The sequence below is a fragment of the Cyprinus carpio genome, chromosome A1, assembly GCF_018340385.1.
Source record: "Cyprinus carpio isolate SPL01 chromosome A1, ASM1834038v1, whole genome shotgun sequence".
Taxonomy (NCBI): domain Eukaryota; kingdom Metazoa; phylum Chordata; class Actinopteri; order Cypriniformes; family Cyprinidae; genus Cyprinus; species Cyprinus carpio.
Window position 1 is genome coordinate 30,848,955 of NC_056572.1, and position 72,089 is coordinate 30,921,043.

The 72,089-nt window shown below is 36.6% G+C and overlaps 3 protein-coding genes across 3 annotated transcripts in view; 1 reads left to right on the plus strand and 2 right to left on the minus strand.

The window, feature by feature from the left end:
• Positions 1-4,076: 4,076 nt before the first annotated feature.
• Positions 4,077-21,961, minus strand: dkk2 (dickkopf WNT signaling pathway inhibitor 2). Its single transcript, XM_042761895.1, has 4 exons — positions 21,379-21,961; positions 7,749-7,899; positions 7,531-7,662; positions 4,077-4,700 (listed from the first exon to the last, which is right to left on the minus strand). The coding sequence occupies exons 1-4, from the start codon at positions 21,562-21,564 to the stop codon at positions 4,450-4,452; spliced, it is 720 nt and encodes a 239-aa protein (XP_042617829.1). The 5' UTR covers positions 21,565-21,961; the 3' UTR covers positions 4,077-4,449.
• A 21,872-nt stretch (positions 21,962-43,833) lies between these two features.
• papss1 (3'-phosphoadenosine 5'-phosphosulfate synthase 1) lies at positions 43,834-60,120 on the minus strand. Its single transcript, XM_042761906.1, has 12 exons — positions 60,052-60,120; positions 58,351-58,465; positions 58,015-58,250; positions 57,438-57,576; positions 56,448-56,570; positions 55,269-55,375; positions 55,023-55,134; positions 53,478-53,683; positions 49,481-49,595; positions 48,986-49,254; positions 47,165-47,394; positions 43,834-44,161 (listed from the first exon to the last, which is right to left on the minus strand). The coding sequence occupies exons 1-12, from the start codon at positions 60,109-60,111 to the stop codon at positions 44,023-44,025; spliced, it is 1,851 nt and encodes a 616-aa protein (XP_042617840.1). The 5' UTR covers positions 60,112-60,120; the 3' UTR covers positions 43,834-44,022.
• Positions 60,121-65,673: 5,553 nt separating this feature from the next.
• Positions 65,674-72,089, plus strand: part of pkd2 (polycystic kidney disease 2) — a 9,508-nt gene continuing 3,092 nt past the window's right edge. Inside the window, 8 exon segments of the mRNA XM_042761918.1 lie at positions 65,674-65,846; positions 66,135-66,522; positions 67,429-67,533; positions 69,607-69,749; positions 69,843-70,093; positions 70,181-70,405; positions 71,523-71,751; positions 71,869-72,039. Coding sequence (XP_042617852.1) covers positions 65,841-65,846; positions 66,135-66,522; positions 67,429-67,533; positions 69,607-69,749; positions 69,843-70,093; positions 70,181-70,405; positions 71,523-71,751; positions 71,869-72,039 — 1,518 coding nt within the window. The 5' untranslated portion in view covers positions 65,674-65,840.

The window sequence follows — 72,089 nt, forward strand, 5'->3', positions numbered from 1 at the left end:
GTTTGCTTTTACCATTTTTTTAAGATTGGAAATATTTTTTTTCTTACTGTACCAGGTGCGATGTATTTTGTTCCATATTTCACTGTTCAAAGGTTTAAACAAATATGTTTAAAAAAACATCACCAAATACAATAAAAATTCAAAACATAATATATCCACAAAAATATTACAAAATAAAAAAATATTTGTCAAAGTCACTTCAAACGCATCTTTAATATGTCTACACTTTTTAGAAATCTAAAAAATACAGTTCAGTGTAAGGAATTTTCAGTATTGATTTTTCACAGATGTTTACCTATATTTTGAATTACATTGTGTTGTGTCATGTTTTAGGATCGGAAGAAATATCTAGAGACGTAATGGAAAATGGTTATTTTCTGCCAGGTCATTATTCATTTTTCTTCATTTTTTTTCTTACAGCATATGTTCACAGATGTTAGTTGACTCCGTTTAGAAAATGAAAATCCAATACTTTGGAGTTTATGAAGATGAACAATTTATTTTTATTTATTTTTTTAAATATGTCTAAAATGCAACCAGCATTTGAACAAACACACTCAACAAAACTCCCCAAAAACCCAAAAACAAACAACGTTTGTTCAAACCCAGCTTGCAAAATTTCCCAAAGGGCCAAAAAGGAATTTATTTTAATATATCAGAGAAAAAATAAAGTCAAAAAGGCACAGCAGACACAATGTGAATTTTCCCAGCACTAGGTGGGGTCTCATCTGCCACCCTTTGACTTTCATTCTTCCACATCTGATGTCCAGGAAAGTGTGCTACATGCCACCTCGGGTACATCACCAGGGCCCTCCATCCATCATCATGACACCAAAGCCTGTTGGCACATGCACAGTCACATGGAGGGCCAATGCTAACAACTGTGTTGGATTATGATGACACTTTTGTCTCAGAGGAGAGAGAGCAGCTTTGGGCCACAGACATCACTTTGAACCAATTAGCAGATTACGGTTGCTGCTCTGTGCTGATGGGTGGCCGAATGTTACTATCTTCATATTCTCTTCAGCTTTGGTGTTTAGAAAAGAGCTTCAGTCGGCGTTATATGTCAACTGGGATTTGAGGTTCAATGACCATCAAGGGACTTTTCAGAGAATTTCTGCCTCGCTTGTCTTTTTATGAATCCGAACTGATAAATCGCAGCAGCAAAGAACAATGCTTAACCATGACCCAAAAACCTACCAAATACAAAAGACACAATTCATAATTAAAAACAAAAAACAAACATAAAACATAAAAAAAACGACTTGACAGAACATCATCTTTGACCACAAACTTCAAAATTAGTATTTCATAATTATTACAGGTCGTGCTTGTAGAGGCTCCAGAAAAATTGAGAAAATGATTTATTATGGGCTGCAACATCAGACGCTAGTTCCTTTAACGGTCCGTAAAATATAAACTGCTCAAAAACAATATAACTAGACCTAAAACACTAATAAAAAATATGTCAAAAATAGAAAAAAAAAAAAAAAAATATGAGCATAAAAATATGTCAGTTTTATTTTATTTGCTGATCTCTCAAGGTGTTTTTAAGGAATGAATGTGGAAAGTCCCTGCGATTTCAACACTTCCAATGAAAGCAATCAAATCGTTGAGCTGATGAAAGAAGTAAAGCGCAATGTTTGTAGAGCTGCCACGTGCAAATCTGCTAGCAGTCTGAAGACTAGCATTTCTTCCAAATTTCCTTTTTATCATATGCATATCCTTTTTGTTCATAAAAATCACAAGTTCGCTATAATTCAAAGGAAATTCCTGGCCTTTCGAATTTAACCAGTGACTCTGTTTGCACACGCATTCTTTCGGAAACAAAGAAAGCTGTTACTGAACGTTTTGGGGAAAATAAAATTGCAAAAGAGCAGCAATTTTGGCAAAAATATCATTTCCATTTAAACCTTTATGATTCTGTGAAATGAATCTTCATCCTTACAAAAAACTCAATCAAAACATATACACAAATGCAAGGATATTTTTATAAACTGAGTTTTTCCTTCTTTCGTTTATAAAAAATCTCTGTCCAAATGAAAACGCAAATGCATGCTATGATGCACTGTTAAGAGCATGCCAAGCCAACAAGTGGCGATGTAATCTCAACCATTAAAGCCATGTTGGCCAATCAGAAGCCTGAAAAATTTTCCAGTAGGCACATAAAAAATTTTTCCAGTAGTCACAGACAACACAATCCAAAAAGACCCCACAATCCCAAAACGCATTATTTTCTGTCTACACGATAACACTGCAACCGGAGTTTTTGAAAATCATCACCCTGGCAGGGGTTTTCAACAATGTTCGGTTTCAGTGACCTGGTGCTGCGTTTGCGTGTGGACAAATGGCCAAAACGCATTAGTGTGGACAGGGTCTCAGTTCTGATCAGTGTTGGGGGTAACGCATTACAAGTAATGCAAGTTACGTAATCAGATTACTTTTTCAAGTAACTACAGTAGTAAAGTAAAGCATTACTTTTTAATTTACAACTAAGTATCTGATTTACTTTTTCAAATAATGCAAGTTACATTGTTTTCACCTCCCTAGTTTCTGTGTTAAGAGAAATTAACAGAAGAAGCAGAAGCACTTCCTTCAGCCTGAGGCTTATTAATTTCACTTTTGGTGTGAAAAGAGCCCTTACAGTAGCCAAAAATGTAACTTTTGGGGGTTTGTTATTAAAAAACAAATAAGTAAGCCTAGTGCCGGTAACAAAAAGTAATGGAAAATGAATGTAGTGCATTACTTTCCATAAAAGTAACTAATGCAATTAGTTGTATTTGTGGTCCAAAAATATTTTATGGACCGCTCCAGCTTTGTTAAGGGTTTGTCATGTTAACGGCCTTAGACGTTTTATATTATTTCGCCTACTCGTAACCTGTCTGCCAGAAACACAAGGGCCCAGTCTCCATGTTTTATTGACATGTTATACTCACGGCCGTTAAGCTAATAATGAAACAGCCATTGAGAAGAAAGGGAAAATGCATGTTAGTTGCTTATGTTCAGTGTATTATTTAATAAATGTCATCACAGATAAAACCACAGAAATACAGAACGTAAAAAACCACAGAGACTCATTCACTGAATGCTGATGGCTTCATAAATTACTTTTTAGAAGCTAAGACACTGAAGCTGTTCAGTTTAGAGCTGAAAATATGAGAGCAGCCAAATGCTTGTAATACAAAATACATTCTTTAATCTGTTTAAATCACTGTTAATACACAACGAGACATAACAGCACTGTTACAACAGGAACAAAGTAAGGACTAACCCAGGAAATCAGACATTAAACAAATACACAACATAAGCTCTGCAAAGAAGAAATGTGTTTTGAAAATAATTTAATAGAAATAGTTCTGCGTGGGGATTTTCATATCTGCGGTGTAAAAACAGAGCTTGAGGAAAATGGAACCACACCATGCTATGACAAACAATGAGCTGAAAGTATAAAAGTCTTTATGCTACTTTATCCATGTCCCCATCTGTTCCTTTTTACCAATATATACATGATATACAACTGCTTCTTAAATACATTTTTGAAAATTTAGCATTTTATTTACAATATAAGAGCTTATTAGTTTTTTATTTTTATTCGAGCTAAAAGACGGTGTGGAATTTTACAGAATAAAAGCATGGAATATGATTCATAATGTCATAAAGCATCTGCACATTCACTGAACAGCACTGTAAACAACTTCCCTTGATAATCAGAACTGATTTAGCATTTCTGACACAATAAAAAAATAAAATAATCAAAAAAATCATAAAAATTCACAAACAAATTCATTACAACTTTAAAACAAACTACAAAACATACTATATTATTATAAAAATATTATCAATACAATCAAAACAAAAGCAAACTTTCAGAATAACAATCAAAAACAAAGAACACTTAAATAAAAAATGTCAGAAATGTAGAAAAAAAATCAACTAGAAATTAAAATTACTGTTTGTTTTCAGACAATTATTAGTGAACGAGACCCAAAGTCTGTGAAAATAAAAAAAAAAAAACAAACCAAATAATAAATAAGTTATTAAGCAAAAAAAAAATAATATCATCAAAAAAAAAAAAAAAAAAAAAGAAAGAAACCAAATCAGAGCATTCAGATACTAAATTGACAGCACGGACATACTGAAATAATGCCAGCACTTGCATCAAATGGTAAATCAGTGATAAATATGGCTTGTAGATCAATTAAACTCCACCAAATAATCTTGAAAAAGAGGCCCAGAGTGCTTCCTTAACAGCTACAGCTGAGCATCCCACCATATGGGTTCATTCCCATCCCAAACCCACCCTGTTCTGGCATAAATTCATCTGTATCTCACCCTTTCTCTCTCTTTATCACAGCTGAGTAAGTCCTGGAGAAAGGAGTCCTCGTCCACTCCTCTCCCAGCGGGACGCAGGGCCCCAAGGTGCAGCTTGTTTTGCAGGGGCCTCCCGTCTCAGATCCTCTGGCACACGTGCAGCCTGGACCTGGAGAAGGAGGTGGCGTCTTTCCATACCTTGCAGGCAAGTCCTTTAGCACAGTCACAGCGCTGAAAGATCTCCAGGCTGTGGGAGCCTTTCTTGCGCTGTTTGGTGCAGACTTCGCCCTGACGCAGCACAGGCTTGCAGATTTTGGTCCAGAAGTGGCGAGCGCAGCAGTAGCCCTCCGAGCAGTCGGACGATCGCAGGCAAGGGTCACCCTCATGACCTGCAGGTCAAAGAAGAAGGCAATAGCATTTCTGTTACTCAAACAGAAGAGCGGAACACTAATGATGACAAGGTCATGGAAATGCATGCAGTGTAAAATGCTTTGAGTAAAAGCATATGCCAGATGCATAAATTCATAGAATCCATAGAACTTAAAGCAAATGAATGTTTTGTCATCATTTACTTATGACCATCATGTTGTTTCAAACCTTTACGAGTTTCTTTCTTATGTTGAACACAAAATAAGATATTTTGAAGAATTGTGAAGAATCACAGTTGCTGGTCCCCATTGCAAATTCAAAATATCTTCTATGATGTTCAACATAAGAAAGAAACTCATATAGGTTTGGAAATATGACAAAAGTTTTATTTTGGGGTGAACTATCCCTTTAAGGCTAGTTACTTTGTAAACCAATAATTTCTGATTAAATAGTTCATATATTCTATATACAGGTCATATTATATACAGAAGATTTTATTTGCAGATAATTATTTTTTGCAAATAAATATTTCACTTTTCACTTTCAGATTAACTAGCCTGTCTGAGTTTATTTGATCTTCCCTTACCAATCCCTAAAAGCACTACAGTTTGTTACATTAAAACTGGCATGAAAACAGCCCCATATGTTGTTTTGACTTACTTATAAAACACTAAAGCATTTTCTGTACTCCATTACACTAATTAAAAAATCATTACAAGACATATAAACAAAAACAGCCCATTTTAACATAATATTAACAAAACATTCCCCAATATATTAATAAAATTATATGCTTTGAAAGGAACCTGATATGCTTGGCTAATGGTCTGCTTTACTCTTCAAAGGGATAATTAGTGAAGCAAATATTTATTATGTATATAAATATTACTTAGTCGTGCAAGTTTTTCTTTTTTTGAAACAATTCACCATGAAAGCTTTTCCTCCCAAAGGAACTTCCTGTAACAAAACCACAGTTTTCTGCATCTTCCATATTGGTTTGTGGGTATTTTTAACAATGAATGAATTCATCAAATCAATCAAATAAATAAATAAATAAATACATTTACTACAAAATATATGATAAATAAATAAAAAATACTGATTTCATTGAGAAAAGGAAAAGTTCATAATTTCTTCTAAATAGCAGTCTGTACATTTAGGGTGCCTGAAATGGCTCCGTCTAAATCTTGTTTGGTTTATTTTTATGTTTGAGCGTGACTGTGCCGTCAGCATGCATGTTACCGAGGGGAGAATACGGAGGTGTGGGAACAGCACTACATTGTGATCCTTCCTTCACAGGCCTCCCACTGTGGTTAAATCTTCAAGATATACGAGCTGCATGTAGTTACAGCCAAATTTGTGGCCCGCCGTCCCCCTCAACACATGCATGCAACCACATCCAGTGAATCAACTCATTGCAGACATAGTTCATAAGTGAGTACGAATATGAAACAGTCTTAGACCGCCCAAGGTACATTGACTGACTGTCTGATGCTTACGGCACACAAAACTAGACAGAAAAACATTGCTTGAGATTATATGTAACTTCCTGAAATCAGGGTGCACAGAGAGCACTTTCGAGGAAAAAATGAATCACCGGAAAGTGTGTCAGGTTAAAGGCATCATTATTCCTAAAGCTATTCAGAGTTTATTCCAATAAGTCTAAACACTTTGTAGGAAGGTTCCATTAGTTAACACTAGTTAGTCAACATGAACTAACACTAAACTTAGTTCTATCATGACAACTTTTGGAGGGTTTAGCGTGGTAAATTACTTGACAATGTTAATGTGTTTGGTCTTGGTGGAATAGATTTGCTATGTACAGAGACTTGCTACCGCTAATACATTCACAGACATGCTGATGTGAGCATGTAAGAAATATTGCTGCTGGACATAACATATAGAATACATGAATCACCTTGTAGTAGATCTATACAGGTGGAGCTGGGGAAGGTGGAGGGTTTTTGGAGTGCAATGCAACTGCTACAGCAAGCGCTATTGAATGTTAAGCAGCGAGCTCATTACAAAAAGAACCAATCAGCTGTGCCATGTGATGAAGTCATTATGCAAATTGTGTTTTACCTATCAGACTGCAACATCTAGAGTTTCATGACAGAACTTTGGATTCAATATCATTTTAAATATTTACCAATGGACCCTTTTTTTATAGTTCTGGAGTTCTCAAGACGTCATCATAGTTGGGTAATCTCATACAAATATAATTTTTGCATTCCCATTTGCCCCAGTAGCCAGTGAAAAAGAGATCAATTACAATGTTTCCATGACTTTCCAAAAGAGGAAAAAAATATATATATTGAGAGATTGATTACATCGGTCAAAAGAGAGAAAGGTATCAAATTTGCAATCTCTGCTATTGTGTTAGAAACATTCACACAATAAAACACTAGTAAAGTATTATAAATGTTAATTAAATTGTTTATCAAATGAAAATATTTAACACTTTGGTACATTTAAGATGTTAATAACTGTGGAAACAGTCTGTGAAAAGGTTTCATACATTACAAAAATTAAAAGTTGTATCTGTTAACATTATTTAAAGGACCTGAGCTGACTGAACTGACCATGAATAGTTAAACCCACATCTCTGCTAATGTTTTATTTATTTATTTATTTTTCTCAACAGCCTTTTCGGACTGATATTCTGTGCATTTTTTTTTCAGGATTTTCTAGTTTATCATTGGTTGTCGGTTCTTCTGCTGCAAACCTGACCAGGCTTTATCCACGCAGGGCAAAAGTCTGTTCGAGACAAAGCTCTCTCTAACCCTGCAGATCTGCAAGTCCTAAACAACTTTTCACAAATTGTGGTTCTCCATTTAGTCAGTTGCTCACCTTTGAGAGAGATCTTGGCCTGAGCTTTGCCGTTCCTCCTCCAGCCTTTGTCTTTGATGGAAAGCATTTTGTGCTCGTCCAAAGGTGACTTGTGCGAGGACAGGGTGTGCTCTGAGATGGGGATGCAGATGTCTGAAGAAAGACAGAAGAGATCCATTGTAACTTTCTTTGAGTTTGTATGGTAAATGATGTCTATCAGTGATCAATCAAGAACGTACAGTTGCTGCAGCGGTTGCCAGGGCAGCACATGCTGTCTCTGTGGCAGCGCTTCTTTCTCCTGCGGCAGGTGAGGCAGCGGGACGGGGCGTGCTGAGGACTTTGGCAGTACGTTCCCACCGCGCACTCTTTATCACTGCTGCATGGATACCCCTGAGAAAAGAATAAGAAAGACAGATCAGATCTGGTTATTCTCCATCAAACCCTGTTTTCAACACAACACTCAAATCTTGGAAGTTATTAGTTCCTTGAATAGCAAAAAACCTATTTAATGTTAAAATAAAGATAAAATAGTAGGAATTAGGGGTGACTATAAATTTATTTGAACCCATATTTGAATTAGATTATTTCCATCATTCATCCTTGTCACCAGCCATATTTTATTTTCATTTTTATGTGACCACGGGAAATTCTGGATGAAACTACATGCAAAATAAGCAAAGTGATCTGTGCTTCCCATGATAAACTTTTCATGATGGGAATGTGATAAAAATATTGCATTCTGCTGCTAATACTGGGAAACATCAGACCACTGGATCCCAAGATTGATCAATTTTTTTTTTTTTTTTTTTTTTTTTTTGTAAGGAGCAACAGTTGGAGTATCAACAGGTGGAATGAGTTTCAAAATCTGTGGACATTATGAATTTTTGAAAAAAAATTCTGAACAACATAGTATGTAAGCTGCTTTACACTGTGGGATAATGAAAAAAAAGGTAATTGCAATGTTTCATCTCAAAATTCAGACATTTGTCCTCACAATTCTTATGTCATAATCTCATAATTTTTAGAAAAAAAAAGTCTTTTGCAATCTATAAATTGCAAGAAAAACGTCATACTTCAGAGTTTATATCTTGCAATTCTAACTTTTTTCTCATATTTCTGAGTTCTCTGAATTATGAGATATAAACCCAGAACTGTGAGAAAAAAGTCATAACTGTGAGATAAAAGTATATAGACAGGCTTCTATAACATAAAGACATTTGTACACAGAAACTATAATGAATATTTAGGTGGACGAAATAAAACAACTGACCACAATGCAGCACATTTTTATGTGGTTAATCCTTTAGATGTAATATAATTTTTAAAATGTCATTAATAGTGCATAATAGTACACTGAAAAATTGTCTAATATGTGTTTTATATCAGTATACCTTTGAGTTACAATCAAATTAGTCTAGCGGGGTCCAAAACCCCTCCGAAATAAGCAAATCAGACCATAAGCACCTTAATATTTGGTTAAATTACAATAAGAAAAATTTCAGATCAAACTGAACTCAGCTTTACAATGTTATACAAATCATAAATCACTCCAGAACAGAAAGCAGCTAGTGAAGATTTAGCAAGGGAAGTGCGTTACATCAACCGTAACAATCTTCAGTTTGGCGTCAAATGCAAAACACGTGCTTCAACAAGGGGAGAAGAATATCTCAATATCTAATAACAAAAGAAACAAGTCTGTTTTCTAGGTTGACAGACCTTCGAGCAATTTTCCTTTCTTATGCAAGTAATTTAATTGGTAACATTGAAAACACATGACGAAACCAGGCCAAACCATCAACGATACATTCATGAGACGAATAAGGAGTGGAATATTTTTATATACTAAAAAGCCACTGACCTCAAACATTCAGTATTCATTCACTGCATCATTAGAAAATGATTGAGTACATTACATTAGCAGAAGAATGAACCATGTAAAACAAACAATTCCATTCAGATATCATAAAAAAGACAACATTTTCCATCTCTTATTCGTTTCAGTTATATGATGTGCTTAGACGTAAAACATTCTCATCTTTCAAGCTAAATTATGTCAACTTAGCGATACAAAGTGAAAGAGACCAACTGAATTTTCAAACCAAAACACAAAAACTCACCCGCACACAACCAAACCGACCAACAAACCAACAGAGCCAACGCAGACACATAATCGCGTCTGCACACAATCTGGCAACGTCATCACATCAGGACTTTAATGACCCGACCAACGCTTGGATACGAAACGTTGATCCTCATCCCTCATTGATTCCACAGTCTGTTTTTATTCCTCCCATACAGTACATTCATGTGTGAGATAAGTGTCACGATGATAAGCTCAGAGACAGACGGTGATGAGGGATGCCCACTGGCCCCTGTGTCACCGCTCTCATGCTAGCAAAAAGGCGGACTTTGAAGACTAAACATGCCATGCCTTTGAAAATCATCTCCCTATCTGTATTCTCCCTCATGCTTTCAAAAAACATTTAAGGATTGATATCAGGTAATACCCAAACTACGTCAAGTCTTATCTTGTTAGTAGCAACCGATATGAATAAAAAAAAACATAACTCATATTTTTAAACAATCACAAGTAGAGTTGTGAATATATGTATTTAAAGTACTTTTTTTATGGAAGTATTAAAATATTATATTTTATATCAGTTTAAGAGTTGTGAATATATGTATTTAAAGTAAAATTTTTTTTTTAATTAATCACAAGTAGAGTTGTGAATATATGTATTTAAAGTAAAAAAAAAAAAAATTAAGTTGTAAATATATGGTGCATTTGTTTGTGTGTGTGTATAACATTTATTATATATATACATATATATATTTCATTATAATTATATTTTTATATTCTATTTTATATTTCATTTGATTTAAAAATCTACCAAAAATCTGCTAAAAATCTATCCATAAAACAGATAAAATCTTTAATTTTAATTTTAATGCAACAAATACATTTTTGTTCAGCTACCTTTGAGCCTAAAATAGATATTGTACACTACAGCTTAGAAAAGAAACATCTACGTCTAATTTCAGTCTACATCTATAGGATTGCAAGGCTTTCTTTGAACCCACGTCTAAGTTCATCTACACAACAGACTCATGAAATCCTGAGTAGGGTTTTCACACATAAAACCTGTGTCTCACACATATGTTCCTCTAGGGCCCTGGGGCCCAGCTTAACTTGACCTTGTAAAAGCAAAGCTGACATCTGACACCATGAATGGTGTTAGTGAATTAAGAGCATTTTCAAGAGTAAAATAAACTATGTCACTGAACAAACAAACCTTATCCACCCTCAAAGGGCATGGCCCTATAGCTATCAGATTGCACAGGAAAGCTGCGCACTCTCCCACTGTTTGAAGCGGAAAAAAACAACACCAACAAACCCTTAAAGTGTGGCAGGGGGGGCGTGGTTTAGCGAAGTCTGCAGCGGGAGAGAGAGTCGGGAGACGAGCGGTGAGTGAGTGGGTTGGACGGAAACGATCAACACCTGTTTCTTGTTGCAGTAATTGGCGTGGAGAGAGTATAAAACGCCAGGAGAAACGGGAGCAGTTGAGAGAGAGACGGACTGCTGACGCGACCTGAAAGCCGGAGGAAGTAACCCGGAAGTGCTATGCGTTAGAAGTATATGGGTGTCAAAATAAAAGTCACCATTGGTATTTTCAAAGAATATTTATTTTTGGCAGAATAAAACTCGTCAGCAGTCCAGCCGACCCTTGTCCTCTTCCTTTCCTCACACGAACTCACGAAAACCCGGGAAAGGAAGAAGGAGTGCTGCCGCCATGCAGGGCCCGTCCTCCACGCCACTTGCAGACATCATCTCATCCCTCGCGGCCCTACATCAGGAACAACATCAGGCCCTGCTGGACTTGAGAACGGATCAGGAGCGGCGGTTCCACGCCATCCTTCAAGCCCAGCAGGAGGACCGCGAGAGGTTCCGGAGCTGGATCGACCGGGAGGTTCGTACCGAGGCCACGGGACCGCCCGCAGTTCCTGCTCACCTGCCCCTTCATAAAATTGGACCACAGGATGACCCTGAAGCTTTCCTGGAACTCTTCGAAAAATCAGCTGAAGCGTCCGGCTGGCCCCGCGACCAATGGCCAGTTAGGCTGATTCCTCTGCTCTCGGGCGAGTCCCAGGTGGCCGCACAACAGCTACCGGTAGCGAACCTCCTGGTCTTCGACGACCTGAAGAGGGCCATCCTTCAGCGGGTCGGCCGGGTCCCCAGAGCAACATCGTCAGCGGTTCCGCTCCCTGGACCTGGGGGAATCCGGTCGGCCCTTCGCGATGGCCCAGCAGCTCCGGGACTCCTGCCGCAAGTGGCTACTGGCCGAGGGAAGTGACGTGGAACACATCATCGACCTCGTGGTACTGGAGCAGTTCATCGCTCGGCTTCCCAGGAAAACAGCCGAGTGGGTCCAGTGCCACCGTCCCACGTCGCTGGACTCGGCTATCCATCTCGCGGAGGACCACATGGTGGCGTGCCCAGGGGTCGGCGAACCCCTTCCATCAATCTCTCTCTCTCTCTCCCTCTCTCCCCTCTCCATCTCTCTCTCTCGACCTGTCCCTCTCCCTAGGTCCCGTCCACCCTCCCCTCCACTTACCCCGCCCCGGGGGCGGGGTAGGTCTGACCCAGGGCACCACGCGAGTCTGCGAGGCCCGCCCAGGGGGGCGGGGCTGGTGGCTGCTGGAGGGGACAGTGCTTCCGTTTCTCCGCTCTCTCCACGCCAATTCCCCAATCCACTCCCTGCCACTGGGGCGGCGGGGAGGTCTGGGCTGGCCTGTTGGCGTTGCGGGGACCCGGAGCATTTCGTGGACAGGTGTCCTGTGATGGAGGTGGGAACGATGATCCGGGTCCCGGATGTCCCACAGGCCACCCCCGGTCAGGCAGGCGAATACCAAATACCCGTGAGTATCAAGGGGGGTATATATCCGGCCTTGGTGGATTCAGGATGTAACCAAACCTCAATCCATCAAAGCCTGATGCAACCGGGGGCATTGGATACAAGCCGCGTGGTTAAGGTGCGGTGCGTACACGGGGATGTGGTGGAGTACCCGGTGGTCCCAATCATCATTCAATTCAGGGGTCAAAAGCATAGTGTGGAGGTGGCGGTTAGTCCCCACCTCCGGCATCCGATAATTCTGGGAACGAATTGGCCCGCGTTTACTGTTTTATTGGGGTCACTATGTGCGGATGCCTCTTGGGGAAAGAAGGCACGGAAGGGGGATGCGCGTGTGCAGGCGGGAGAGACTGAGCCAGGACCACTGGGTTCTGCTTCAGGGGAACCGAGCGAAATCGGGAGACTGGTTCTCTCGGAGCGTGATGACTTTCCTCTGGAGCAGTCTCAGGACGAGACATTAAAACATGCTTTCCAACAGGTCCGCTCTATCGATGGTCAGCCTCTCCATCCTGGCCACCCGCTCACCTATCCGTATTTTGCCATTCTAAGAGATCGGTTGTATCGAGTGACCCAAGACGCTCGGACAAAAATAAATACAACCCAGTTGTTGATTCCGAAGACCCGCAGGGAAATGCTTTTCCATGCGGCTCATTCTAATCCTATGGCGGGCCATTTGGGACAGGCAGCAACACTGAATCGCCTCATGACCCGTTTTTTTTGGCCGGGCATTCATGACAACGTGCGCAGGTGGTGCGCGTCTTGTCCGGAATGTCAGTTGGTGAATCCACCGGCCGCCCCAAAAGCGCCATTGCGCCCCCTTCCCTTAATGCAGGTCCCCTTCGAGAGAATTGGTATGGACCTCATCGGGCCATTAGAGCGATCTGCACGGGGACATCGCTTTGCATTAGTCATAGTTGACTATGCAACCCGATATCCTGAAGCAGTGGCTCTCCGCAACATTTCCGCTAAGAGTGTTGCGGACGCCCTGTTTCGTCTAATCTCCCGGGTGGGGGTTCCGAAAGAAATCCTCACCGACCAGGGCACGGCGTTTATGTCACGTACGACAAGCGAACTATACGGATTATTGGGCATTAAATCGGTTCGAACTAGCGTCTATCACCCACAGACCGACGGCCTGGTCGAACGATTTAATCGCACGCTTAAATCCATGATCCGTAAATTCGTCCAAGAAGATGCCAAAAATTGGGATAAGTGGCTAGAGCCCTTGTTATTCGCTGTGCGAGAGGTCCCACAAGCCTCAACGGGGTTTTCCCCCTTCGAACTTCTCTACGGTCGCCAGCCCCGAGGGGTGCTGGATGTCCTGAGAGAAACTTGGGAGGAGGGGCCATCTCAAGGCAAAAACGAAATTCAGTATGTGCTGGACTTGAGAACAAAACTCCACACTTTGGGGCGGCTATCAATGGAGAATTTGTTACAAGCCCAGGACCGCCAGAGCCAGCTGTATAACCGGGGAACTAGATTACGCAAATTTGCACCGGGAGAGAAAGTACTTGTATTACTCCCAACGTCGAGCTCTAAGTTAATGGCTAAGTGGCAGGGACCATTTGAGGTCGCACGACAAGTCGGAGATCTCGATTATGAGGTAATACGGTCCGATAGGAATGGGGCACGTCAGATCTATCACCTCAACCTCCTAAAAAAATGGAATGAGGCGGAATCAGTGATGTTGGCAACGGTGATTAGCGGAGAGGATGATCTCGGGCCTGAGGCGAATGTCAAACCACAATCCCTCGCCCTGGCCCCAGGAGGAGATATCACCTCTCGCCGTCCCAACTCACTGATCTAACAAAATTACAGGCAGAATTTGCCGACGTGTTCTCGCCCCTACCGGGCCGTACCAACCTCATTCAGCACCATATCGAGACGGAGCCGGGCGTGGTAGTTCGCAGCCGGCCGTATCGCTTACCTGAGCACAAGAAAAAGGTAGTTCAGGCTGAATTAGGCCCAATGCTGGAAATGGGAGTAATAGAGGAATCCAATAGTAACTGGGCGAGCCCGATAGTTTTAGTTCCGAAAACGGACGGCTCAGTCCGCTTCTGTGTGGATTATCGCAAGGTGAATGCTGTGTCGAAATTCGACGCGTATCCAATGCCGCGGGTTGACGAGTTACTTGATCGGCTAGGCACGGCTCGTTTTTATTCGACATTGGACTTAACGAAGGGATATTGGCAGATCCCCTTGTCTCCATTATCCAAAGAAAAGACAGCTTTCACAACGCCGTTTGGATTAAACCAGTTTGTTACCCTTCCGTTTGGGTTGTTCGGGGCACCAGCTACTTTTCAGCGCCTCATGGATAAGATTCTACGGCCCCATGCGGCATATGCTGCTGCCTACTTAGATGATATCATTATATTTAGTAATGATTGGCAGCGGCATATGCAGCATCTGAGGGCCGTCCTGAGGTCGCTGAGGGGCGCTGGACTCACGGCCAACCCAAAGAAAGTGTGCGATTGGGCGTGTGGAAGTAAGGTATCTGGGCTTCCACTTGGGGCATGGACAGGTGCGTCCCCAAATTGACAAGACAGCCGCTATTGCGAACTGCCCACGTCCCAAGACCAAAAAGGAGGTAAGGCAGTTCTTGGGGCTGGCGGGATATTATAGACGGTTTGTTCCTAATTATTCGGACCTCACCAGCCCCTTGACTGACCTTACTAAAAAGGAGGCACCAGATACGGTCCAGTGGACGGAGTCGTGTCAGCAGGCCTTTACCCAGGTAAAGGCTGCCCTGTGTGGCGGGCCGTTATTACACTCTCCTGATTTCTCTCTCCCTTTTTTTGTTGCAGACTGACGCGTCGGACCGGGGGCTGGGTGCAGTCCTGTCCCAGGAGATAGAGGGGGAGGAACGGCCAGTGCTGTACATTAGCCGGAAGCTCTCGAAGAGAGAGGCTAAGTACAGCACCATCGAGAAAGAGTGTCTTGCCATCAGATGGGCCGTCCTCACCCTCCGCTATTATCTCCTGGGACGGGAGTTCACCCTCTGTTCGGACCACGCTCCGCTGCAGTGGCTCCACCGCATGAAGGATACCAACGCACGGATCACCCGTTGGTATCTGGCTCTACAGCCTTTTAAATTCAAGGTGGTCCACAGGCCGGGTGTTCAGATGGCGGTGGCCGACTTCCTCTCCAGAAATGGGGGGAGGGGGGGGGGCTTCAGGACACAAGCCTCCACTGACTGAGTCGGACGGAAACGATATGTGGCAGGGGGGGCGTGGTTTAGCGAAGTCTGCAGCGGGAGAGAGAGTCGGGAGACGAGCGGTGAGTGAGTGGGTTGGACGGAAACGATCAACACCGTTTCTTGTTGCAGTAATTGGCGTGGAGAGAGTATAAAACGCCAGGAGAAACGGGAGCAGTGGAGAGAGAGACGGACTGCTGACGCGACCTGAAAGCCGGAGGAAGTAACCCGGAAGTGCTATGCGTTAGAAGTATATGGGTGTCAAAATAAAAGTCACCATTGTTATTTTCAAAGAATATTTATTTTTTGCAGAATAAACTACTAATCACACAAACATACCGGTGCTCTTTAACAAACTTTTTAAAAAGTTTTCAAAATGAAAAAAACATATCTGGAACAAACCCTTAAAGGCACTATTGACATAAATATGGGGGCTCTGGTAATATGACTTAATAAACAGTCTAGACAACAAAAAAATAAATACAATATATATATACAGTATATATAATAATGGCATTACTTTTCTTTGGAAAGTAACGCATTACCTTTGTGCTAGGCTTGCTTATTTGTTTTTTAATAACAAAAAAAACCAAAACTTATACTTTTGCCAACTGCAAAGGTTCTTTCACACACAAAGTGACATGAATAAGCCTCAGGCTGAAGGAAGTGCCTCTGCACCTCACTCCCAGTTTCTCTCAACACAGGGACAGGAATCAGTGAACAAATGGGAAAACAAAGTGTTTGATTCGTTAATGCATTACTAGTTACTTGAAAAAATCTGAAACCGTAACTTGCATTACTTTTAATATGTTACCCCCAACACTGAAAAGGACTAAGTACTCGAGAAGTTGTAAATATGAAATTTAATTTTTCTTTATTTCACTTCGTTTTTAACGTTTTAATGCTACTACAACAAAGAAAATAATAAAAGATGTGTAAATGTTGCTTTATCTAAGCATTTAATCATTGTTGTGCTGCCTCGGAGAATTATGGAAAATGTTGTGTTGTTGCAAGAATATCACCAGCTAAATCCCTGCTAAGAAACTGATCTTAGCTGTTTTAAGATGGTCTCAGCCTGGCCAAGCTGGTCTTTAGATGATCTGAAGCTGGTCTCCCGAACTAACTAGCTAAAAGAAGTGACCAAAATTCCCTCTAAAACAGCTAACAGACCATCTTGATCAAGTTGGAAGTATGTTGGTTATGTTTTTAGGTAGGGATAAGTTGTTTTTTCTTCCAAGCTGTTCTTTAATAACAGGACAGATGATGCATACAAACTGAAATGTGAAGCCAATGTAAATATTCACAATTCCAATTTATGACGATCATTAGCAATTAGTGTTAACCGCAATTTATTAACATTCCCTGAAACTGGGCAAGTTGGGTTTTCTACAAGGAATTTCAGCATTGTGGCATTAGTGTTATTTTTGTATCATTGATACAGTACTATTTTAATGTTAGTTTATGTATATAATATTTATTACATAAAATAAAAATTTATTATTTGTATTCTTTAATTTTTTTAATTATTTTATTTAATTTTTTTTTTCATTTTACTTTTTTTTATTTTGTTGTGCTTTAATGATTTTTTTAAGTTGCAGTTTTTATGTCGAAACAGTTTTTATTATTTCAGTTATTATTCAGTAAATCAACAAAATAAAAAAAAAAAAACACAAAAAAAGGAACTCCTTTTTTTTTTCTTTTTTTACATTTCTAGCTTTAGTAAATCAACCCTGTTTCACACTCACGATCAGTGTTGCCAAGTCTGTGATTTTCCCACGGAATTGGGCTACTTTAACACTGTTGCCGCAGGTTGTTTTTCATGTCCGTGGCATCAAAAAACCACCAAAAATGTGTATTTTACTTCACCGGATTCGATTTTGCTGGGGGATCAATTGGGCTAGTTTTGAGTAGCAGTTGGGTGGGTTTTGTTGTGAAAACCTGGCCCCTCGAAACGCGATTCGGCTAGTTTTGGGCTAGTTTTGAGTAGCAGTTGGGTGGGTTTTGTTGTGAAAACCTGGCAACCCTGCTTACGGTGCTTTTCAGTGAGCATAATTGGATGCTAAGCATTAAATCCATGGAATTCAGGGAATGCTACAGAGATGCAATATCATGCCTTAACACTATAAATAATGGTCAGAAACCCATGATGATTATTTCTTCTTGGCTAGGGTGACCAAACGTGCCATTTCCCCAGGACAAGTCTTGGCCAGGATTTCTATATTGCCTAAAATATCCATGTTTTGGCTTTGTTTGCGCTGCGCAGATCAATTGTTGTATGACAAAGTGCCATGATGGCATGATTGGTCACCCCATTCTTGGCTGTCTTGTTCCTCAAATAAAGTCAAATCCAGATGATTAGCACGGTTAGCCCTAAAAAGCCGCCACACCTTTGCCTGTTTTATTTCACCCTCTCAGCTCGTTAGCATCACTAAACAGTCACTTAACCTCAGAGGGAGCTGAAGAGGGCAACCCACCTTGCCTTATTAGAAGCCAGACCCAAACAATCCCCGGCCCCGGTCCTACTCGTTAACAGAACCTCAGCGTCAAATTAAATAAGAGGAAAAGTTAAAAGTCCCAAAGCTGCGGCACTGATGTGAAACAGCTCTCATGTTCATGTGGAATACTATAGCCTCTTCCCCTCTAGTCGAGAGGTTAATGTGGTGAACGAGTTCTGCCAATCCCAATATCCCTCTTTTTTGGTTGCCCACAACTGGAAACCACCATTAACCCCCATTGAACATTTACTCTGATCGTCTAAAGTGAGTGATTTTGGTTTGTTTCAAATGTACTGGTTTATTTTATTTGTGGACAACATCTGACATGAGTTTCACCGTCAAAGAGTTATACACATTTAAATGAAGTTGTAACTACTAATAAAACTCTGACATCATGGCTACCAGCCAGCTTTACTTACTGCACCAAACAGCGAACCGAATTCTGCTTGTCCCCTTCAGGACGGATGTATGAAACTGGGTGGCCATTTCTCTTGCCTGCCTAATTTGCAGCAGTTGGGAGAACGCCAGTGTGGGAGATTTATTGGGAGCTTGTGTTATAATCTTCGCCATATCCTTGAGAGTTAGAGGACTTGAGAGGAAACATTTCAGCAGCTGTGTAATGACATATAAAAATGTAAAGCATTCTTCAGACAGCTCAACCAGATGGGAGAGAAAAAATGTAGGGAAAGTGACTTCAGGGACATAACGGTAAATTAATTCCAGGCACTCTTCTGGGTGCCATCATTAACTTTTTAAGGACATCCAGTGCTTATATCATTTGCACTACATAAGTCACTTAAATATCCCAATATATCATCCTCTACATATCACTTAACTTAAACCCTAAAACCATACCTTAAATTCTAAAAATTTTAACCATATATTATTTGTACTGATTTTATTTTTATATTTTTTTCTATGCTAAATTATTAGTCTCTGTATATTAAAATGCTCTTATTTCACACACTACTTTGCATCCATCTGATTCTAGATGGCGCTATAATAAGCTCATTTACATATTTGTGAATAACCCTGAAACTGCAGGGGCTAGAATTTTGTTCCCCCCTTTTGATGTTGCATTGAATGTACTGGTCACATTTTTATCTGTAAATTTTCTGGGAAAATGTAATTTTTCAAACTCTTCATGGACTGTTAGTACAATTTACAGAATGTTATGTAGCATCTTGAAATGGAACAGCTGCCAAAATTATTAAATTGCCAATTATGCCCACAGAAGAAATTATTAAAAAAAAAAAAAAAAACAAAAAAAACCACAAACAAATCAATGTTCAAAAAACTTGAATTTAGCATGCATCTTCTTTGATGCATCATATGCTAATATTGCAAAGAAAAATCAACAAAAATGGGCACTAACAATCAATGTTCATGGTACAGTAGCTCATCACGAAATCATGTAAATGCTATACAAAACCAGGATGGCTATTTGCATTTCAAATGTATCCATTCAAATAAAAAACAACAAGAACAAGAAGGAACCACAACAAAATAAAAATAACAAAACAAAAGACGCAATCAAGAAATTTTCCACCTAAAACAACACAATAAATTAACCCAAACCAAAAACAAAATAACCCTAAGAAACTATATAAATTCATGCACACCACACACTACATAATCCTAAAGTAAAAATACACTACCCTTCAGAAAACAAACAGCTAAACTAAACTAAACTTATTGAACAAGAAAATTCTTTGCTCCTCAACCCGCAGAACAATTAAACACCATTATTGTTCCATAAACATAAAGTCACCTAAAACCATCATAACAATTTTAAATCACCTTAAATTGCCAAAGACTACAAGTTTAAGTAGGTTTTTTTTTTTTTTTTTTTTTTTTTTTTTCAGCAAGGTATAACATTTCCTGAGTTATCTTTAATTAATATAATTAAATCTCCTAAGCAGTTCTTTCAGATTTAGAGAGCTGCCCTGGGTATAGAAAGTTGGGATCTGTCCACAATATCTGCAACATCTGCAACTGGAAACTTCCAAATGAGAAAACAGTCGCTCTGTTAGTAATCTACAAAGTTGTTAGCAAACTACATTTGGATAAGCAGCTTAATGTAGCATGACATTTAACTAATATTGGACTGTAGTGGTTTCCACATGTATGGCAGTGGTCTGATCATCCAGACCACCTGCGTTTATGGAGATGCTAAAGTTGAGAGCAGTTGTTTAGATTAGGGTCTGGCAGGAAAACTTGCATACTGGAGATCTTCCCACTCCAAAGAGGAAGCGAGAGGGAGAAAAATCCCATCAGCTCATCTTTTTTGCATTGAATTGCGTCTGCTCTCAATTACAACAACATCTGCATATTTACAGCTGATCTGAGAGACATAACAAGGACCAAACAGCAAAGAGGATTTATTTATTTTTTTAATCTAAAGTAACAATATTGTGAGTCTTACTGAAAATTTACACTTAAAACAAGTCTTGAATAAATCTTGAGCTTGGCATGAATCCAGGATTTAACAGACTATAAATATGAGTAACGCTTTCAAAAGGACATTCATTGGCCATTCAACTGAACCACAATCACTTTCTGAGAATACTCAAGTACTACTCTAGTCATTTTTGAAATAACACATATGTTTGAAGCGTTTAAAATTGATTATAGTGTGCCACAAAATATCACTTGCCTGTTGCATTATTATATATAAAGTAAAACTTGGCGTCAGGTTCTGTAGCCTACAACGTAAATCAAACACCTAAATGAAGCCCATAATGGACAAGCATGCGAAATAAATCATCAGAAAATAAGTTTTACGGTTTAATATTTAACCTATACAAGAAAATTAATACAGAACAAGATTTCGTTAACCACTTAACGTTAGTTTACCAGTCAGTCACACATTTTTAAATAAAACTCTCAGAAGATAAAAACATAAAAACATCTCCCCTCTAGCCCCTTCCCTTAACAAATCCAAACTAACAGGCCAAATATCAACAAAAATACTTTCTGTCACGTTTATTACTTTAGTATAGATTATTTTTAGATCACGAGAACTTTTAAAACATATATGATGTAGGACAATCAAGCCAATCTTGCGATTTTAGGAATTTGGCTTGAAGTTGAGCGGGATAAACGGTTTGTCCCGCAAACAGTAACTGATGGAAATTCCTTTAAAAAGATCAGCGAACAATTCGCACACAAGTGACCTGTGAGACTTACTTCGTTTGGCATTGGGTAAGTAATAATTCCTGAAGGGTTTAAGCTTCGACTAATGAAATAATGTCTGAGGTGTCGTGTTTACCTGAGCGGGGTTGTTGTGTTTCTTGGGGGCGCCGCTGGAGCGGTTGGCGGCGGCGGGCTGGGGCTCCGGTGATTTGATGGAGTTCACCTGGGCTTCGCTCTCGGTCCCCTGGGTTTCTCCCATCCGCACCACCGCGACGATCAACATCAACATCCAAAAGCTCCGACTCCGCAAAACCTTGAGCATCCTTTCCGGTAATTATTATTTTTTTTAACTCTGAATGAGAATGTGCTGGTTTCTCGAAGATAAGATATGTCCTACACCACTAGGTGCTTTGACCACCACACTTTGGCTTAAAAAAGTATAACCCCCTTACAGAGCCCATCAAATAAGCTGTCAAATATCAGTGGGGAAAACGTAACACAGCATACACATGCAAATAGGCTTAGTGTAACACCCTATGAGATAAAGATGTGGAGGAATTTAAAGCGTCAGGATGCTCTGTCAAAAAGCATTTAAAAATCAAAGTTAGTTGCAGCAAAGAGGAGGATTCCTGTTCGTGTGAGTGTTTGAGAAGAAGCCTGGCGTTTTATGTTGTGGGATACCTTCTTTTTATAGGATGTGTTTCCTCCGCCCCCAGTCTGTATTGACAAAAGGATGAAACTGATCTGGTGCGCCCCTGTTCACACACACTGCAGACTCAAACAGCAGCAAACCAAAACTACAGATGTTTAAAGAAATTAAGCTGAACCTGCGAAGCAGAAGAGATTTAGCTTAACATTAAAACTATTCCATGTGCTTTTCAATCAGTCGATCTGCCTGCCTATATGTAACTATCTATCTATAATATATTAAAAAAACTAATATTTTTTACATTCTGTACTATCCATCCATCCATCCATCCATCCATCCATCTATCTATCTATCTATCTATTCTATCTATCTATCTATCTATCTATCTATCTAATCAAAAGCTTTAAAAAACTAAGTAGCCTAGTAACTAGCACTAGGTGGTGGGGTGGGGGGGGGGGGGGTTAAAATCTATCAATCTATTTTTTATGGGCTTTTTGTGTCAAAGCAGATAAAAAATTTCCGCTAATTAAGTATAAGAAAATCATCTTTTATGAGAACAGTCTACTAATGAGAGCACAAGAGTAGTTTGCGTTCTAAACTTTCATAGATTAAAAACAAAATATCATAAAAAGAAAAATGGAGAACATAAAAAATGACCATAAAAAAAAACTTTTGCACACTTTTTGTATGTTTTTAATACAAAGCAAATTATGGTTTAGCAAACAATAATAACGATAAACCGCAAATATAATTACATAATGTCAGTATGAGTCCTCGCTTAAATTCGTTGCCAGTGACCAGATGGAAGCTGTGAGTTTCCCAGCAGTTGTCTAAAGCCAGGGTTTTTTGAGAACACCTGTCTGCTAAACAGGAGAAACACATTTCTCAAAATTTTGGATAAAAACAACATTCAAGATGTTGATTTCAAACAACTGACATGCTTGAACTTTTACCCATGAATCAGCAGATCTTGGAGGTATAAATTAAATGAGACGGCCACAATAATAAATCACATGTGGAGAAGAACCATGGAAGTAAGTGAACGACAATATAGTAATGCTGTAATGCAGTCATGCTTTATGATGATGAAATCATAGGGATGGTGTTTTTGGCAGCTAAACTATATAGTGCTGAAATCAAAACCTTACTGGTAAAAATGCAGCCTGAGTGGAAAATATGGTACTTGAAAGTGAGTAACAGGTTCAAGGGTGAATAAGCAGTGGAAAAATAAATAAACCTTCCAATGAAGTTAACACAGAACTCTGGGTGGCGTTCTGAAATTCTGTCATCGACGCAGTGCTAATAAGCCAACCGAGCTTTGATCGTTACGATGTAATGTTTTGTGCGCATGGACAACATTAAAGTCCAAAGGCTTTATCGTCTCATGTCATCTCGAGTAGAGCAAACAGAGACAAATTTACAGCAGAGATCAGCTGTTGTTGTTTTTCATTGATTTGGTGGCCCACAAGTTCTTAAGCCATTTAAAATGTCAGGAACCATATCCAGGTGCTAACATCAGCTTGGTTACATCTCACATCAACATGAGTCATGACTGGACTGATTCCAGTAGAAATAATGCCTCGAGAGGTATATTAGAGGAACCATAACTCATCCGTTCTGTCAATGAAGCGTGTCTTATCTCATCACTCTGATAATACCTAAGAATCTACTGTCCTCTGCGTCAAAACTGCAGTCACGTCTGCTTATTTTATTTCTCATTTTGCTTAACATAAACACACTGTAGGTCAACATTTGCATGGTACTAAGAAACTTAACAGACTTAACAAAGACTTCATTTAAATGTTCAATTTGTTGGTGTTCTTTGCAGTGTCCAAAACAGGCACCAACAACAGCTATGTTTAAATTAACATACTACTGTTACTATTTTTGCAGTATTTAGTATGTACACTATGCTTACTATGTAAACAGAACATGAGGTCACTGGACAACGATTTGACAAACAGTTGCATTTTTAAAAAATTAAGGTTCCAAAAGGCAATGTGATGTCATAGAAGGACAATTTTTGGTTCCCCAAAAAATCTTTCAATGGACAGTTTTTGAACCTTTTTTTACCGTATTGTGAAGAACATTTTAATAATCAAAAAAATATATATATATTTAGAATTTTTGTTCGCGATTTTTGTGTCATTTTTTTCATGCTTGCATAGATGGGTCATGTTTGACCCATGGGTGTAAAATGAAGTGTCTTATTTAGGGACTCAAAGTTATAGCTTGTGAATGAGCCTGTTGAGGGTTTGAACCTGTAGCATTTGGATTTCACCCAGATATTTATCTACTAAGCCTAACCACCCAAAATCTAATGTTTTATTTCTTACATATTCAGTGTGGTCCTTCTCTGTGAGCATATTCAAGCACAACCCAAGATGACAAATGAAACCTGAGATTCAGACCCACCTCAGTGCTGCCAAATATACAGTATGTATGTACGTATAAAACAGGTCTTTACATTAATAAAACTGCCACATAAAACATGCGTCTTGGTTAATGGAATTATGATTGGAACAAAACAATTTGCTATTGCATTTATCCATTTCATCTGACAAATGTTTCTAAGATTCTGAACCCTTCAAAAACCTTTGACCCAAACCCTGTTGTTTCCCGAATGTATTTTTCAACAAATGATGAAAAACAGGTGTGTGTGGTTTCTTGTTTTATTTCTGTAAATCAATTACCCATAAAATTCTGCTAGAAGTCATGGCTTTCTTGATAAGTGAATACGCAAAAGAGGTGTTTTATCAATAACAAAAAAAAAAACAAAAACTAAAACCAAAATTCCAATACCCTAAACAAATAAATAAAATACCAAAATGACTAAATAATCAGCAATGTATTATTCATGTCTTAAACAGTCAAAGTTTTTCTTATTTTTGTAATAATTTTTAAATAACTATTTTGGGCAGAGATTCAGACAGAAAATAATTATACATTTAAGAAAATAATAAAAACAAAATAACCAAAATGATCATCTCTAGCTAACAATTAAATATAGATAAAGAATTTTAAATAAAAGATAAACAAAAAAAAATGATATATGGCAAAAGTCAAAGAGAAAGAAATTGCTATTTTGGTTTACTCATTTATTTATTAATTTTTTTGTCTTTTATTCTGTGCTACTGATAACTGATTTTATTTGTAATAATCTGTAATAATATCACTTATTTTGTTATTTTTGTTGTTGTTGCACTATTCTCTTTAGCATGTTCTTAATAAAATTACCTTCAAAATCATAGCAGATTTCTCTTCTTCAGATTTGGTCAGCTGATTCAGAGAGCCTATTCCTCAAGATCCCTAAATTCCAGGAAGTCTTGGTGTTGGAATTTTTCTCTGGAATGGTGGGTGAGCATGAAGAGACTGCACTGCCTTATCTGATAATAACCTCTCCTACACTGTCCCCTTTTTTCCGGAAGATGGATTGGGCCATTTCCCTAAAAGTCAGAAAACGGTCGAAGCATGAATGCAGCTTCTTGACATCTTAATTACTCAGATTTTTTAATTGATAACAGTGACCACATTAACCACATGAAAGGAAGTTACTGTTAAGTTACAGCCTTAAAGGCATAGTCTCTGACTCAAACCAATCTTGGTTAATACGACTATGCCTCAGGCTTTGAAGGCTTAGTGAGAAGCAAGTCACCTTGAGTGCCAGATATTGAGAAATATTCAATGAGTTATCCTAAAAGAACTTGAATCCATAAAGTGGAGTTTTTCCTAGTGTTACACGCAGTTTGATTTCAGCGCTGCATATTTTAAAAATTTTAAGAAAAGCCCCCGAAGAAGCTATGTTTTGCCCCTGAAGAGGCTGAAATTTCTTAAGAAAAGCCCCTGAAGAAGCTACTATTGGCCTCTAAAAAAGCTGAATTTTCAGCATCACTACTCCAGTCTTCAGCGTCACATGATCCTTCAGAAATCATTACAATAAACTTATATACCATTGTGTAAATTTTTACAAATACCAACCTGAAATAAAATTCTCAACACATTTGACTTATAAATTCTCAACACAAACCACAAATAGTATTCTTAACCCATTTTACTTTAAGAAATCAATTTGGATAAATTCTTGTAAATTCCTAGATCACTATGAACACAGCAGTCACTCTCGAAGAAAAGCTTTATTTAAAATTTTCGTTACATTTTAAAATACAATAGTATTCCATCTTGTATTATCTAAAGAAAAGTTCTACACAGGAAGTGCAACTTGGAGTCGGTTCATCTATTTAGATTTACGATATGCCATGACCAAATACTGTAGGCCCCAAACCCCTCTCATGATAAACCGTGATCTTAAAAATATTCCACTAAATCAGTCCAGTCAACCATAAAACAGCAATGCTATCGTGTCGGTATGTTAATAGCATGCTGAAATGCAACAGAACACAACATACTTGAGTGCAATTATTGTTGTATAATTATAGCAGTGTACACTCCTGTCCTGATTGGGTTTGTCAGGAATAGGGTTTTAATTATAGACAAACAGATCTTTAAATGTAAATCAGACACAGAGTCATTGTTGTTCGTGTTCTGTTCTGCTAGTAAAGGTCTGCAAATGTTTTTGTGATTTTTGCGTTATATTGAGTACATGGTGAACAGCCATCAACACTCAATTTCAGAGCAAATAAAACTTGACATCATCTGCAGTACCAGATAGAATCTGATCCAAGGAATCAGCAGATTTATTTTTGCATTTTCCACACTGATTTTGAGGGGGAAAACACTGGAATTCTGGGGTTAGTTCACACACACACACACACACAAAATTAAAATTCTGTTTACACACAATTTTAAAAATGAACCAAAAAAAATCAAAACAAAACAAACAAAAAAAATAAAAAAAAAATAACCTATCAAAGAACTTAAAAAAACAACTCATTTTTTCTTACATAAACATTATCATTTTGATAACAAAAAAAAAATCACCACTATAAAGGAATGGAAAGTTAATTTTGAATCTCAACAAATCAAAAAACAAACAAAAAAGCCAAATCATCACAAAACGAACACGAATAATTTCTGAAATTTCTGAACAGTTGAAAGCATAATCAAATTAGTCAAATATTCAATAAATGAAGACACAAGGGTCATGGGATTTGTAGATTTTTTTGGAAATCAGGCATTCCGAGTTCTGTAGATCCTGGGTGTTAAAAGTTCTTCTTTCCCACTGTTGTCATTTAAAACATGTCGTAAAATCACTGCAAAACAGCAGTCTTCCAATCCGTATATCTTTTAAAGGACAAAATTGCCTTATTCTGTAAAATCAACGTGCCTGTGAGTTTTGTTACACACTTCCTCTGAATTCTTCAGTGTTCCCTCACATTAATCTGGCCACAGATCAGTATCTAAGGTGCTCCTTTGTACTTGGCTTACAAGCATTTACAGTGACATCATTTTATGTGATCACTCACTGTCAAAGCTCGCAAGCTGCACAGGATTGAATAACTGCCACACAATGCCTCATTGTCCCTAAACATGAGATCTAGAAATTGCAGAAGCAACAGGCAGGGACCGGGCACCCTGTGTACTGACTACCAGAGTCCATTTCAACGCTTTCATGCCCAGCTGGCATGATAAGATGCCATGTAGTCCTGCATGATCATGTCGTTTTAAAGACAGCATTGGGGATTTTTGGAGAATTTGAACTGTGTTATAAAATAAAGTAAACTATCTAGACAAAATCATAGCACAGTCCTGAATTCAAGACTGTTTCATATTGACATATTTTTCATGATTAGTTCAGATTCTGTCAAGGAAATCATTAGAGAAGAATAAATCGAACTGCATTCAAAGTCACCCTTAAAAGACAGCTGCCTGTCAGTGAATTGTGAGGCAGCTCACTACGTTATGAAACAGAGCTACTATATTGGGTGCGATTTTGCCTTGGGTGACATTTTCTACTGAATACAAACTGCTGAACTAGCATAGAAGCCTTAGTTTTGGTCTGATGACAACTTTTCAGGAGTGCTGACACACTGTTGAGGCGACAATTGATTCCAGAAGAACTTCTGGGTGTAAAAGGAAGAATTGTGTGTAACATTAAAAAGAAGTTCCATACTTTGCCATACCACAAGTATCTAACTGCCATAACAGCTACTCCTGTTCTGACCTGATTTTCACCATTGGTCATTGACAAATGTTTGGATGAATAGTTTGGGTTTAAACGAGCATGGAGACGTTCCAAGCGGAATTAAGAATGTCTTATCAAAATCCATCATTCTTGGACACTAACTAGCTCTGGGCAACAAGAGTGATGAGAAAGCGTACCATCACTAAAATACTCAAACCACCATTCAATAAACACTGAAACATAAATACACAGTGTCTAACGAAGTTTGGCTTCTCTACAGGGAAGACTGCAGTCTCTGCCCTGACCCCCGGGCTGGGTTTGAGTATGAAGTAAACACTAAATTAACACATTTTCATTAGCAATGCAGTAAATTGGAACACATATCCATACATTCAGACTCAAATGAGCTTGACGGAAAAGTAAAACCATATACTGAGACATTTAAACAGTGTGTGATGGTGCATAGTACATTGTAACCATGTGTTGGAATAAATGTTGCAACAGCTTTTAACACTCTGGGAGAAGCAGGGGAGATAAGAGGAATTTACTTTTTTTATTATTTACTTTCTTTTAAACTTTGTGTTTATCTGGATTTGATTAGCCTTGAGAACACAAAAAGTTCATTTTTCGAAAGAAAAAGGGGAAATTTTGTAAGAGTGGTAAGTAGTTCCAACATGTTGGTCCAAACCTATATGACTTATTTTAGAACACAAAAATGGATTTTAAAGAGCAGCATATATTAGAAAAACCAGTGGTTCTCAACCAGTGGGGTGCAATAAGTCTTAAAATGATTTAAATCTAGTTAAATTAACATGATCTTAATTAACATCCTAAAAACACTAGAAATAAAGATGTATTGGAAAACTTCTGAAGCCATGCAATAGCTTTGTGTGAGGAACAGACTTAAATGCTAATTGTTATCCACTTAAAACATGCTATAGGTTTTCAAGTTTGGTGCCCTGCAGTCACTCACAAGACAAGGAATGATGATTGGCATCAAAACTATAGCGTAACATGAACATCAATGTCAATGAATATTTTCAGTAATTATGGTGCTTTTTGTTCTATTGACATTTTTCTTCATGTTGGCTGAATTCACACTTTAAAACCGGCATATACGTTAAGAAAGTTAAAGTCAAAACCACCAGCTGGGCCTTTGTATGATTATTAGCCCTATATGTTTTTGGCCTTTCAGCTCAGCCAAAAAAAAGTCACTTTTGCTTTCCCTCACTCAACAGACAACTTAAAAGGTATTTCAAAAAGAAAGGAAACAGCCCAGATCAAATGTAATTTGTCTGAATAGTGAGGAAACACTTCTTTATTTTCAGTTCAAAGGGCCTCATAGAAGTCTGTAATACCGTAAGCAAACCCAAAGTACATTGAAGGTCTATTCAACAGCCACTTCCTCAAGTCATTAAAGGACAACCTATACTGGCACAAGTCCAAAAATCCAATTTATTATGAGTTTTAGATGGAGTAAAATGATATTTCACAGACTAATCGTATTTATCCAAATAATTTGAACTGAAATCGTTAAAAGAGCGCAAGCCCATGATCTGATTCAAGAAATATGACGCCAGTTTCAGTTATTATAACAAGCAAATTTATATCGCTGCTATGGATGACTGAGAATATTAAAAATATCTTACCGCTGGATGCCACAATTGGCCAATCAGAATCAAGTAGTTTCAGACGCATAGAATAGGCCTATATTTAGAATTTATTTTAGCCTACTGGTTTCTATCTTGTATTAATAAATATACTATAGTGCTTAAAATAAGCAATTATTTATAACAGTCATTTTTCCAGCGAGAAGATGATAAGTAGCCTAGCTACATTAGGGTATATATGAGCTCAATGCATACATTAGGGTAGAAACAATTTCTACTCATCATAAGTGCTAGTAAATTTCAAAAATATGAGTTAAACATATTTGCACATTTTGAAGTACAAAGACAGAAATAGTAGGCATTTTATGTAAAATATAATCCAATAATGTTTTCTGTACGACTTAATATTTTACAATGTAGGTGAACAGCGTTTCAAATTGCACCTATTAAATACATTTTATTTTTTTTACATACCCTGACTTACTGAAAGATTTTTGAGACAGTCCTCAAAAGTGCAGCAGGAAAAATTTGATGCAACAAAATTCACTGGCATAAAAACAAAATGGAAGTTTGAAAGAAGTCAAAAATCATGTAGAAATCTGTTGACTCTAAGCTTCACAAATGAAATCCATGTGCATGGATAATGCCTACTGTCATTCTGACAAGCATTAGTAAGCCACTCAGTGTGTGTGTGTATATATATTTTTAATATGTTCCATCTGCCTTTCCATCTTGCCTGATTTTCACACTAAAGAATGATTAGGTGTAAATGAGCAGAGGTGGAATCCAGACTCCCACAAATACACACAAGGGGATAGTGTCAGTAATACCACAGCAATTTCTCACATAAATAACCCACTCCTGGTGGGATATAACAGTAACACAGCACTTAAGAAAGGCAAGATGGCAATGTCCCCTTATAATAGTGATTCAGTGGGACAGAGTGTTTACATCACAGATGTTCCACTTCATGGAGGTCCAAAAGACCATTTAATTGTGTTGTCCCAATCCACCAAAAACATGACGCAAATAAAACGTTGATTTGAATGCATTTGGCAGAAAACCATAGTTGTGATACAGAAACACATTTGTTACCTTGATTCGGGATGTAGATAGAAAATGTCTCTGGGGAGCCATTGAGGGCTGATGCATCACGCATACAGGACTACATTCATATAAAAATCAAACTGCCAATAAGTCATATCCACATACCTCCAATCTTCAATTCATAAACAGGCCAAAAAAATGGATATTCAGATGTACAGAAAAAATATCTGCCATATAGGTTGCTGGACATACTTCTCAGTAAAATTCCTTTCTTCAATCTGTCTTCAGACCTGTCTCGTAGGGCCTCACACTTTTAACTTCAAACAAAACATTTTATCTAAATGCATGTCAGTAAACTGACACCTGAAGGTGAACGCTTGTATTAGTACCGAATAAAATACTCATGCTGGAACACTTAAACAATTAAACACAATAATTGACTGTATTAAAAAACAAAATGCATTAGATAAATCCCTATTTCTTTCATGAAACTCTGGATGGTGCAGGCTGATGGGTTCTTAACGTAACATGATATTCACAGCGTTAAATGACTTGGCACAAGCTGATAGGTTCATGTTGCATACACAGCCAATAAGCTTGCTGCTTTACATTTAAATGGCTGGTTAGCATCCGATTGAGCATATTGCAGCGCACTTTCAGAGTTCCTCTGAAAGCCTCCACCTTCCCCAGCTCCACCTTTATAAATCTGCTATGGGTTATTTTATATGCTATTTGAGCAGCAGCAGTATGTTTTAAATACTCACAGCACCGTATTGCCATTTGCATCGGCAGTAGCAAGTTCCTGTACTTGCTTGCAGCTGCATAAATAACCTACAACTACAGCAATCACCAACAGATTTTTTCCGCCAAAACCAAAAACATTTATTTTTTATATCCATTACCATGTTAAAATCCTCAGAGAGATAACATGTTAGAAATAAATATTTAATAATATCCGTCTTAAAATTCTGTTTATTAAAGGCAGGGTAGGTGATTTGATTGGAAAACATTTTGTTTATGCTGGTTGTAAATCGCTTCATATCCCAATAGGAATCACAAAGTTAAGTGGTCTAAATGTATTTATATCGTCTGTGGAAGGCGTAGGGCCATAAAATGTTTGTCCAAACATATCCCTAGGTATCAGCGTATGTATTTGCATAGCACTCAGCACCCTGTTCGCACAGACATGATCCATCATCAGCTAGTTACGTTATGCTATTGCAGAACGAAAGAGAAAGGAAGACGTTATTATTTTAATATTAGGCTACATGCTTAATGTGAAGTTTTGTCACCGGTGAATGAAACATGAGGTAATCTGACAGCATTGCATTTAATCCTCCACCAATGCCGTTTCTCTAATTAGCCTCTGGTCTGCCTGTGTGCGCAGTCATGTGTTTTGGAGGAGGCGTGGCTTTAGAGAGTGATTTGCAGGGAGGGTGGGATCTTATGCTTTCAAAGCTAGATTGCTATGCTAGCCTCTCTGAAATTGCCTACCCTACCTTTAAAACACCACCAAGCTGAACACCAACAGTTTTTGAGGCATAATGATAGAGTTGGTGCTGTTTTCAGTTATTGAAAGTCAAATAGTTGTACGAAATAATATAATATGACAACTGAATTCGACTGTGAGCCAGCTGCAGAATTTCTCCCAAGTTTCCTGGCAGAAGGCATCATTTTGACACCATTCAGAAGCTAGATGATGCATACAACTATTAATTTGAAAAATAAAAACTATATTGTTCACATAAAGAGTGTAACAAATACACATTAGACTATGGTACCAGGTATAACAGCAGAAGCTCAAAAGACAAACATATCATGGAGAGTTTTCTCCAATTTCTCATCATATCCATCCAAGATCAAATGATCTGAGTTATGCTTTTCCCATTTTTATTTTATCCCATTTGCGATCCATCACCGAAAAATTTACATTTTGTCAACATTTACTCACTTTTGTGTCATTCCAAACCTGTATGATTTTCTTTTGTGGAACACAAAAGATATTATAAACAGTGTTGGGGAAAGTTACTTTTTAAAGTAATGAATTGCAATACTGCATTAATCCATAAAGTAACTAACTGTTACTCTATATGAAAAGTAATGCATTATTTTCCTTTTGCATTACTTTTATCACCTGGGCTGGGCTTGCTTATTGTTTTTTTAATAACAAAAGTTATATTTTGCAACTGTAAAGGCCCTTTCACAGCAAAAGTGCCTCAGCCTCTGCACCTTACTCCCAATTTTTCTCAACACGGGGCCAGGTGAGGTGTCAGTGTATAAATGGAAAACAAAGACAAACAAAAACAACATTGGACCCCATTAACTTTCATTGTATGGAACCTTTCAAAGTGTCTTCTCGTCTGTTCCACAGAAGAAAGTAAGTCATAAAAATAAAACTTCCTTTGAGTGCGTCGTTCACTGAAGAAACCCCTTTCTTCAAAAAAAGCTGAAACAACAAGAGACGAGTTTCTAATTACAAAGAATAAAATTACAAGCTTAGAAATCTGCTGATACAACAACTAAAGTGACTTGTATATTTATAAAACTGCATAATAAACAGAAAACACTGCATCTAAAAAAAATAAGCTTTACCAAAGCAAAACTATAAATAACAAGCCTGAAGAAAACCATATCACTTAACTGTGACCCATAATACCATCTCTTTCCTTGGCTAGTCACGATGTGGCCGAGGGAAATTAAAATGTCAGGGGGTGACACGGGGAGGGGGAACTAATGGTTTCTGAATGTCCTCCAAGAGCGTGATTATCACGAATAAGATTCCAACGCTAAATATGTCTTTGTCTCTTCCACAGTCACTGCTAATTAAATCTGTCCGATATAAAGGCATTTTGCATTCCACTAAACTCTAAAAACTGGCTCAGGATTAAACCAGGAGGGCAGCAACAATACTGCTGGGGGATCCGTTGGGCCTGATTTATGGAGATGTGTGTTTTGCTGGAATTTCTGGACAATGTAAATGGAAACATGCGATACTACTTATAACTCATAAAAAACTTGTAAAAAAAAAAGCCAAGATTTGGCTTTGGCTCTGAGGATAGAGGAATGGTAGTGAAGGAAGAGTGAACTATAAAAATCAGGATATCAGGAGTGAAGCTGTAAGCCAGTCTAGCTGCCGCTGGAGCTCCCTGGGGAACTCCTGGATTACCTGAACTTCAGGGTGGGCTGCTGTCTACCAGACCCAGATAAAACTTTTTTTTTTAACTCCTGAAACACTAAAAGACTTGAAGTCAACAGAACAGTGCACACAAACACTACTGTGCCACTGATGGAAGTGCCAAATCTACATCACTAGTAAAAAGTGTCTATTTTGCCCTCATTACTGATGTAATACAAATGCTTAATTACAATTTAGCATAATATTTTGAGAGTCTCAGGCTCCACTTTATAGAAAGTACATAGTTTACCTTTATTGAGAGGGAAAAAATAAAATAAGATAAATAAAACATAAATAAAAAAACAAACCAATCTGTAATTACTAATAGAGGAGATATTAAAATAGCCAGAAAACTGGCAGAAACTGCAAACAGCATTTTAAAAAATGTGTAAAGGAAAAAAATGAAAGTGGAAGAGTTTATGAGAATTAAATACATAATTATCACCTTTATCATTTTTTTTGCCAGAATTTGCAAAATAAAAAAATAATAATAGATATTTTGATATAATAGTACAGAAATATAATTTAAATATTAAATATATATAGGCACTATTTATTTCTCTCAACTCCACTTCCATTTCTTTTCTTTCAACACATTTTTTACTTGCGTTTTCTGTCCTTTTACTGCTATTTTAATATCTTCTGATTCTTCTGTGATTTTTTTCATTCTCATTTACATTTATATATATATATATATATATATATATATATATATATATATATATGTGTGTGTGTGTGTGTGTGTGTGTGTGTGTGTGTGTGTGTGTGTGTGTGTGTCTTTTTTAACAGTATATATGTGTGTATATATATATATATATATATACTGCAAATAAAAATATTTGTATAAGTTTTTTGAAACATTTTTATTGACAAATAAAATGTATTGGTCTTTTTAAACTGTATACTTACATAGGGTATATAAAATTCATAGACAATACACTCAGTACAGTAAGAAAAAAAGTCAAAATACAAAAAGAACTGCGTACAGAAAGCTTCATTGTTCGCTCTTTACAATAGCTGAGCTGTAGGGAGGGGTCAAATGCGCGGTTTTTGGAGTTTAATGAAAAATCACCCTTGTTTTCGGTCCCGATTGCTCCTGTTTTCCGGACTCCATAAATGAACAATTCCCTTTCATTCACCTCTCAGGTTTAATTCATGTGTTTATTTTTGTTTCGGGACCTAAGGATGAAAGCCTGGAGGGGGAGGGTGGGCCTGCTTCAATTTCCACTGATTCATTTACGTATCCGCCTTCATTCACAGACTTAAAGAGTGTTGAACAATACCAGCCAACTGTATTGTTGATGAAAACCATAAAGGAGGCATTTAGTTGGGCTATTTATCCTCTACTTAAGTCCTGCACTGTGCCCGGTCTGTTTGGGATTGTGTTCACACATACACACACAAACGGCCTTCTCCTATTGCACCGGCTGTCTCCTGCGGAAAGTGCGGGGCCAAATAATTACAGCTGCTCATGATCAAAGCTAGAACAATGTCCAATACAAATACAATCGCTGCATCGAATGGCACCACAGCAGATGATATATGGGAAATCAAGATTGCCAACCAGGTGCTTAGCCAACAAGCCCCGGCTAAAACAGAGCCACTATGTATTACTAATAAAAACACATGGCTAAAGGCCAAGCAGATATAACTACACACTCATATTTCCTCAATCAGTAATTAATTATGCGAACAAAGCTCAGGTAATCTGCAGTGGCAGAAACGTGAGATTTTGTCCAAGTGGGGCTTTAGGAAACGGTACAGTGTGTATCAAGATGAGCATGTATTTATGAGCTCACAAAGCTACCACTCCATTTGCATGCTGTCATGATAGTATCTTCAATCTGAATGCAAATGCCAGTTTGGTCATATATCATCAGGTTATGTTTATTTATGGCCAAATACCGTGAGAGAGAACATAAACCAACACAATGACCTCACAGCCTCTTAAACCTCAGGCAACACATAGTACTGTGTTATAAATTTGCATGCGTTTTATTTTATTTTTTATAATGTATTATTAATTCTATTTTTTCGATGTAAAGATACATATTGGAATTTAATATGCAGACAAGTCATTCAAAGACTGATTTTCATTGTGTGGCACTGATATTGCTCTTTTTGTTGAGCATCTCCACCAGCAGGATTAGGATGTTTGTTTGTCCAACTAATGGAAAAGCATTTAAGAAACCCGAAACTTTTAAAACAATGGGTCTCATTCTCTAATAACAGGAATTATTCATATTTATACACACAGAACACTTTTCACATTTTCTTTTTTTGTGTCAAATTCACAACCCGTGTACAATGTGTATGACTCACATTATTGTAGATTTAGCTAACACACCTTTTCTTATTTTTTTTTTTACTGTATGTGAAGAAATGTATACAGTATAAAGATGATTTATCTCTAGATAAAAAAAAAAAAATTCTTAACACATTTATAAGACTATCCAGAGTATGTGATTTTTGCTTATGTGTGGTTTCAGTTGTTCCTAATTTTTTTTTCATAAATTCTGAAAATAATTTAGTATGAAAGTTTTTGTTTTCCATGAAAATGTTCACACACAGAATTCATGCACAATTTATCTAAATGTATGGTTAGTAAATGAGAACAAATTTATTTTTGTTTGGTGACACTACTGGTGGAGAAATGACACAAGTAAATAAAAAAAAAAAATGTAAATCTAGTTGTTTTTTTGCTTGCTTTTTTTTTTTTTTGCATTGGTTGCTTGTTTTTTGTTTTTTATTAAATTTATAAAGATGCAGTAAACTGAATCGTTACATACTATAATTGCATTGTGTGCATGCAACTGAACTAGATTTACTGTAATAGAAAATAAAAATAACTGAATGAAAATACAATAGAAAGCTGCAATAATTTCACTATTGCATGATTTGCATCCAGCACATTTTTTTTCCAGCAACACACCACCAACTCGGAAACTCTGGGATAAAAGAAAATCCTGAGTTTCCCAATAGTTATTACAGCTTTTTTTTTGTGCAGTTTATGTGGGTTCAGCACTTAAATATGGCATTTTTGAAATGATTTGAATGCACCAAAAGTGGCAGAGTTCAAGTTTTAATTTCAAAACAGCTTTAATATCCTTATAGCTAATTATCCAAGGTCTTTTATTTTATTCTCAAGAACTAAATTCTACTTTATTTCATTGACATTTTAAATGGTACAGCATTCTTGATGCAAGTGACCAAGCAATCAAATGACTCTTTAGCTATAATTAAAAAATATTTACTAAAGCAACACAGAATATCTAAAACTTGCTGAACTTTATATCTTCTGAACTTTTCCCCTAAACACGGTTTCTAGATTAACTAGCAACAATCACTAGCAAATAAGCCTGCGCTGACGCTGTACATGTTTACTTTGTGAGGTACCGGTACCCCCTGAAGGGTGGTCTGAAACTGCTAGTGATGAACAAATAAACTCAGGGATTAGCGCATGTTTCTCTTCTCACTGATAACATCTCAGTCTCCTGATTGAGGAAGAACAGATAAAAGGAGAACAGTGTAGCATCAGGACACATTCAGATGGCGCTGACGCAAGAGGCAGCTCCACACAAGCCATTGCATTTGAATACAGTAGAATGTCAGTGAACGGTAATGCCTTATTAATGCATCGTTTTGACCTATAAAGCATACAGCAGATGATAGCATCAGTGTTACCGTCGTCATCAACTCATTGTGGCCAAAAGGCACAAAGATGTGCTGACAGCTTTCAATCAGACAGACAGTGTCACTCCTGTCGCAAATATAGTGACTGGGTGCAGCGCATTACCTGAGAAACACACACGCAGACACAAGAAAATCAAACTATCGGCATCAAGTCTGGTTCATATTGTTGCCTTTTCTAGGCATGACAATCACTTAAACATGAGGAGGTCATTTGAAGCCAGTGCTAACACAAAAGATGCATTCACACTGACAGTGATTTGTGAAGTGGAAGTCAATTTAAAGTCAGCAATTTGAGTGGGCGACACCGCTTATGAAAATGAGCAGGTGAATACCAATGTGTGCAAATGCAACAGAACTCGAGATTCACCTCCTAATAAAACTGCCGACTGTTTATTAGGAGTAAAAAGAACAAGTCATTTATAATCTTACAAAAGATTTTGATATCAAAAGCTGTTCTTTTGAAATTTCAATTCATTGATAAGAAGAAGAAATGTTTCTTGATCAGCAAATCAGCATATTATACTGATTTCTGAACGATCATGTGACACTGAAGACTGGAGTAATGATGCTGAAAATGTTAATATTAAAATACAAAATTATTTTACGTTGCAATATTTTACTAAAATTGTTTGTTATAGTTTTAAAGCATAAGCAATAATATTGTAGGCATTATAGCAATAATACTTTAAAAATCTTACATTAAGAAAAAAAAAATAGTAAATAAAATAATAAAAATAAATAAAAAAAAATTAAATATTAAACAAAAGTTATGTTGCCTATTAATTAAGAGATTTTGATAAAAATTAAATTAAATTAAATTAAATTAAATTAAATTAATCTTCAGGTCCATATATTGAAATGTCATCACACATAGAAAAGTCGAATGCTGACAAAAATGAAGGAATGAATGAATGAATGCATGAATACTAGCTACTAGCACCCTGTAAAAAAGGGTGGGGGGAATTCTCTTAAATGTATGTGATGGCTCAAGATGCTTGAAATAAAAGCACAATTATTTAAATTATTAACACACACACATATAAACACACACACACACAATACAATAAACTATAATACAATACATTGAGAAAATCTTGTTTACTTGCAACTGGGTCACCACTTGACTCCTGGAAATGGCAGATTTGAACGGCTCCTCTCATTTAAACATACAATATGTATCATATGGTTTGTGTACAGCCTTTAGGCGTGCCGTCTGATACTGAGACGATGGAGTCTTTCGTAATGACAAAGATCACTTTCACTCAACCAGGTAGGTGGCATGAGGTTGGAGCGCTGCCATACAGTGTGAAGACACTCAGACGGTGAACGAGGACAAGATGAGGAGCACGAGAGGCTTGACTGTCATGTCCTCCTCCTCACTGCCTCATGGGACTGGGTCCTCATCATGTCATGAAACAGATGCGTCTCTTTGATGTGAACATGCCAGGCTGTAGCATTTGATGTATGATACCCCTCTATCCATGTGAACTCTTCATTTCAAAACCCTCACATCTGAGGTAATGCCCTATATCTACGATTTTAATATCTGTAGATATCTCAAAACGTATGAAAGCAGATCAAAAGGAAAAGGATGCAGTCACTGAAAATCATAAATGTTTGTGACTGACGTCTCAAGTATCAAACATCGCAGGAAAAAAACATGTGGAACCAAGAAAATATAAGCTATGAAAGTCACATGGGAATGTCAGCAAACATTCTCATTTCATCACAAATGTAAAGCACCTGAGAAAAATACAGGTAATATTAGAGGAGGAATTTAAAGACAAGATTTTTAACGAACAGCTAATCGGTATAGAACTTGTAATATGTCTAGTAAAGCGTTGTATATAGTAAAGTTGTTTTAGTATTATTTATACACCATTATAGTTTTTTTTTTTTTAAATTAGCTTTTATTTTCATATTTTCAGTTTTCATTTTAATATAAATGTTTAGTAATTTTGTTATTGTAGTTTTTTTTCTCAACATTACTATTCTGGTTAAATTTATTTTATTTATTTTATATTTAGTTTTTAGTTCAGGTTTGTTACTTAAAGAGACAGTTTATTTACTCACCCTCAAGTTGTTCCAAATCTCTGAGTTTCTTTCTTCTCTTGAACACTAACAAAGACATTCTGAAGAATGTTGGTAACCAAACAGTTGCCAGTAGCCATTGACTTCCATTGTATTTTCTTATATTCTCTGGAAGTCCATAGCTACCGTCAACTGATCAGTACCAACATTTTTCTAAATATCTTCTTTTGCTTTAAACTTGTGTTTAAAACATACCTTTGAAAATGTTTTAGTTAGTTTCCAAGGTAACTCTAATTTTTACATTTTGTTTAGTTTAAGCTTCTTATTTTATTTCAGATTAATTTCAATTACCAAGAAATGTTTTTAATAGTTTTTGTTTAACTTGCAGTTAAAGATAATAGCCCAGCTTCATCGTCCTTTTATAGGAGGCAGATTTTGTCATGGACGGCTTTCTATAAAATTAAAAGCACATCAAAGAGTAACCGGGCAGCATCCACACAGGGCTTCATGTAACAGTTTAATCTACCGGTACAGCCCATGATGTCACATGATGGAGTGGTGACACTAATTAGTCATGGAGGATGTGCAGCAATGCGTGCGAGTTACCGGGCACTTTCTACACATGGGTACAAAATGGGACTTGAAAGTTTCAGGAAACAATTTTGGTTCTTTTTCAACAAAGATTCCGAGAAACAAGGTGCGCAGGTATCCAATTTGTTAAATCATGCATTTACTGGGAATTAAACCCATAACCTTGGCATTGCTAGAATAATATAATACTATATTGTATAAAAATAAAACTAAAAAGTCACATTTATTCTTTCAACGATGTTGACTGTTGAATGGTTGCGCTTGACATCTAGAGGTCAAGACTACAATGAAATTCGAATCGGATTTCCAACTTGTCTTCCCGCCACAATGATGTCACTTCACGTGTCACAATTTTATAAAATGTTTCTTTTTTTTTTAAGAGGGTAAAATATGGTTGTGTGCATAATAATTAGTAATTTTAATATTTTTTTTATTGTTCTCTAATGAACTTCGTATCAATTCAAATGTAACATTTTTGACTGTTGTATGATTTACATTGTCAGATGCAGTCACGAAGGTCAAAACCTATGAGCTGGAACGCTTTGAGATATTAAAAAGACATGAACTGTCTGCTGAACGATCCAAGAGTCTGGAGTTTGTATACTTAGAAATAAACTCTAACGCATATTTATTTGTCAGGAAAACACATGCTGTCCTGACAAAGATGTCTATCGTCAACAACAACAACAAAAATATTTGGACCACAATAATTCGTTTCCCCACAAACTACTTGATGCATTTAAGGAAACCATAATTACATCCAAAGCATAACTTAATGAATTCAATGATTTAATGATTTTGATGCATTTACCCAAATACAAGAACCAGTTTCCACCAATAGATGCAACCCCATCTGTCATGGGCCGAGGCTCGAACCAGGTGCTACCAAAAGCTGCTTCCCTGTCTGTCAGTATTAATAAAGCCTGTGTTAACTTAAAAGACACTGCTGAAGGGAAAAAAAACAGTTGGCAGAAACATTTACAAACATCATTAATCATACACATACACAGTTACGTGATTGACTGAATGCCATAAGGACAAAGATAAATTGGACACCATAGTATTGAAATTGCTCTGGCACATTTAATAAAGATAAAAGGCTTGTCTTGTGTCTCAAACGAAATAATTCAAGTGATCCCACAGGAATATAGGTAAACAGATAAAGAGGGAAAACTTAACTTTACACCCAGGCAAACGTTCACATCGTGTTCATATTGAAGAGCTATTCTAATGTTGAAAGCCCCACTCAACGCGAAATCACAGATCGAACAAGATCTGGCAGAGGACATATGGAGAAAAACATGACGGCTGGCACATTTGGACGTTTCATCTCCAAGCTGGAATCAAATGAGAGGGCAGGGTATTCCTGAAAGAGTCTGGATTAACCCTAGGTGTCCCACTTTCACAGGGGCGCGACTGCATCTGGAGGCCAGCTGGCTCTCTGCGTGTATTTTCTGATGTATTTCATTGACCTTGTACAGTTGCACATGGCACTGTTTAACTACGGGAACTGGGGGAAATGTACAGTATGATCAGTGATTTTCATGTCTTTTCATATTTTTCGACGAGCACAGATTTTAATATCAATGAAGCTGATATTTGTGATTTTTTTGGGTGGAATGGTTTATTAAAGACACTGAGGTAAGAAGGACAATGCGGTTAAAAATAACAAGGACAACTATGAATTGTAAACTGAAGAACGTCTACATGATAATCTTTCTATTCTAATACAACACAGAAAAGTCATAAAAATAAATACTACCAAAAATGCACCTAAAAACAAAACCAAATAATTTTGTTCAACAAAACACTATATTCAAACAAAGAAATATCAAAACACTATGATTAGAAATGTTAAAGACTAGACAAAAGCTATTAAAATAATGCCAGTAACTTCAAAAACAAACCTCACAGATTTAAATTGTTTTGCAAGCAAATTCCTTAAACAATTGTCCAGATTTTAGAAAATGTTGCCAAAGTGAACACAAAGGGTATACTATTGTCACCACACCCAGTTGAAGAATCATTGAATAAAACAATAGGGTTTTTTCGAATTATATCAACCGTCACATATAAACCGTCACAATAAATTTAAAAATTCCCACACAGACACACAATTTCTCATCACGGATTGCTCATTGCTCATTACATTAAGCTCTATCAACAGCATTTGTGGCAGGTTGAAATGATTTTATGGTAAAACAAAAAAAAAAGTTTACGTTAGTGTACTTGCAATGTATTTTTGCATTTTTATATTCGGGTCAAAGACGTTAGGATGTCCACATCAAAAGAAATTTACAAAAGTGATTTTATGTCTATAGAAAGCACATTAAATGTAAGTAAAGTGTCTACTTTTAAGGTTTCAAATAAGTTTTTGGAGGATTAAAAAAAAAAAAAAAAGTAAAATTTGGTTGAAATAATGTTAGATTGTCATTCAGTGTAACAATATTAATTTAAAAATTCTAACAACCTGCTTATTCTGACGTGTACATATTAAAATATATAAAAGAATAAGAGAGAGTATTAAATTTGATTGTGTTTTAAATGAGTAAAAAATTCTTACTGACAATTAGGCAAAACCTTACAAATAAATGTAAAATTACAACTAATTAGCATTTGGAGTGAAATGAATTAGTCTTTTAATATGTCATAAATTGTTTTTTGTTGTAAATATGCCTGACAGAGATTGTTACACAATGACATTTTAGTGGGTCTCTTCTGTAAATCATGGAAAAATGTATAATATCTATTTTTTGCTCAGAAAAACAAAAACAAAATTGCAATTAAATTAAACCAAAAACTTTTTATTTTTTGGGGAAAAACTACAACAATTTAAAGCAGTATTACACTTATTGGTTTTATGCTTAAATCATTTTTCGTCTTTGACCCATTCATAAATACAAGTGTTGTCAAGCGATTAATCGCATCCAAAATAAAATATTTTGTTTACATAATATGTATGTGTGTACTGTGTATATTTATTATGTATATATAAATACACACACATGCAAGTATATATTTCAGAAAAAAATCTTTTTATATTTAGAATAAAATTATATGAATGTAAATATAGACATGTAAATATTTTCAAAATATATACTGTGTGTGTGTGTACTTATATATACATAATAAACACAGTACACATACATATATTATGCAAACAAAGACTTTTATTTTGGATGCAATTAATCACGATTAATTGTTTGACAGCACTAATAAATACATTATTTAATTTTGCAGTGGCTCTACTGTTCTAGGTCTTTTGTTTTGATATTTCTCTATTCAAAAAGTCCTTTATTCTTGCACATTTTGTGCAAAACGTATCAGCTTTATTGATGTTACTGACCTTTGGGGGTTTAAAAAAAAGAAAGAAAAAGTCTAAATGGATTTTTTGTTAACAATATGTCATAAATGCTGTCAATAGAGCTCAACATGCATTAAATCCAGAACAATGCTGTAAATGTAACAGTTTCAATAAAAGCTCTTTAAGGCAAGTAGGGCAATTTTCAAATTACACGTCATCTTTCATCCAATTGTAACAGCGATTATGGAGTGTACAAGAATAGAGATGGCATAATTTGCTAATAAAACAGTTTAGTTTTCTATCTTTACAGTTCTAAATACACAAAATTTAACACTCAAAATTTACCTTTCACAATTTTAATTTTTTTTTTTTAAACCAAACATATAAAAATGCTGCCATAAGACTCAGAACTATGAAACTGACAGTGATTTAATGAGGAACAACATCCAAAACAGTGCAAGAAGTCCTTTGGGTGGTCCCAGTGTTCAATCATTGTGTGTCTGTGTTTTGTTTTTTTTACAAACCAAGACCTCCTCCTTTCCCTTCTTCCCCTGTAACAGAATTGCTTCCGCCTCTCCCTCCGCACCTGGAAACCGGCTTAGGCCTTCTCCAAAGACTGGTAGTATTCCTTGAGAACATTCCAGGCTTTGGGTGCCATGAAGCCTTCCGGAGGGTTCAGGCCCTCGCGAGCCATCCTACGCATGCGGGTTCCTGAGATGAAGTCATAGTCCTGGTGTCTGGGTAAAACAAGACGGCAGAGGGAACTTTAAAATGTGCACGGAAAAGGGACAGTGTGGTACCCAATGTGATAAGAAAATGAAAAAAAAAAAAAAGAAATATAATCTTTCAGTTTGCGTCAGAGATAATAACTAGGTGTTGTACACTGCTCCTTTGTTCGGGACGTTTCGCTCTGGAGGAAACGATGCATTATACTCTGAAAAGAGCTCTATGATAAAATATGTTCTCTCAAGTGGCTCTTCAAGCCACATAATTCCTTTCAACGGTGCAAAGACGAGGAGGTAAACAGGCTGACTTCTAGACAAAAAGAAACAGAAATCTAAAATAAATACAAACTTCATAAAAACCAAACTAAATCCAAACCATCTTCAACAAAACAAAATATAAAAAAATAAACAGGAAAATAAACAGAGTGCAAAACGTCTGATAAATAGAGCTAATTAGTCTCCAACTGCATGAATAAACCTCGAACACTAGTCTAAATACAATCCTCAACGGCTCCTACGGACAGGGTTTATTTGTTACGGATTAGTTGTTCTTCAATTAAGATGCAGACCATACGAAAACAAATTCACACAGCGCAATGAATTTATAAACGTACACTGTTGCACTGCGCTTTCCCTATCGTAACCACATTCATTAAACTCTGTCGTTCACAGCGGCTTTTCAGTCTAGACAAGCAGTTTCATATGAGCTTATAATGTGGAATGTTGAGTAATGCATTTGAACAAACCCAAGTATTTTGAGTCAGTCAAGTAATTTGTATGGTACTGATAGTGTTTAGTAGGATTCATTTTGTTTTATATATACGCTTACGGTGCAGGATAAAAAATACACAAACTATTTTTTTCCCAATAAATTAATACTTCAATTCAGCAATAATTCCCAATAAATTAATACTTCAATTCAGCAAGAATGCATTGAATTGATCAAAAGTGAAAGTGACAACTATAACATTACAACATTTCCTGTTTCAAATAAATGCTTTTAAACTTATATTTATCAAGGAATCCTGAAAAAATGTCCTAAAGTTTTCACAAAAATATTAAGTAGCAAAACGGTTTTCAACATTGATAATAATAAGAAATGTTTCTTGAGCAGCAAATTAGTATATTAGAATGATTTCTGAAGTATCATGTGACACTGAAGACTGAAGAAATGATGCTTAAAACTCAGCTTTGACATCACATGAATAAATTACATAATAAAATATATTCACATAGAAAACAGTTAATTTAAATTGCATGTGTGTGTGTCTAAATTAACAAATGTAACAAACTCCTAAAAATAACTTAAAGTAGTTTAAAATTAATTAAAATTTTAAAAAATTTTAATTTTTTTTTTTTTTTTTTTTTTGTGTAACACCCTAGTAACCACCCCAAATGTCCCTGTAAATATGATGCATCCTACTATTGGATGGACCCCCAAACAATAATTCAGAAGACCTTAGCAATCATCCAATAGTAATAGGCAAATATGATGCATCCTACTATTGGATGGACCCCCAAATGATAGTTTATGGAAAATTATCACCATTCCACCTGGTAGTCACTTCAATGGGGTGAAGGGGTGGAACACATAAACTCCAACTCCATAGAGAACAGTTAATATGCATTTAAATGACAAACAGCTTGGACTGATTTGAGACATTTTAGAAGAGGACTTTAAGGGGGATGGCTGGCAATTAGACTCAGCATCCATACTAATCTCGAACTTGGCCAGGCCCAACACCCTGCTCAAGGAGCAGACAGAACACCATAAATTTACTAAGGCGCCAAGCGGGGTCCTTTGAAAGTCAGACGGAGTGTGAGTCTGCCACCCCAACCCCGCCCCCCCCCCCCCAAACCAATTGCTTGGATTTCCGGGACGGAGGAGGAAAGTGATGCCAGTAACCTCCAGCCCTAATGTCACCATGGCACTTAATTTTACATATCAAGGCGAGCAACAATCTCAATACATTATCATAATGAGGATAAATATAATTGTGCCATGTGAAATATAGGTAGAGGAATAGTAAATCCAAGAAAATTTGTCTTGAAAAAACGAAATACTTTACATCAATCTCGGAACACAAAAGAAGATGTTTTACAGAATGTCCAAGCTGCTCTTTACCATAATTTGAACACAGACTATAACAAATGTTAAAATTCATTTCTCTCTCTCTCTCTCTATAAATTTAAAAATAAACATATATATGCTGTTGCTGTTTGACTTAAATGATTTGTAGAGATCAATTCCACAGAGTTTTTTTGCCATCTTTGGATCTTGACAGATGAAAGTTCTATTTGAAGACGTATCTTTTTGTTGCTGTTGCTGTTCCACACAACCATATATTTATTACCAAAGACCTAATAATGGATACAACATCCTCTTTTTTACTCTATTTTCCTCAAAACTCTGTGTGGGATGCGCATTATCATAAATAAAATTGAACAAAAAAAATGCAACATTAAAAGTTCACTGTCTTTCTTCAAGTCAATTTTGCTGAATGTTGACATGCTACATGGTCTTCATCAAGGACGACTAAAAAGCCTGTTAACTCGATAGCAGTGGGCGCTATTAATTGCAAGACAAGACACAGCAAAAACGCATGATTTTCATTAGTCATCTTCCGCAGCATTTGCACAGCGCCAGAGGTATAATGGCAGATCTCCCCTTCTAAATGACTTCAAAGAACGGAGCAAAGCCGTAGAATTTGGTGAAAGCACACAACAAAACATTTCCTGTTATTCTTGGCAACACAGCTAGGAATCGAGGAAGCCTGACATGAAGGGAAGTTTGTACAGTGATAGATTTCTTGAAGATGTATAGAAGATAAATGTTTATGAAGTAAATTCATGCCTTCAACAGTTGGTTTCAATATACAACTGTCAATATGCCCAAGTCTCAAATTTGATTAAATTTGCTGCTTAAAGATACTTGTCTTACTCAATTTGTATAGTTAGTTTGTTTTAATAGAAAGGAAGGCAAATCTAAAGAGGAAAAATAAGACAAAAACTTACTTTTTGGGGTCATAAAAATCCATGGCCTTCTTGGCTTTATTGTAGGCTGCCACTTTGAAAGGCACGATTTCCAGTGATATGAGTCCAGGGGCCATGGTGAGAACTTTAGATCCGTGGGAGGGCTCGTAGAGGTCTTTACCTGTGTCCGGGTGAGGCATTCCTGCAGGGTCACGGCCCACTATGTAAAAGTTGGCTCCAGCCACCATCCGGGCCCTACAGTGCCACTGCACCTGTTGGAAACAGTTGAAATTTAATCTGTTTTTACTGTAAAACTAATCTAACTAAGTGTTATTTCAATCAGTTCAATTCTGTGGAACAATGAAAGTGAATGGGGATTGGAGTTGATGAGCTTTGTGTGAGAAAAAGGGTGAAATATAAACCATTATTTGCTTAAAATCTTTCCTTCTGCCATAGCTCTCAAATGTCATTCACATTTGTGTGTATTGGAATATGGCATAACAAAATGGTCTTCTAACCGAATGCATGTGAATGACATCATCTAACCTCATTCTTGGTCTTTCAGACAGACATAAAAAATTATTACTAGAACAGACATATCTGTTATGTGGTTTTACAAGAATTGGAATGTAACATACCAGTCAAACAGACAGATACAGAAAAAAAAACAATCTGTTTTGAACTTGTTTCTTTTCTTTTATGTTCTTTTATGTTCTTCACAAAAGAAAGAAAGGTTTGGAACAACATGAGGCTGTATACATAGTGGGTGACAGATTTCATTTTTTGATTAACAATCCTGTGCTTAAAATTAGCAGAACAATGATAATGTAAACTAAATGGAAATCTAAAATTTTGTTCAATGGTACAGATATAGTAAACTTCTGATTATAATTGGCAGACACCACCTAAGCTATCTAAACTTCTGATTAAACATGTCACACACCACCTAATCAAAATCCAATCAGTTGAACCAGCATGTCCCCTATCAAAACACCCAATAAACATAGTTGAACGAGTGCTTCCTGTGGGCTGCTTTTAGTCTCACAGACTCTGTCTGCTCCCAATAAATATTTTAATGTCCCCGGCCACATGATTAAAGAACAAGAAACTTCAAAATAGCCATGGAACATTAAACAACAAACAATTTCATAAGAAAAAACCCACCCATTCTCGCTGTGTGTGACAATGCGTGTGTGTGTGTACGTATGCACTTTACATCAACCCCACAGACACAAAAAAAATCACAAATAATATACATCAACCCCACAAGAAAAAAATCAATACCTATAGGAAAGCCCAGAGATGCGTGATGCCCACAAGAAGAGACTGTCCCTGTTGTCTTCAGCCTCAAGCACAGGTTAGGTGGAACAGATCAGAAATCCAGTTCACCACCGACAATTCATGAAGGAATGTGCCCTGCGCAAGCTTCCTCACCACTAACTTTCCATACAACAGTTCATTGGCTTCAAACGCCATTTTAATTATCATTCATAGAACAAAGCACATTTGACAAAGCTTCTTTGTCTAAAATATTCCATGTGTCGAACAATATGGAATTCCTAATGTATGCAAGTATAGAATACATTAAGAATTACATAATGAGGAAGATCTCAAAGGCTACAAGGCTAAACTGAATCTGGTGTTTCAAAATGAACAGCTACCAGCTGCAACAAAATGGTCTTGGGGGGGATTTCAGTATTAGTTTTTATATATATGGTGAACAAAATATCCTTGATAGATGACTAGATAGTTGACTTAAATAAAGAAAATTGAATAAATCGTAATGACCAGCTGACCGAAAGTTCTTATTTTAATGGAGTGCCTCAGGTGTCTGTTCTCAGTCCTTTTTCATTTTACACTAACCTCTGTTGGGCCAGCATACATCATCGGTGAAGGGAAAATAGCCACTATGGTGGAGTTGGGGTCAAGCAGTCCCTCCTCCAGCACGGCTGCATGCTGTTTCATGCGCCAGGCCAGTGGCACATCATCATCTTTGGTCCAGCCACCAAGCGGGTGAAGCAGAAGCACGGGTCGGCGGTAGCCACGTTCAATTAGACGCCGCTGCGTGTCCTGCATGAGCAGCGCATGACCATTATGCACTGGGTTCCGCAGCTGAAATGCAAAGACAGCATCTAAAAATGAAAGAAGAGTGTTTAGCATATCATAACTTGCCCTAAATATCATTGTATTGCAGCAGTTTATGGAGGAATGCAAGTCTATGACAATACAATTAAATTCCATAAAAGAAAATGTATGTCTGTGTGACCTGCTACAGTTCGAGGGCAAGATGACTTCTACCTCACAACATTCTAGTCAAAATCAGGTCAAAGGGAGCAACTCCTGAGTGTAGCTCCATACCTGCATTCATTTCTTTAAACTTCTGCTTGAGTTCGGCTGGTGTAAGCCTGTAACTATCCAGCCCGTCGTTCCAGTAGATCGATCCGACCAGCCAGTCTCCGCTCTCCATCACCATCTGCCATAGAAAAGACCATCAGGAAAAACACAAATGATCTTCCAACATCATCTGTATAATACTGTTGGAAAAACTGCCACATTTGACCTCTTTCTATGAGGCTTGAATAAAATAAGGAACCCTTCAGATAAAATAAACATGCAATAAAAAATCTAAAAATAAAGTCACATTATAAAGTCTTCTAACATACACAAACCATAAACAAATACACAAAAATTCTTCTGGCCACAAACCAGCCAATAAGAATAAAAACGGTTTGAAATTGCCAACAACAGTTGGTTCTGAAAATATACAGAAATTAAGCAAAACTAAAAATCCGATGTCATGAGTTGTAAAACCCAACTAGTTTTTCCTTAAAATTGGCAGCCTAGGAACTTAAATAGTAAATACGACTTTGTTTCCCTGTACAAGTTTAACAATCTTATTTAGAAAGCTCTACAGTACATGCTTGATGATATACCTAATTTTGGGATGTAATAGCCCCTGGTTGATTAGCTTGAATTTCGAAACATTTACATTTAAAAAAGGGAATTACAATCCCTCTTTAAAGTGGCCTATCATATCAGGCTACAACTCTCGGCCGCTTTTGCTAATATTTCGCCTTCAGGAGGTCTTCGCTGGCATTCGTTAAGCCGGTAACTTGGCCAGGGTTAAAAAGCAGTACAGTACGGTGAGAATACCACAGCTCTCGGCAGATTCAGGGCCGCTAGGATGGAGCATACCATTTCACAACCCCACAGACTTTCATCTATTGATTTGACTTGACAGCAGCACTGGTGGCTCAAGAACTTTATGTGCAAGTATGTGATCATATTAAGCAAACCTGGAGAAGCCTAAAAGCGGTGAATGTTAATAAAACGCTTCATCCACTGCATTGCTTTTGCATTTGAAGACTGAATGCATGTGCAGCTGTCATTTGCTGGCCACAGTATAGCAACAGTAGCAGCCGTTTATTTAATTTATGTAGCAGAGACTGGCGATGGAAAAACTCAACAAGCAATCTGTAGGCACTAATCACATCTATACAGTAAATAAACTCTATTAGCTGTCATAGAAAATAACATAGCACTAGTTGAGCACTGTACCCCTTTCAATGAGGGAGAAAAAGAAAAAAAAAAACATTGATAATGCAATTAGGTAAATGCTCTCGAGTCTGGTTAACATCCCCCTGCACCAAACCCCAATGTGGATTCAGCTGTCAAGCTGACAGCTGAAATAAACAGGAAAAGTGTATTTATCTCACATAATAGAGGCCAGTTTTACAGTCCTGCTGATTGGCATGCTTCAGCAGAGGGAGTTTAACACACATTTTGTTTCTCTTACTTTTCACATATACAGATTCATAAGATCACATTTTCCCATTTTGTAAACACTCAAACAACACAAATAAATAATAATTAAATAAAATTACAGATTCATAAGATCAGAAAATATAAATAAAATTAACAATCCAAATTAAACAAACAAATAAATATAAATAAAATAATCAAACAATTAAACACAAACAATTTCTAACTAGAATAATTTAGAACTATAATAAGAAGGAGAATTATATATATAGTAATATTTTAGAACTATAATAAGAAGGAGAATTATGCACACCAGAAACAAAATAAGTTGTTTAAAATGCTACACATCAATTTAGGCATGACAAGATCATAAAGTACATTTAAAATGCTACACATCAATTTAGGCATGACAAGATCATAAAGTACACCATGAAAAATGCATATTAATTTTGTTAGTGTTTTAAAAGTGAGTTTAAAAGGTGAGTTAAAAAAATTAAGTAAGTTTTATTTAAATGAAAAATGAAGTACAGTTTGTAAATAATGATGCAAAAGTCATTTAAATGTAAAAATAGACTGCAAATTTTAGCAGCACAATTAATATATTATTATATAGTTAACTTTTCATTTAGAAACTCCTCAACTATGTATAAATATACAATTATATAGATAACTATACAATTATACAGTCAAAAACTCATCAATTTATTTAATATATTTATAATAACTTTTCATTTTGACAGTCTAAAACTTATCAAGAGAACAGCACTGATCTAATAATAACCCAAATAAACAGCACTGAGCTAAGAATACTGCAAATAAAGAAAGTCAACTGCTAGTTTCTTTGCTGTGTGCAGTTTCTTTCTTTGGTCTGTGGATGGGTTTATTTGTGACCGTAGGCAAGTAGACAGACAGGGCCATTCCAGAGTCCGAAAGCTCTCCGTTGGCGCCCATTAGTGCGAGCTGGATCAGAGCAGAGCCATTAAAGTCCACCTAAGCCCACAATCCTTACTTACAGATGGAAACAATTGTTCAGTATTTACTCTGCAAGATTTGTAAGAGGAAGGTGAGGGGAGAGGAGGGGAGGAGAGCGCCACTTGCCTAAACACTGTTTAAATAGAACGCAGGGCGAGAAATCCAACTAAAACACATGTGTGAAATGAAGGAGGTTGAGGAATAACGAGATTACTAAAGCGGAGCCTGAGCAAAGATGAGAGAGAACGAGACCTTATTTCCATAGACAGACTAAGAGGGCATCGTGGCTCTGTCTTCAGTCAGAGTGCAGTCCAAGGAAAGCTTGGCAATGCGACCACACAAAGACCTATTAAAGTGTCGGGTCAGCTGTTTCTTGCTAGATATCCATGGCTTTACCTTCAAAAATGGGACAGAAGTGGAAAATCTTTTCTTTTAAACACAATTACAGATACAAACAATTTTATTTTAGAAGAAAATGTCCCTGGGAAAACTCACTGTAATGCTGTCCCTTCTTAAATGTTCTTTAACAACCTTCAAATTAACCATACAAAGGAAAATCACACTAAAACAAATCAAAAATGTCTCATATTTGCTCGCAATGAATCAACCGACAAATTATTCCCATAAAGGGTGCTCAGTCCCAGACAGGTGAATAGTGATGCATTAATGGATCATGCTGCTGAATCACTATTAACATGCATTCATACTAAAAAGTACTTACACTAAACACATCCATCAAACACGCAATTCACATAATCTTTACTATCCAGGTGGTTTGTGAGTCAGAAAAGAAAGAAAAGAAAGAAAAGGGAGGGAGTTAATAACAAAAATTAGATACAGGACCATGTTAATCATTTCCAACTGCTTACATAAGCTGATAGAAATACTTTATCAAAATTTTACCCTAACCAGCATCACATCTATGGTTAGGTTTACATTTGTGTGGTGACACAATACAATGAAGTCTCATTGGTCCAAAATCCAGCTCCACACTGTTGTATAGGTGCATTCACTTCATGTCAGAATTACTGTAATTAACCCTATAGTGCTGTTCGGTTAATTGTTGACTGAAAAATTTTATGTTTGGGTTTTTAAGAATTTTTTTAGTTCATCTGAATGTTACAAAACTTGGAAAAGGTGTTGGCAACTTCAGTCTCTCCACTGTACTATGTCCTACATGTGGAGCACCTTCAAACACTCATTCACCACTCACTCCAATTAACTACTACATGTGGACCAACATGTGGATCACTATTATGAATATATACAGACTTTATTTTGCTTCAAACTCTCGATCACCATTCACTGCCATAACAATCAAACAAACATTCACTGCCATTATAAAGCATGGAAGAGCCTGGACATTTTTTAATATAACTATAATTACACCAACTCATTTGGCATTAATAGTGTTGAAATTCAAACGCATAATTCTTCTAAGAAGAGAGTTGCTCAGAGAAAAGTAATTACAGTAATCTAGTAATTACAATCAATCAAAAACGTCCTAAATGGCTGTGATTGTTTCAGGTCATGCAGAACTTTCGCTTTCTTCACTTTCGTTAGGAAACCATGTTAGTAATCTACTAATCATATGGGTTTTGTCCATATTGAGCCCCCTGACCTTGATGTATGGATGATCCTTGCATGTGGTGCCCCACTGCCGAGCACAACGCTCTTCCTTGCGATGCTCGTAGAACTCCGGGTTTCGGAGTATTGCGACCCTCCGACCACCGTAGGCCAGCGCAAAAGCAGTGCTGCCATCCAGACGCTCCTTATCAGCACTTGAGATGGGGAGGACCACCGGCACCGACAGGTTAATAACCCCACCTATGACCAGAGGACAGATGCATGGCACATACATCAACCAGACTGTGGCTTTGAAAAATCAACAGCTTTTAAATGCCTAAAAAGGAATAGCTAAGGATCTATGGGGCGAGATAAGTAAAAGTGGTGAGTTTTCGAAGAAAGTAAGAGGTCCAGCACCTTGATTAAAGCAATATGAGCGGGAAGCTTTTAAAATCCATTTTCAGGATGAAACACACACACATCATAGCAGAACACAGCTGTTTTCCATAAGAAAGAGCCCTGCGAGCATCCCATTTCAGCTCAATCTAAATTAAACTAGTCTCAGGCAGCAACATGCACAAATCTGTCCATTTCATAAAGATGGCAGTCCGGTCCAACAAGAGTCCAGTCGGGCATATTGTAAGGATCATTCAAAACAATAACACAAGGTGTGATGTACAGTAATCAAGTCAAATGACACTGTTGATGTAATGCATGAACACCTAATGGCTTTCTTTTGCTGTATTCTGTCACAACTAAACTCAAAGATCTACTAGGCCCACTTTTTATACACATTTTATAAAAACAAGTGTGTGTGTGTGTGTGTCAATGCATACCTTGGATGCAAATTTGAATACTAGGCAAGACAACACACAGCAGAGCGTTATGAGGCTGTAAAATTAAATTGACACATTTTGGAAACTCAAGCTTGATGTGGGAAATTGCTGTAATTACCCAGTCCCATAAATGCAAGGACCACATTATGGTTTTAAAAAGCCATTTGCACATTTGTCGTTCTTGTAATCAAAAAGGTGCCGACTTTTTATTTCAGATGATCGGGTTTCTGAAACTGGCTTGAGAGCATGCTATCAACATCACCATTAAAACTGTAATAGCTCTTTTATTTCTACCACTAATTAACGTTTAAAATCCACTTGCTAAGGCTTCAGACTCCCTCACTGAAATGAAATGTTTTTTTGCGATTGGACCCCCATTCTAAGCTGTTCTGCTGATTCTACCCTGAAGTTCTGAAAGATTAGTAGATTATTAGTAGGTTCTTGTTCACCTCCTTGAGTTGGGCTTCTTCATGCTCTACCTTATGTTGGTTTCCAATCAATTTGCTTAAGTTTTCTCGCTTTTACATGTGCAAAATATTTCTAAAAATTGTTTCTTCACTCTGTCATCGTCAATTAAAAGAAAATGATTCAGTGAATCCAAACAAGTGGAAAAGATGATGCACTTAATGTTATAGCGGCCGGCAGAAAAAGGTGCATTGCACTGTCAAACTACGACATCAAAAGTCACATTAACAAAACATAACGCAATAAAAATAAATCAAACACATGAAAAGAAAAAACATCATATAATCCCACCCGTTTACCATCAAGCAGACAGTTGAAGTGCAGACACTGCAGGTACTCTCTCTCCCTCATGAAGCCGTTCAGAGGAGTGGCCCAGCCCTCAGCGAGCACCTGAACCCACTGCATGTCCACCTAACACACATACACAGAACAGACGTTAGCTGTTAGGATGTACATAATCATGCCTTATTAAGTCATAATGTGTTTGCAAACCATTTGCAGGAGTTTAAATCTGTATTTGAGTAGCATATGAAGAGGGAAGATACCTTAGTGATCTCCACTGCTGGAAGAGTCTCTGCATCAGCCTTTGCCAAGTCCAGCTTGTTCTCATGCACGTAGAGCTCCTTGACCTCATAGGATGCGTCCACAGGAACTATACACCACAAACATTCAAAACAAAAAAAAACATAACACAAATGGATAAGACACACATATAAAACAACTATCAAATTATAACAAACACAACCAAAGCCAAATTGCAACTTTTTCTTTAAGAATCAGTGTTAAAGTACAAGTGTGGCCTCGTGTTCATTAAATAAGGATGTCAACATACAGTGCATAAAAAAATATCCCATCATGTAATGTGATAATGACTAAGTTAACATGTACATAAAATTCAGTTAAAGGCCATATTTAGAATATGATGGTTAAATGCAAAAAAAAAGTAAAAAAATAGAATTGCTGTCTTGTCGTCATCACAGAAATGCATCCATTTAGCCATGAGTTGCCACTGCGAAATAAACTACAGTTCAAATGTTAGACAGTACAATTTTTTTTGAAGAAGAAATAAATTGATCAAAAGTAAAAGTTAAATACATTTATAATGTTACAAAATATCTCTAATTTAAAAACAAAAAATGCTATTCAAAGAATCCTGAAAAAATTAATCACTGTTTGTTTCTACACACACACACATTTAGGCAGCCAACTGTTTTTAACATTGATAATAATATGAAATCACCAAATCAGCATATTATAATAATACCTGAATAAAAATGTAAAAATGTACCTCACACTAAAAAATTAAAAAATAACATTTTAAAAAAGAAAAGTGTTATTTTTATGTCATAATAATCTCCATTCATTGGATTTTGGTGAATAAGGTTTATATACGTAACACATTTCCAATTAAAACAGGCTTATTCCAGGGATGGGAACCAGGCAGTCAGATTGTGGCATTTACATGACTTCATACCAACTGTTCATTTGTACTGTAGCATTCAGATTAGTATCAGAATATTTCTTTGCACGTAAACATACTCATTTACATGACAGACACTTCTGTGCCAAGTGCTGTTCTACTGCCTGCAACCGAAAAATTAAAAAATTTGAAAAACAAGTAAAACAAGCAAGACATCTAGATCACAAACTCCAAATATGCTATGAAGATATATATAGCTGAGGATCACACTGAATTCACTTTAACATGAATAAATGGAATGAACTTACTCTCTCCTGCAGGAGGTCCAGAAGCTGCTGGATGCACTCGTTCACACTGCAGGAATCCGTCTTCAGAACCAGTTCAGGGGCCTCTGGCTTCTCATACTCAGAGTCTATTCCAGTGAACCCTGAGGACAACAGCAGTAACCCGTTAGATTAAAAACCCAATTCATTCACCAGCAGAAACAGACATACTTTGAATGCACTTCATCATGAAAACAAATTTTCATTCAATAGGACTGGAAACAGTCTGGTTCTTAGTAGTGCTGAAATGATTTGTTGCTTTCTACCACCGTATAAAGCAGCTCAGATGCATTGTGCATGTATCAGTTATCATGTACATGAGAGAAAGACACTTCCTGCTATAACCTCAATCATTTTCATCACAAGATGTTGGCAGTTCTCAGATTTGCATCTTTCCTGTATCACTCTTCACCTGATTTACCCTTCCACAGCAAAAGATAAAAAAGGCGGGAAACACTGAGTCACAGTCGTCATCTACCAGAAACCTGCTTTCCAAGAATCACCCCAAAGGGGTTGTGATGAGTCACCACTGAATTGCTCAAAATGTTTTGTGACAGCGCGACCACTCAAAGACCTTAAACTTACTCTCAAACTACTCACACAATGCTAATATCACAATTGTGCTTCCCAACATGAACACACACCAAAAACAACACAACAACCCCCAATTAACCATTTTGCAAAAGTCTAACAATTATTGTCCTGTTATTTTTCTTCTTCACTGCCTCAAAACATTCCAAGGCCCTTGACTTGTCTCGTTTAATCATTTCACATATTTCTGCACAAATTAAGAGAATGCTTTGGGTTTGTTGACACAGCAGTTTAGGACAGACTGTCCTATTGACTACTGACCATTTAGAAATTAAATTTGAGCCATAAAACACAGCGTATCTACATCAAAAGAGTGAGTGAAAGTAAGCATATTTGGACACATATTTTATACAATATGTATGTCTATAAAATCGTCTTGCCTCTGATTTCTCCAGCCCTAGCTCTCTTATAGAGCCCCTTCACATCTCTCTGCTCACACACATCCAGAGGGGCATCTACAAACACCTCAAAGAACGGAAGGCCAGCAGCTTCATGGATGTTCCTTGCATTCAGACGATCCTGAGGCACCCCAAACAAAAATACAACTCCCTTCAGGCTGTGTGTTTTAGCTGTTATAAAGCTTACTGCATCAAAGTTGATACATGCATCTCAAAGGCAAGTACATCTCCCTTCATTCCATAATAAGATGAACACTACATGGACTGGGGCAACTGAGGTTTACTTGAATATCTTTACATGCATATTTAATGTTTCAACTTTATTTAGGTTTATTGGGTCTCAAGTACAAATCTTTACATGCATATTTAATGTTTCAGATTGGGTCTCAAGTACAAGCTTCATATTGCCCTATTTTAGACTAGCCATGAGCCATAAAAGCCTGACTATAACAGAAAATATAAAACACATGATATTTTTCTGAATATTATTTCACATGTCAGGCTTTACATGGTTAAGAAGCCTTATAAACACACACAAGAGGTTCTGCATGTTTCTCACCCTGCTGTATGGGGAAATGAAGCTGGCAATGCACACAAGACCAGCATCAGCAAAAAGTTTTGCCACTTCCGCGATACGACGAATGTTCTCCTCGCGGTCTTCAGGACTGAAGCCCAGGTTCTTATTGAGGCCCTGTCTGATGTTATCTCCATCCAGAGTGTAGCAGGGGATGCCATGACACACAAGATACTCCTCCAGAGCCATGCTGACCGTCGTCTTACACACAAAACACAAAACTCAGAACAAAAAACAAAATATACACAACAATAAAGCAAAGAATCAAACATCAAGTTATTAATTTTCCAAAATAACAGAAGAAAGGGGTTGATAGAGTACCTGTAAGCCACACCGTGCATCCTCGAAATCCTCCTCTAGTGCCGACTACCTGGCCACGCTTGTTTCTGCTCACATGATGGGCTTGATACGTCACATTGGTGGCTCTTTGCATCCCCTGCACAAATTGCAGGAAACACATTTATGTCATCTGTCTCATCTCTGACAAAGACCTCCTGAAAGACCTACTTAATTAAAAACCTAAAAGAAACTCTTAAATAAATTTTACTTATTTTTAATTTACATTATTTATAAATAAATTGTTAAAATATATTGTTTGTTGTATTGCACACGTCTCTGTGTTATTTTTAATTGTTATTATTTATAAATAAATTGTTTTGTTATATATGCTGATGCATCAAATATAATACTATGCCTAAATAAACATCGTAATTTTTATTGATGATATTCAGTACCAAATAAATAAATAAATCCAAGTAACATACAACAATGCCTAAATAAACATCGATAAATAATGTAGTATTAAATGATTACCATATCTATGTACCAAGGTATTTACATACAACTTCTGCGATACGAATGTTCTCCTGATACCATTGTACATTACACGGCCTAGAAGCCATGTCATGTAATTAATTAAATTAAATAACATAATAACAAATATAAAAACATAATAAAAATAATACCATTGCACATCAAAAAACGCTATAAACCAAGTCAGCACACAATACTAAAAAACAACAAATGCTGGTTAGGTATAGATAAACCATAATGGAATACTTGTGCTTTTTCCTAGAAGATGCTGTCTAGGTAGGTCAGCCCACACCGTGCATCCTCGAAATCAGTGCATATGGCCACGCTTGTTTCTGCTCACATGATGGGCTTGATACGTCACATTGGTGGCTCTTTGCATTCCCTGGAGCAATTGCAGGAAACACATTTATATCACATTCATTTAATCTGTCTAATTTCTGACGCAGACCTCCTGTTTGACTGACTTAAAGAAAGTGTTTTCAGATAAAAATTTTAATTCTAATGTCTTATTATTGTATTATATTGCATATTATGAATGTCTCTTGGTGTTATGTTGTTTTAAACTGTTATTATTTTTAATTATGTATATATATATATATATATAGAGATAGATAGATAGATAGATAGATAGATAGATAGATATGTACATACACATGTAAAACACACAGACACATTTTTTAATGGCATAATGCTGGTCCTCTGCTGGTTAATCATTCCATGTCAAATGCTGGTCATTTTTATGGATGATATTCAAAAAAATGGTACACGTCCTAGAAGCCATGTATTGTAGCAAACGTCCAAAAAGTGATTATACTCGTTCTTTTTACCACCATAAAACATAACAATCCAAACAACACACTGGTTCACTTCCAAAAGCCATGTAATGTAGTAAGACACAAGTAATGCATACGAATAAAATGATTATACGCAACTATTTCACACACAGGGTAGGTTGTAAGACACAAGTAATGCATACGAATAAAATGATTATACGCATCTTTTTCATAAATTTATTTACCACAACTAAGGACCTCTATTACAAGCATGATTTTTATTCCGGACTTCGCTTATATTATCAATTAAAACGGGATGGGTCAGATTCATTATAAACAAAAACAGCATATTCATAACTCAAGGTGTTTAACTGTAATTGTACCACATTATTAATGCAAAACATCCCTCAATATCCAGCCGCTAACAGTTACTCACCCAGCTCTCAGGCGCGTTACTCAGTTTCTGCTTCTTACTCGAGTTACCGGATGTCTCCATTCTAAGACACTTAATACACAAACAAATAAAAAACAAAAAAAAAATTCGAAATATATTCTAAAAAAAAGTGCCGGGTCCACTCCAATAGGAAGCGCATACTATAAAATCCTACTGCACGAAGCGTAGAGGTTTACAGGCTGCGGCACGGGAAGTGATGCAGGCCCCGGTAAAGTCCCGCCCCTAACGCGTCAAGTCTCCGCCTACTAGACAACCGGATTGGTCGGAATGACATCAAAGCCTATCGCGATTGGACAATTGAGAAGTCGTTCATATAGCCGTGGAAACCAAAGCAAACAAGTATCAGGTCAAGGGAGGGACTTGTCGGAATCCATGCAGGGGAAAAAAATATCGCAGCTAGTTATGTTCTGTTTTATATTTTGATTTGTATAGAAAAGTCCCTTTAGGCTAAATTATTTGTGTGGACGCCACTGACCCAATAAAAAAAATAATAATTTCTGTGTGTGTGTGTGTGTATGTGTGTGTGTGTGTGTGTGTGTGTATGTATATATATGTTTATAAAAAATAGAAAAAAAATCATAAATATTTTTTTCTATTTTTTATAAACAAAACAAATTTTAACCATCTCTTATACATTTTTATGGCTTTTAATATCACTGCTAGTAAATTTATGTAGCCTATGTTTGTATTTAACTTAAAATTTGCTTGTATTCTTTATTCATTGTGTCACTGTTATTCATTGCATATTATAAATGATCATGTAGTGAAAGATTTAACAGTGTATATATACAAGGTATTTTTTTAGGTTAAAATGTATGTCACAATTCTAATAGTGTTTTGCAGTTTCATACTACTTAATTACATAATCCTGTAACGAAGCATATAAAAACTGTATGAAAAAGTGGTAGAAATAGAATTAATGTCACCTGCCGTGTACAGTGATTTTATTTTTATTAGAGACATGCTTCATAGAGGTACAACACAACTATATACCAACATTTTTAAAAAATAAAAATAAAAAAGTTATACAATACAATGATGTACAATGTGTACACTCAATGTAAGAATCACCACCTCCACACTGATGCCAATAGTAAAGGATTTATTGGCTAAATTGTATGAAGCCTATGTTGAGCATGCTGAAAGGAAGCAGCTACTGACATGAAAATGTAAATTAGCGTGTATCAGAAGAACTTTAGTCTAGTGCTCTGCCCTACACCTTAAACTAAACACTGCGAGAAGAAACTAAAATAAACTTAATCCTCCCATCGTCCAACAATCCCTAAAACACACCCTAAAAAGATTTAAAAAATATCAAAAATTAGCAACTTCCATTTTTGGACACCTGAATAGTGTGGGATTACAAATTTATAAAATGTTAAATCTAGGTTCCAATGTAATAGTATAAACTAAAAAAGTTATGTGCATTGTGTTTTACATTTTGAGGTAAAAAAGGATGACATTTTTAAAAGATCAAATTAGGAAGCCCAGGTGTCTTGCTAATGACCTTTTGTCTTTATGCTTTTCCTGACCATTTGGCTTGTTAAACTCAAGGCACAGCTGTGCCTTTGTCTCTGTGGTAATGTGAAGGTATGGCGATACTGATTGGATTAGCACCTATGCATTTGGTGCTGATGAGATCAAGGCCCACCCTGATCCCGCTTTCCCTGAGTGCCATTAGAGTAAACACAAACCCCTTAAAATTAAAAATCGTCATCATATTTGCACTTTCCCACACACTACCCTAGGTTGGCTATTAACAAAACCATTTATTCCCACTGTATATGATCCAGAGACAAACACATTCCCTTGAGAATTGGGAAGTGTGAGCAGCTTCCTCATGTGTGGATACAGCTTCACAGGTTTACCACAGTACACCCAGCACTGGTTTTTGGATGTTTTAACCGTGTTTGGTACTTTATGCACTGTGGTTTTTTGCGCAGCAGATGTGGGAAAAGGACTGGATGCCTCATATTCCACACAGTCACCGACACCCTTCTAGAAGCTCATGAACCTCATATTCCACAGTCACTGTCACTGAGTGCAAATGGGACCACCAATTCAGTGGTTCAGACATTTACATAACACACCAATGGAAATGTATTTATATAACTCTTTGAATTGTGTAAATATTCTGTTTTGTGCATGTCAGAGTCACCCAATCTTTTTTTAGGCCTGTATGTCAGATGTAGAATATGTATACAACAAGCAGTAGGCCTATTTATTGACAAATCTTTACAAGCACACCAAATGAATTATTTAATACTAATAATTAGAAATAATTAATAAATAATAAACATTAATAACCAAAAAAAAATAACATAAATAACAAAAATAGAAACAACATAAACCTAATAAAAAAATACACATAACTCCCTACAAAAACTTGATTTATTGAAAAAATAATACAATGCTTATACACTCAAAAACCAAAAGGTTCCAAAAGGAGGTTTTCACATCGAAGCCACTGAAGAACTATTCTGAATTCCCTCAAGAACCTGACAGTGAACTGTTCTTAAAAGAACATTTTTTCTTAGAATAAAGAACATTTTAATAATCTAAAAGTGAAAGTGACCATTTTCCACTATAAAGTACCCAGTTGTTTAATGGAAAAGGTTCCGTGGATGTTAAAGGTTCTTCAATATATGAAAAAAAAAATAATGTTTTAATATAAAAAAAAAAAAATAATAATAATAATAAATAAAATTAAATAAGAGTATTTTTAATAGTAGTACTCTTATAAATGACAAATTTATAGCTCTATATTGAAGTAAAACATTTTGTTTGTATATATTTATAATATTTAAAACTTCAGTGGCAATTAACTGATATACAGCTAAGATAAATGGCGAAGTCTCTAGATATAGTTCATTACTTTGTATAGCCAAATATCACTTGCATACAGTAGTAAAGTTTTCTTATTTGATCTTTTGATTGGTTCAACGAACTGTCACTCACACTTCTCATCCAATCCTGGAGAGGGGGCGACATCTTGTTGCCTGGCAGCAAGAGTCGCAAACAACAAATTCATAGTAATGTGTGAATTCGCGTAGTTTTAAAGCAGTTACCAAAGTATATAACAAATGTATAAAAAAACTTTTATACCCAATTAAAAAAATAATTTAAAGATGTAAACACCTCCTGAGACGCTGCACCCTCATATGAGAATTTAATGAATAACTAATATACTATAAAATCAAAAATTCCAAATCTTAAAATCATACTAAAATTCTAAATGTTTCACCATGACCACTCCCTCTCCTTGGTCTTCAAAAAATGTCTGATATTAATTTAGTGACACTCTTATGGAAATATGATAATATTTTGTAATTTTTAATTAAAACCTGACTATTTTTTCAAATCAAAATATGACTTTCTGTTACGAAACAGGGCGTTGATTTCATACATATCCTCATATGAGGACACCAGGACTAAAAGCATGTTTATTACGCATTTTGGGAGACATAACAAATAAATAGGGAAATAAATTATATTTCAACATCCCTATGAAATATTATATATTATTTTGAAAATCTTGTCAATTATTACTCCAATTATTACACTTCTTTTTTTCATTACATGCTGCCCCAACAACTCATTCATATGCAAATTAGATTTAGTTTATAGATACATTATACAGGTGCATCTCAATTAGAATGTCTTGGAAAAGTTCATTTATTTCAGTAATTCAACTCAAATTGTGAAACTCGAGTATTAAATAAATTCAATGCACACAGACTGAAGTAGTTAAAGTTTTCGGTTCTTTTAATTGTGATGATTTTATCTCACATTTAAAAAAAAACAATCAATCTCAAAAAATTAGAATACTTCAAAAGACCAATTAAAAAAAAAAAACATTTTTAGTGAATTGTTGGCCTTCTGGAAAGTATGTACATTTACTGTACATGTACTCAATACTTGGTAGGGGCTCCTTTTACTTTAATTACTGCCTCAATTCGGCGTGGCATGAAGGTGATCAGTTTGTGGCACTGCTGAGGTGTTATGGAAGCCCAGGTTTCTTTGACAGTGGCCTTCAGCTCATCTGAATGTTTTGGTCTCTTGTTTCTCACTTTCCTCTTGACAATACCCCGTAGATTCTCTATGGGGTTCAGGTCTGGTGAGTTTGCTGGCCAGTCAAGCACACCAACACCATGGCCATTTATCCAACTTCTGGTGCTTTTGGCAGTGTGGGCAGGTGCCAAATCCTGCTGGAAAATGAAATCGGCATCTTCAAAAAGCTGGTCAGCAGAAGGAAGCATGAAGTGCTCCAAAATTTCTTGGTAAACGGGTGCAGTGACTTGCAGGACCAACACCAGCAGATGACATTGCACCCCAAATCAACACAGACTGTGGAAACTCAACACGGGACTTCAAGCAACTTGGGCTATGAGCTTCTCCACCCTTCCTCCAGACTCTAGGACCTTGGTTTCCAAAATTGCTCTCATCTGAAAAGATGACTTTGGACCACTGGGCAACAGTCCAGTTCTTCTTCTCCTTAGCCCAGGTAAGACACCTCTGATGTTGTCTGTGGTTCAGGAGTGGATTAACAAGAGGAATACGACAACTGTAGCCAAATTCCTTGACACGTCTGTGTGTGGTGGCTCTTGATGCCTTGACCCCAGCCTCAGTCCATTCCATGTGAAGTTCACTCAAATTCTTGAATCGATTCTGTTTGACAATCCTCATAAGGCTGGGGTTCTCTCGGTTGGTTGTGCATCTTTTTCTTCCACACTTTTTCTTTCCACTCAACTCTCTGTTAACATGCTTGGATACAGCACTCTGTGAACAGCCAGCTTCTTTGGCAATGAATGTTTGTGGCTTACCCTCTTTGTCAAGGGTGTCAATGATTGTTTTCTGGACAGTCTTCCCCATGATTCTGTAGCCTGAACCAAACTGAGAGACCATTCTGAAGGCTCAGGAAACCTTTGCAGGTGTTTTGAGTTGATTAGCTGATTGGCATGTCACCATAATTTGTTGAGATAGTGAATTGGTGGGTTTTTGTTAAATGTGAGCCAAAATCATCACAATTAAAAGAACCAAAGACTTAAACTACTTCAGTCTGTGTGCATTGAATTTATTTAATACACAAGTTTCACAATTTGAGTTGAATTACTGAAATAAATTAACTTTTCCACGACATTTTAATTTATTGAGATGCACATATAAAGTGAAAACCTGTTTATGGCCATTTTACAAACTGCATAAAGAAAATGGCATGTCAAATCATTCTGTTAGAAAATAGTTGAGAATTATCTTTATAAAAAGTTAATTCTGACAACTAATCTTTATAAAAAATCTTTATAAAAAAAATCCTGACAACTAAAAATGTATTGGTGATTAAAAGAAAAAATCAAATGGTTTTGCCTATGCATGTTCATCCAAGGTTTTTTTCTTTTTTTTTTTAATTAAAAAAGTCCCGATGTCCTCTGCCAAGGACGTAGCATAACTTATGAATGAAATATCATTTTTTATGCTCAAAACAATGTAATGTAAATGTAAACATTTACAAAATTACGTCTTTAATTTGTTAGGTTTTTATTAAAAGCGCGTTTTAATGATGCTGTGAGTGTCACAGTGAGAGTTTGGTGGACAGAAAGGGAGGAGCCGCACTAAATAAGGCTAATGTTTCCAGTTTCCAGAGGTTGATGTCAGTGTAACTGGATTCCTCCAGTCTGGAAACAACTGGGAACAAGATGGCTGAGGGTGGACTGGAAAACTGCTTTTCCAAACTCTCACAAAAGCTTGACTAAAGCCACCCAGAGAGAAAAAACATGCAAGTATAAACTATTCTCATATTTCGAAGCGTCTCTTTTTCCAGAAAAATACCTTTCCTGTGGTTTTTGTTGTTGTATGAAGTTTTCACTCGGATTTTCTCGCGTATTTCTATTGCATAACATCGTAAAAGTGGATTTCGAGTTTTTAAAAGCTGAAACAAAAGCTATTCAGTAACTCTGACTTGACGGAAATCAAATTCGAGACTTTCTGAATTAACGTTAGTGTTTTGGCAGCTTCCCAATAACCCAGCGTTAAAGAGCGACTAAAATGAAGACGCTTGTTTATGTTAGGTTACTGTAAATGACACGATGAGCTCCAGTCGCGTCCGTCCTCAAGCACCGCAGGCCCAGGCGGCATCTGCCCCCGCATCCTCTCCGCCTTATGAAGGGATCGAGATGGAGAAAATGCATCATGAAGAGGTGGGCCTCGGAGTGCCCGATGAGACCCCCTCTCCACCCACCTCCAGCTCCAGACAGGCATGGAGCCGGGATAACCCAGTGTTCGAGCCGGAGGAGGGGATGATGGAAGCGGACTGGCCTCCGGCGAGCCCCGGTCGGAGGTCTGTGTCCACGGCGTCCAGCAGCAGCATCAGTGCGCGCATCAACAGAGGACTGTACCCAACTCCACCAGCACAAGAACACAGCAGCTGTGGCAAGAGGATACTGGAGAAAATGAGAGGTCAAACTTTTGCTAGCACTATTGTGGTTATGTTTTACTACACTGAAAATGTCCACACAAATATGTGACCCTGTTACACAAAACCAACCATAAGGGACAATTTTTTTAAAACTGAGTTGTATACATCATCTGAATAAATAAGCTTTCCATTGACGTATGGTTTTTAGGATAGTACAGTATTTGGCTGAGATACAACTATTTGAAAATCTGGAATCTGAGGCGGGTGCAAAAAAAAAAAAAAATCTAAATATTAAGAAAATCACCTTTAAAGTTGTACAAATTAAGTCCTCAGCATTGCATATTACTAATCAAAAAGTTTTGATATATTTACGGTAGGAAATTTACAAAATATCTTCATGGAACATGAAATCCTAATACTCAATATCCTAATGATTTTTGGCATAAAAGAAAAATCGATAATTTTGACTCATACTGTATTGTTGGCTATTGCTACAAAATATACCCGTGTTACTTATGACGGGTTTTGTGCTCCAGGGTCACATATAGTACAACTTGTAATAGCCTTGTGAGGATGGGTTACACTTTAGATAAAATCGCCTTTTCATAAAGGGCAAATATAATGTCTTAAGTAAAATGTAAAAGGGGTCCTATTTATAATTCGCTAAACTTAAGCATCCCAAAAAATACGTATCATGGTTTTCACAAAGGAATACGTAATATTTAAAAATAAATTAAAATAGAAAACAGTTATTTTAAAAAGGCAATAATATTTTACAAGATCACTGTGAAAATAAGGGTTAAAAATGAGTTGTATTTTAGGGTTAATAGTTAGTCTGTATTAATTAATGAAATTTGTAAATTAAAAATTCAAAAATTACAAATCAAATAAAAAATTAAACATGATAATTAAAATTAATATAAGATTTCTTTCTTTATCTTTTTCAGTGCTGTGGGATACCCGTCTTTTGGGTGAGAGCAACAGTAACCGAGAGATGTACCTGAAAACTACACCACCATAAATGATCACCCACATCATATTTATGTTCAACATTATTCACATGCACGCATAATATCCGACAGTTTCATGCCTGAATATGTGAATGCATACCATGTTACATTAATATTTTTAATTCTTTTAATGTTAGAGTAATAGGCCTTAAAAATAATAAACCATATAAATAAAATACAAAACTAAAATACAAAATAAAAATTATAACTAAAACATTTACTTAACTTTTTTTTTATTACTACAGTATTAGTTGCCATTCAGCATAGATAATCAGATATCATAATGGGGAAAATATTGCTCAAATTGTCAGTTTCCTTGGTCTGCTCCACCTCCTCCCTCCAATAACACTCAAATAAAATCCACCCTAACAACCACAACAACCACAAACAATTTATGAGTTTTAAGAATTTATAGACTCCTCAAAAACACATTCACATTACACATATACACAACAAATTAACACAAGATATTAAACAACTTACATTGCATATACAGTATCCAGTACATTTTATCAGTTAATGGGAATTGAACCCATGACATTGGCTTCAAACAAACTCAACAACATTAAAAACACAAAAAAAAATAAATGAATAAAAATTAAAAGCACACAACATCTCATACAAATAACACTCTGCATCAACATAAAAAAAACAGCCCAATATTACAGAAGCCCGTTTCCGCCACTGAATAAAAAAAAAGTTCATTCTGACTTTTTATCTCACAATTCTGACTTTTTTTCTCATAATTGCTTGATACAAACTCGCAATGCTGACTTTTTTCTCAGAATCGCGAGATATAAACTTGCAATTCTGAGAAATAAAGTCAGAATTGCATGATATAAACTCACAATTCTGAGAAATAAAGTCAGAATTGCATGATATAAACACAATTGCAAGACAAAGTCGCAATTCAAATAAATAAAGAAATAAATGAGTAAAAAAAACAAACATAATAATAAAACATATAATAAATATCTACAAAAACATATCAATCAAATGCAATAAATAAAGAAATAAAATACAAAATAATAAAACACATTTCTGAGAAATAAAGTCAAAATTGCATGATATAAACTCGCAAATCTTAGAACATATCAGCCCCCGCCCCCCCCACACACACACACACAAAAAATTGGATTTTAACTCGCAATTGCGTGTCATAAAATGTGAATTGTGAGATATAAAGTCAGAATTGCATGATATAGACTCGCCATTGCGAGACAAAGTCGCAAATCTGAGAAATAAAGTCAGAAATGCATGATATAAATTTGCAATTCTGAGAAAAAAAAGATTTGCAAGAATAAAAGTCAGAATTGCGAGATATAAACTCACAATTCTGAGAAATAAAGTCAGAATTGCATGATATTTATCTTAGAAATAAAGTCAGAATTTGCATGATATATAAACCCAAAAAACAGACAAAAAAACATCATAAAAACATCACACAAACCCAAAAACATAACAAACAAACCAAAAACACAAACAAAATTGGATTTTAACTCGCAATTGCGTGTCATAAAGTCAGAATTGTGAGACACAATTGCAAGACAAAGTCGCAATTCTGAGAAATAAAGTCAGAAATGCGTGATATAAACTCACAAATCTTAGAACATATCTGGAATATCTGCTAGAACATATCTTGCAATTGCATGTCATAAAGTCAGAATTGCGAGATATAAACTCACATTTCTGAGAAATAAAGTCAAAATTGCATGATATAAACTCGCAAATCTTAGAACATATCAGCCCCCCCACACACACAAACAAAATTGGATTTTAACTCGCAATTGCGTGTCATAAAGTCAGAATTGTGAGATATAAAGTCAGAGTCGAGACAAAGTCGCAAATCTGAGAAATAAAGTCAGAAATGCATGATATAAATTTGCAATTCTGAGAAAAAAAAGATTTGCAAGAATAAAAGTCAGAATTGCGAGAAAAAAGCTGAATTGCGAGTTTTTATCTCGCAGTTGTGACTTTATATCTCACAATTCTGACTTTATAACTCACAATTGTGAGTTTATATCATGCAATTCTGAGAAAAATGCTCTCCATACCAATATGCTCTACCATCTACAGAAACAACATGTAATTCTGATTAAAACACATTATTGATATTTGTATTAGTAACCTATGGAATGGTGAGCACCAACATGTACTACTACACCAAAGTCATGTCCCAACTCTTCTTGGATACACCGCTGACAAGCAGAGAACCCACGACCTTCAAGACCCTCTCAACCATGGAGGACTTCTGGAAAGTAATTATTCCACTGACTAATGCTCTTTTACAGTAGGAAATCGCAGACTAGTTCTAACTGCATCACAGACATTCATGAAAACATTATCTGTAGTTCACAGAAGGCCCCTTTCTTGATGGCATGTACTGGGAGTTCTGGTACAACAGCAAGAGACTCCCAGAAAACCAGAGTCTGATCTACTACGAGAACCTCCTGTTAGGCGTCCCACGTCTCCGGCAACTCAAAGTACACAATGAGTCCTGTTCTGTCCATGAGGACCTGCGGGATGAGGTTTACGACTGCTACAGTGTCTATTCTCCCACCAATGAGGACAAGTCACCATTCGGACCAAAGAATGGCACAGCGTATGTAAAATGATGTATATTTTGAATAATAAAAATAGTGGTTGATTGTTGGTCTTGAACAGGTTTTTCATGCTGTTTATCTGTCAGGTGGAGATACGCAGAGGAGAGCAGGCTGGGTGAGAGCAGCTACTGGGGTCAGGTGTCGACCTATAGCGGTGGAGGATACTACCAAGACCTGTCACGCACTCGAGAGAAGTCAGCCAATCAGCTGCAGGAGTTAAAAAACAACCTCTGGTTGGATCGTGGCACTAGAGCAGTGTTCCTGGACTTCTCCATCTACAATGGCAACGTTAACCTGTTTTGTATTGTCAGGTAATGAACTGAATGTGTTTTGTAAGCACACAGGATTTAATGCTCATTTTGGATTGTAACAATTAAAAATTATTGTGTTCTAAACCAAGAATCCCAATTATTAATATTTTTTTTTTTTTTTAAAGTAATTCTGCCCAAACCATTAACATACAGACACCATTTTTGTAAACTTTTTATACGTTTAAAAAAAAAAAAAAAAGAAAGAAAGAAAACGTTTAAGGTTAAAGTTTGAAGATTATCCAATAGTAGTTAAGGTTTAATGATGGATTGCATACTGAATTGTGATTGTTTTCTTGTTTGCATTTGTTCAACTTTAATCTATATAATTAACATGTAAATAACTTTATTTAAATAGGTATTTTATATAATAAAATATAACATAGGTTTAACATTCTTCTAATTTTAACATACAGACTCCATTTAAAATATTCAGCTTTTCTGTACTTTTTACTTAAAAAGTATTTTTATATATATATATATATATATATATATATATATATATATATATATATATATATAAACACACATTCTCACATTTATTTATTTTAAACACATTAAATAAATTAAAATATTTTTAAAGTTTAAAACAACAATTTAAGAGAATAACATTAAAACTAAAAATACACACACTTGCATGTATTAAACTTAAATCTATTAAATAATTAAAATGAATATTTAAATGTAAAACATTTTAATTTAAATAATTACATGTTACGGAGCCCTGGACATGACATGCAGAGGAAACAAAAGATATTAGTGCCACGAAGTAAGATTTTGCTCACACGACTTATTAATTCGTTCCTTCATTTTAGTTAAATCCAGGCCACGTGGGAACAAATCAGCTAATTATGAGAATGATTTAGTACAACATGACCATGTAGTTTACTTTAAACAAAGGAGCTAATTATTAAATTGTGAGTACAAAATCTTAATTTGTGGCTACAATTTTTTTAATTTTTTTTTTATTTTTTTACGCATGTCATGTGTGGGGATCCGTAAAAATTGAAAGTTATTTCATGCAATAAAATATAGCAAAGTTTTAGCATCCATGCTTTACCTTTCTTTACTCTGTATGCAACCTTGCCTCAAAGATCTATCACTGGCTGCTTTGCTGTAGGTTGCTGGTGGAGTTTCCAGCCACAGGTGGCGCTGTGACCTCCTGGCAGTTCCAGACAGTCCGTCTAATCCGCTACGTGTCCAGCTGGGACTACTTTGTGGGGATGTGTGAAGTGGCCTTCTGCCTCTTTGTGCTGTATTACCTGGTAGAAGAAGTTCTAGAGATCCGCCTGCATCGCTTGCGTTACTTCAAGAGCCCTTGGAACTGCTTGGATGTTCTCATTGTCGCAGTAGGTCAAAGTGCTTAATGATAGATTATGAGACACTGCTTACGTATGGTTTACTCCAGCCAATGTCATTTGTGCTACTGACTATGACACCTTGGTCTTTGTTCATCATCGTCACAGCTCAGCGTTCCAGCCATCATTATGAACATCTGCAGAACTTCAGCGGTCAGTCACAGACTTCACTTCCTGCTGGAGAACCACAACACATACCCCAACTTTGAGCCGCTTGCTCGCCTTCAGGTTCACTTCAACAACCTGGCTGCCGTCATCGTCTTCCTCTCGTGGGTGAAGGTGAGGTCTCATCTCAACATCTGACATGCAAAAAATATTTTTTGTTGTTG

Bases quoted from the DNA above. Each gene is read 5' to 3' on its own strand.
- dkk2 (XM_042761895.1), bottom strand. From the start codon at position 21,564: ATGCTCAAGGTTTTGCGGAGTCGGAGCTTTTGGATGTTGATGTTGATC. The intron at 7,900-21,378 runs GTAAACACGACA...TTCTTTTCTCAG, and splicing joins AACACAACAACCCCGCTCAG to GGGTATCCATGCAGCAGTGA. The intron at 7,663-7,748 runs GTACGTTCTTGA...GTCTTTCTTCAG, and splicing joins TGGCAACCGCTGCAGCAACT to ACATCTGCATCCCCATCTCA.
- papss1 (XM_042761906.1), bottom strand. From the start codon at position 60,111: ATGGAGACATCCGGTAACTCGAGTAAGAAGCAGAAACTGAGTAACGCG. The intron at 58,466-60,051 runs GTGAGTAACTGT...CAATTTGTGCAG, and splicing joins GTAACGCGCCTGAGAGCTGG to GGGATGCAAAGAGCCACCAA. The intron at 58,251-58,350 runs GTACTCTATCAA...TTTTGTTCTGAG, and splicing joins ATGCACGGTGTGGCTTACAG to TTTTGTGTTTTGTGTGTAAG.